The sequence below is a fragment of the Arachis stenosperma genome, chromosome 1, assembly GCF_014773155.1.
Source record: "Arachis stenosperma cultivar V10309 chromosome 1, arast.V10309.gnm1.PFL2, whole genome shotgun sequence".
Lineage (NCBI taxonomy): Eukaryota > Viridiplantae > Streptophyta > Magnoliopsida > Fabales > Fabaceae > Arachis > Arachis stenosperma.
The window spans coordinates 11586884-11658972 of NC_080377.1; the positions used below are offsets into that span (position 1 = coordinate 11586884).

General features: G+C 30.5%; 6 protein-coding genes across 6 annotated transcripts; 5 read left to right on the forward strand and 1 right to left on the reverse strand.

The window, feature by feature from the left end:
* Positions 1-11302: 11302 nt before the first annotated feature.
* Positions 11303-12454, forward strand: LOC130975256 (glutathione S-transferase T3-like). The gene has a single exon (XM_057900076.1). It carries the CDS (start codon positions 11303-11305, stop codon positions 12452-12454), a length of 1152 nt encoding a protein of 383 aa, XP_057756059.1.
* A 601-nt stretch (positions 12455-13055) lies between these two features.
* On the forward strand, positions 13056-13664 carry LOC130975266 (uncharacterized). Its single transcript, XM_057900085.1, has 2 exons — positions 13056-13277; positions 13380-13664. The coding sequence occupies exons 1-2, from the start codon at positions 13056-13058 to the stop codon at positions 13662-13664; spliced, it is 507 nt and encodes a 168-aa protein (XP_057756068.1).
* A 3296-nt stretch (positions 13665-16960) lies between these two features.
* On the forward strand, positions 16961-17572 carry LOC130975274 (glutathione S-transferase T3-like). Its single transcript, XM_057900091.1, has 2 exons — positions 16961-17183; positions 17265-17572. The coding sequence occupies exons 1-2, from the start codon at positions 16961-16963 to the stop codon at positions 17570-17572; spliced, it is 531 nt and encodes a 176-aa protein (XP_057756074.1).
* Positions 17573-21459: 3887 nt separating this feature from the next.
* Positions 21460-26282, reverse strand: LOC130966422 (naringenin,2-oxoglutarate 3-dioxygenase). Its single transcript, XM_057891229.1, has 3 exons — positions 25815-26282; positions 24925-25353; positions 21460-22105 (listed from the first exon to the last, which is right to left on the reverse strand). The coding sequence occupies exons 1-3, from the start codon at positions 26175-26177 to the stop codon at positions 21797-21799; spliced, it is 1101 nt and encodes a 366-aa protein (XP_057747212.1). The 5' UTR covers positions 26178-26282; the 3' UTR covers positions 21460-21796.
* Positions 26283-40550: 14268 nt separating this feature from the next.
* Positions 40551-41956, forward strand: LOC130944789 (cypmaclein-like). The gene is made up of 3 exons (XM_057873327.1): positions 40551-40656; positions 41179-41242; positions 41342-41956. Exons 1-3 carry the CDS (start codon positions 40576-40578, stop codon positions 41521-41523), a joined length of 327 nt encoding a protein of 108 aa, XP_057729310.1. The 5' UTR covers positions 40551-40575; the 3' UTR covers positions 41524-41956.
* Positions 41957-43982: 2026 nt separating this feature from the next.
* LOC130938544 (leucine-rich repeat receptor protein kinase HPCA1) lies at positions 43983-50488 on the forward strand. The gene is made up of 19 exons (XM_057867161.1): positions 43983-44400; positions 44888-45011; positions 45101-45172; positions 45541-45615; positions 45703-45774; positions 45864-46025; positions 46338-46412; positions 46516-46587; positions 46725-46796; positions 46894-46962; positions 47056-47130; positions 47228-47299; positions 47374-47508; positions 47594-48063; positions 48390-48542; positions 48638-48777; positions 48878-49097; positions 49217-49452; positions 49732-50488. Exons 1-19 carry the CDS (start codon positions 44286-44288, stop codon positions 50257-50259), a joined length of 2937 nt encoding a protein of 978 aa, XP_057723144.1. The 5' UTR covers positions 43983-44285; the 3' UTR covers positions 50260-50488.
* Positions 50489-72089: the final 21601 nt, after the last annotated feature.

Below are 72089 nucleotides of genomic sequence, written 5' to 3' on the forward strand. Positions count from 1 at the left end.
ACTAATTTTCTATGTCAAAGAAAAATTCATTTATTTTAGATAAGATCATAAATTTAAATAACTAAATCATCATATTTATCTATAAATATTTTTATATGTACTTTTTATTCACTATTTTTTAATTAATATGAAACTGTCTAAGATATCTTTAGTATTAACATTGATCTCGTTTCATAAGTCTAATTATTCACAATACGTTTCAGATACACTTCAAAATATTAGCAAAAAATATTAATCCTAACATTCTCATTTTTTTTTTAAAAAAAGGATAATATAGAATATTATACAAAAATATTATATACCTATTTAAAAATTAATTCTTAAATAAATTATTAAATATTTATGTATATTGATATTTGTTTTGAATATATATTTTTAATGAAATGGTTAACTATTAAAATAATTAATATCAAATTACTTTTTTTATCTTATAGTATTACATGAGCTTTTTTATTTAAATAAATAAAAGAAATACATTTATTCCCAGAACATGCTGAGATAGAAAGAAAAGGCAGACGAAAATGTATAGGACCACTTTAAGATAAGCATCCACAAAATGGGTTATGCCTTTCTTTCAGGGGAAGCGCCATTAAATTGAATCTAACATGGCAGAATCACTTCTGGCTCGGCGCCAGCAAAATGGGCAGGAGTGGCCATTTAGTGACTGGTGCCTGTAAAATGCGCGCATTAGGTGGGATAGACACGAAATAGTGTCCAACTCATTGGTACTACAAATGAAATAGTACAAATAAGGTGTACCGCATGTGAAATTAGTTTCGAGTTTCGCTATATAAACGCTTGTGGCTACCAGTGTGTTATCATACACGGAAGAAACTATTCTCCTGCAGTCTCTTCCAACTCCAAAATATTTCTTCTACCACTTTACTTTCTTTATCTCTTAAATACCGTGGTTGCTAGTTTTGTTGTGTCTGTTGCTTCTGAAAACATCTATGTCATCATATATCCGAATGAAAAAATTTCTCATATAGCAGAATGTATCACATTTGTTTGTGGTGATCCACTTTAGATAATGATTCCGCCACAAACATCATTGCAAGAAATGAAAATTTTGATTCTCATAAATACTGGTATGGTTGGAAAAAAGAAAATTACGAAGCTGACTTACAAGATGTCAGTTGCAGTAGCCAACTCATCTGCATATCAGAAAATACAGATTAAATCTAATCAGCATGTTTCAATGATATTTTCTTATCATCGTACTATTGGAAGCATCTATTTGTTGGAACTTTGTGTGAATCATCAAGATATTGGTGGAAGCTCATCTAGTTCTAATAATGTGGAGCAGGTTAGAAATTTGGGATAGGCATAATTTGTTCTGTTTTAGGATATTTGTAGGGGTCGTAGTCCCACCTTAAATGCCTTTGTGACACCAGAACAAAATACAGAAAATCGTCATGCATGTCCCTCCCCTTCCAACCCTGTTGCATTCCCAGAAGGTCATGCTGATGGCTTGGTAGACATGTCTGATGAAGATGAGATTGAAGATTTTAGCGATGACGAAGCAGAAGTTGTTCTCGAAACCCAACCGTTTTATTGCGAGACAGTTCTTCCAATTCGTGCCGAATCGGGAGGTGGGGAGGTGGGTGGTGGTGTATCCAGCAGCACGTCAGCACACTATCTATCTTTAAATCTTGGAGCAATAAACTCGACATCCGCAGAAGACAGACCCGAGCAACTATGCTTTGTCGGACGAGATGGAGCTCGAGATTGGGTTGAAGTTTCTCAATAGAGAAACAGCGATGCTTGCTGTCAAGAACTACAACATCCATAGAAGTGTAGAATACAAGGTGGTAGAGTCATATCAAAGTTGGTATGTATGTCGATGCAAGCAGTTTGGGGACCAATGTCATTGGATGGTACAGGTTGTAAAGACCAGGTCTTTCAGATTTTGGAAAATTCGAAAAAAATCAAGGGCTTCATGGTTGTTTGGCAACTTCGATATCTCAAGGTCATGCTCAACTTGATAGCAATGTCATCTACCAGCATATATTCTCCATGGTTCATGCTTATGCGACCATTTGCATAAGGGTATTGCAAGGATCAGTCGAGTTAGCATACGAGTACAAGGTTTCTTATAAGAAGGTTTGGCATGCAAAGCAGAAAGCAATTGCCAAAATCTATGGTGATTGGTAGGAGTCATATGACCAGCTGTGAAGATATTTCAACGCTCTACAAGCATTCGTTCCAGGTATAGCTAGCAAGTCAAACTTATTGGACTCTGTTATTGATGGTGGTTTTAGTCGATTCTCTATTTTACTAATTAAGCATTGTGATACCAAGGACAATTGTTGACCTACAAATGCGATCGTACTATGTCGGTAACACATTGGACCGTGACAGTGTCATGTTTCATCAGGTTTTCTGGTCGTTCCTGTCGTATGTTGAAGCCTTCAAGCACTGTAACCCACTAGTCTCAGTTGACGGAACGCACTTATATGGTAAGTATATAAGGACCCTGCTGATGGGCATCGCACAGGACGGGAGTAACAACATTTTGCCCATCGCTTTTGCGATTGTCGAACTGGAGAATACAGATTCATGGTACTTTTTCCTTACCAACCTAAAGAGGCATGTAGCGACTCAATCAGGAATTCTGCTTATCTTTGTTAGGCATGCAGCAATAAAGGCAGCTTTAGAGCGAGATGGGTGTGGATGGAAACACAATGTTTACTGTGTGAGACATATTGCCTCTAACTTTGCAACAAGTTTCAAGAGTAAGGAAGCCAAAAGACACCTGGTCAACACGGCGTATTCTAAGACGCAGAGTAGGCGCAATACTACCTGGAGTTAATCAGCAGCGAGGATCCCGTCCCCTCTCCACAAATGATGGCCTGGATCCAGGTATAGAGTCACCTAAATAGCTATAGCACCGTGATGACGGTAACCGATATGGTCACATGACAACCAATCTTTCGGAGTGTATCAACTCCGTCCTCAAAGGTACTCGTAACCTCCCAATTTGTGCAATTGTCAAGTCTATCTACCATCGTCTTAATACACTATTATGAACAAGGGTTAACAGGCAAAAGCACATATTGCATGCGGTCAAGTTTTTTCGCAATTCATGCAAAAAGTGATACTGGCAACACAGAAAGGAAATTTCTCAGATGCTTGTGACGTCGTACAACAAAGCTACGTCAATCTTCACATTAGATGAGATAGCAGCGGTAGGGGTGCAGTCTAGGTTTCGAGTTTACCTTGAACATCACAGGTGTGACTGTGGTTACTTCCAAACGTTGCACTATCCATGTCATGCTTTAGCTGATGTGCACATGCAAGACTTGATTGGCAATGTTATGTCGAGGCAGTGTACCGTGTTGAGAACGTGTTCTGGATTTACGACATGGAATTTCCACTGTTGCTGGACAAGGAGATGTGGCCCCTATATGAAGGACAACGTGTTTGTTCCAACCCCCACCTCCGACGTACAATGGAAGGATGTCCGATTCAACAAGGATTAGGAATGAGATGGACAAGGCCGAGACTATAAAAGCGATGTGGACTTTGCAGGCAACCAGAACATACAAGGTGGCACTGTCTGTATGTTTCTGCCAATTAGTAGTCTACCTTTCCCAATATTGATATTATTTTACGCCGCTTTTTTTTTTCTTTTGTGCCTAATTATGTAACATGTGGGCTGTTACTTTATTTCATTTTATGGCTCTCCTTTGGTGTTACAACATGTTTCTTTCATGATTACTATGAATTACGATAAGCAATCCTAAATTTAAGTACATAAACTACATGAAACTACTAATACAATATAACATTCAACAACAAACGACTAATACAATATAAAACTAAAACGGAAAGAAATACAACAAAAAACAAACGACTAATACAATACACAATGTCCTAACTCAAGCGAAACGAAACTACATAAACTAAATCTAAGTATACAAAACTAAATAAATAAGACACACAACTAATGGTGCTTGTGTCCCCATCTTTTTATTAACCCACAACACAATTTTTTTCCCACAACCCTTTTTATTAAACTTGCTTTCCCTTCTACTGCATGTTCGACTTGGTCCCCTCCGCCTTCTCCCATTTTATATCCGTCCCAAACCCCTTCACCTCTGTTCATGGCCACCCAGTTCTACCAGTGCATGTTCGTAGGGGGACTGGTTCTCACTGGAATTTGCAGCCTTATCTGACGGGTCGCCATTTAATTTCATGGTCACCATACACGAGTTGCCCAATTTGTGTGCGCCACCAATGGGTTGCTCCATTTTGCTGCTGCAGCATCTGAAATGGGCCACTTCGCAAGCACCATCCACGACTTCCTCTAATTTGTGGTCGCCAGCAATGGATTGAGTAGTCAATCCTTCAGTCTGCCATCTCAGAAGCAATTCGCGAGCGCCCCCCAAAATGAAGGCTTTACCCATTTCGCGGGTGCTTTCCTTGAAGTAGCCCTGCGTATTTTCATCTACCTTTCTATCCCTGCGTCTTTAGGAAATTAATGTAATTTTTTTGGTTTATTTAAATAAAAAAACCAAAGCGTAAGTCTCTATTTATGATTTTATAATTTTGTGGTGATGAATATTTCTAGTAATTAGATGTTCGGATTTGATCATTTTGTGAGAAAATATCCCTTCTCTCAAAGTTACAAAACAGTTTTGTTAGGTTTTTTTCATATATAGTATTTTCTGCAAAAATGTTATGTACGTACTAAAAAATAATTATTAAATTAACAATTATGTATTTATGTGTAAATACATGCATTTTTTAAATTATTTTTATAATATATTTTGTATTCTAACATATATTTTATACTAATAATTTTTTTTGTTTGATAACTATTTTATACTAATAATTAATTTTGGTAGTTGATTTTTTATGTACATCTTTTAGCGTAAGTGATTTTTTTTAAGTTATTTTAAGTTTTTTTTGTGAGAGTAAGACATGAGTTGTTTTTAGGAGTGTCAAACGAGTTCAACTATGATTGAACATCATCAGTCGAACTTTTAAAGCTTTATCTAACTCTACCAATTTAATTAGTAGTTTGGTTTTCAAAATCTGGTTATTAACTCAGTAAAATGCCCTCTCTCCAAACAGGCACAGCCTATGCTTTTGTCTAATTTTTTTGTTCACATTATGCTTTTTGACTTTATCTTTTAAAACACTTTTGGTTTTTAAATAATTTTTAATTATGTTAAATTAATTTTTATATCAAAGTTATTGATTCATTTATTTGGAAAACGGATAAGATAGTTTAAACCAATTTTATAAATTTTTATGTCATCTTTTAATAATAATAAAAAATGTTTTACTTAAATTTATTAGTTTTTAATACAAAAATCTGATATAGGAATTAATTTTTCTAATTGAATAAAAAATTAGAGATTCATCTAATTACTAAAACTTGTTACAAAGTAAAGTGTCCAATTAATTATTTTAGAGACTAAATTAAATAATTATTTTTAAAATTTAAATGTTATGTATATATTCTAGTAAAAAAAAAGATATATATATATATATATATATATATATATATATATATATATATATATATATATATATATAGAATAACTTATTAAGCTGAATTAACTTTTGAAAATAAATATTTTATATTTTTTAAATATATTTTATAATTAGCAAAACCAATTTTATGTTTGAATAGAAAATATAAAAAAAATTTAAATTAATTAAAATATAAGATTTTTTTAATGAAATAGTTTTAAAAAAGTATACCTAATGTTTATATAATTATCTAAAGATTTTGAAGCTTAAGACAGAGTGAGACAATGAGTAGCACAATATTCTCTTTCATCTCTAACAATGGGGGAATACTTTTTTTTTTTGTCTGAATTTGTAAACTCTCATCATATTTTTTTGTTTTAAAAAATTGTTTGTTGATTCAAATTAATATGATTTGATATTTTAGCATATGATTCTTCAGTAAAGCTGCAACTTCAATTAAAAAATAAGTGATCAAAGATTTTGAGCTGAAATAATAATAATAATAATAATAATAATAATAATTTGATATTTTCCGAGGATCAAACATTCAAAGTTTTAATATAATATTTTAATTCTAACTCGTTTACTTATATAGAAATTAAAGTTAGAAAGTTGAGGCCAAAGGTATTAAAAAACTGTGTGTCATCCCTCATGTTTATTTTAGAATAAGTATATCCGTGTGTATTCAGACTTTGCAACCAATAAAAAATAAAGTATCCGTGTATTAAATATTAAGTTATTAACACATATTGCAAATATATATAATTATTATATTAATATTTAAAATTAGAAACTCAAATATAGCTAATTTTATTTGAAGTTGGTAGTTAAGAATTGTTAAATAAAAATTTAGTCAAATCAATCAAATTATTTAACAATTTTTAACTATTAATTTTACGTAAAATTTACTTGAATTTTTACCATATTTAAAATGATTTTTTTTTGGTACAGCTAGAATATGACTGATTTTTTTTCAATATATATATATATATATGAAGTCACACCAAATTGAAGTGCTGGATCTCAATCTGAACATCCAACTTGGTATTGACTGAGTCTTCACTCGTCAGTGTGATAAATAATTAATAAATATTATTTAATAAAAAGGATAAATAATAGACACATGAGCAACAAAAGTCAATTTCATAACGTGTTTATGGGCCCGCTCATTAGCAACCATAGTTGTATTCTACATTTTTTCCTCTTTTCATAATATACATTCTTTTAAGCTGCGTTTGTTTACGGGGGTACAAATAATAAGATAAAAATAAAAATATAAAATTATATTTTACAGAAAATATATGAATAAAAATATTATATTTAAAAATACTAAAATTAATATATTTTATATTTATTTTAATAAAAAAATATAATAATATTAATAAAAATAAAATTTATATTTTATTTTTTATTAATTTTTTTATAATTAAATTTTTTATTATTATATATTTTTTAATTTTTTAAATTAAAAAATGAAAATAATTAGATTTTTATAGTTTATTTAAGTTTTGTCATTAAATAAAATAATAAATATTAATTTTTATATTTCTATCGTTTATGTCTTATTTTTAATATCTTATATTATGAATCAAACGTAATTTTAAAAAATTTTAGATCAGACACTTTTATTTTAACTAAATTTTATTATATTTAGAGATTTTGAACCTTTTTTTTCTTTTAAACAAATAAATTTCTCTGTTATTACATGTGGTTCTCAATTTCACATGCAATATAGATCCCTCCAAACCACGCAAAATTTGAATGAATGAATGTATGTAGTTCTTGTAAAATTATTTCATCATGGCTGATATTTTTCAGTGACAAAACTTAAAGCATAGATTATATTTAAGAAACGATGTCACAAAACATCATATGGGAAAACAACTTTAATTTTTCAAAATAGTCATAAGCAAGTAAAACATGAGAAGGTACACTTGTATTGTTTTGGTGATGAAGATTGATAGTTGATACAACTATATATGTTAGATATACACTATAATTAATTACTAATATAAAATATATATTAAGATACGATTATGCTGAACAATACGAATAACGAACTGTAATTCTAGTCCAACAAATTTAAAAACAAAAAAATCAAATTGAATCAATAAAGTGAAATAACACTCAACATTATTTGTAAACTAATAAAATTAAGTTGATATATATATATATATATATATTATGTACACATAAAAAAATTAATTATATATAAATATATAATAATTAATTAATTTATTTTTAACATATATTTTATATTTTAATATTTATTTTAAATTATCAATTAATTTTTTGTAACCATCTATAATATATATATATATATATAGAGAGAGAGAGAGAGAGAGAGAGAGAGAACCCTAAAAAGATACAATTGAGAATTATTAAATTGTAATTTTTTTAAACAATTCCAGTTCCAAATTAATTTTTAAACTTCATTAAAAGGAAATATATATTCCGATAATTAAAATTGAATTCTTTGACGTGCAATTGATTTATTGGAGGACAATTCAAGCTAATTAACCAAGTCTTACTTTGACCAATTGAATAAGAGATAAACTATTATTAGAGGCTTAAAAATGTTGAAATTGGTGCATTATACTGTATGTGTAATTTGTTTGTAGTAATCCACAATTTCACATGCAACTATATATGATGTAGATTCTAGATTCTTGTAATAATTCGTTTATCTATTATCTCTTTACGTGATGCATAATTCTACTTTATGACTTGTTGAAGACCTGGTCTTAAAAAGTTTAGGTTCAGAATGTTTCTCTTTAATCTTGCTCATACGTCAAGTAACATCATAATTAAGTAAATAAATATAAAGTATACCCTAAATTAGCATAAAAATTTTTAAACCAAATATTATAGTTTTCAATATATTTTATTTACTAAATATTTAAATTAATCTCTAAATTTTAATTTTGTCTTATACTTCATGACTCAAAATATAGAGTCAGATACAATAAGAACAAAAAAATTGATCCGATCTCTTTAAAGAGGTTAAACACGACGACAAAGACTAGCGTTATTTATTTAAATAAGTAATTATCTTTTTGAATTTCTCCTATTACCTCTATTTTTCTTAAAAGATAGATTCTATCAAACTCTTAAGATAAAAGGAATAATTATCTATCCATAAAGGTGGAATTACTCCAATAAAAATGATTAATAATTCTACTATAAATACACTGACACCCTCAGGTATATTCACGTTATAATTTATTAAAAATCTACCTAAAATTCTTGTAAACTTAAGTATAAGAATCTCTTGTAGGTACTACTCTCCACCTCCTTACAAAGAACTCGGACAGCGACACCTCGGCACAAGAATAAGTCAGACGCTGTCGAATAAATAATTTGAACCTCACGTTCAGATCCAAATTATTGTTCAGAATAATCCTCAGAATAAAATCCATATCAAATTATTAATCTATATAATTAAAGAACCAGTATAAAAATTATAAAATTTTTCAGAGTCGGTTATATTTTATATTAAATAACGATAAAAATAAATTTATTTAATTTTTATTAAAATTTGATATAAAAATTAATTTGTCTAATTAAATAAAAAATTAAGAATTAATTTAATAATTAAAATTTATTGAAAGTTAGAATGTCGACTACTTTTTTTTAGAATTAATTTGAAATATTACTTATAAATATATTCATATTTATATTTATAGAAACTTTTGCCATCATCATATGAAAAGTCTGTATTATGTTATACTATATAAAATTATAGGAAACATTTCAAGTGCACCGGGGAGTACCGGTGCACCAATTATTTTAACCGTTGATCTGAATTAATATATATTATATATATTTTTTATAATTCAGATCAACGGTTAAAACAACTGGTGCACCGATACTCCCGGTGCACTTGAAATGCTTCCAAAATTTATATTTAGATAGCCATTGCCCAATGTGAACACACTTTTTGTTGAGATAATAAATAATGGTGGGGTTACTTGATTACATGTTCATATTTTAGGTCACAAAAATCAAAGCAGGTTGGCACAAATAATTAAGTTCATAAACAATAAACAAATACACAGATAATTAGTCACATTTTGAAAGTCAGAACGAATACTTTCTTAATGGTAGTAATATTAGTAGTATGTTGGTTTTCAGAAAAAAATATTAGTATGTTGTAATCTGTCTAGAATTAAGCCCTAATTAAGGGTACCTTTATTTTTTATTTTTAATTCTTTTTTTACATTTTATAAAACTCTCTATTGTATTTGGTGCTAAAAAAATTAAAACTAAAATTTCACTCTCGAAACATAAAATTTTAGTTATTTTAGTATTTAAAAAAAACACAAAAAATTAAAATTTTTAAGTTAGAGAGTGAAATTTTAATAATATTTTTTTCAATAATCAATTATTTTAGTAAATATTTTTATTTCATCTCTACATTTATCTTAAATCAAATAGAATATTAAAACATAACTCTTTCAAATGCTGTTTTATTGGTTTTTTATTATTTTCTTTTCTTTTTGCATTTTGGTAGTAACTTTTTATTCTTTTTTCATAAGGTAGTCTAGGGCTCATAGCCCAAATCTTGCATTGAAAAGTATACTCTTTTTTGCTATTGGTTGATATACTTAAAAGCCCAATATCTACTAGTCTTTTTTATATTTTTGACATGATAGTATTCTTTTTGTTTGGGTTTGGATTCTTCTTTTGTGGACTTCCAAAAGGCTCCAATGTAAGCTAAAACCTGAAAAATAGTTGAAAACCAATGACAAAAACAAAAGTTGAAAACCAAAAACCAAAAAGAAAGATTACTGTCAAAAAAAAAAAAAGATACCATAGTTAAATCAATACCCATATCTAAAACACGAAAAAAATTTGTAATTATTCTATAGTGCAAGTCAATTCCTTTTCACTATATTCATCTGTCATTTAATATTTTTTTTATATCTTTTAAATTATTAAAATTTATTGAACTAAATAAATAGATGAAATTTTCTCATAGAGTACAAATTTAGTGATAATTAAAGAGTAGTATGTCCTACGAAAAAATAGTTAAGAATCCGAAAGTTATTTACCCTGAATATAATTATGATGACTATATAATTTTATTGTTAAAGTTAATTTTTTTTAAAACCCTAAGAGCACCTTTAATGATTGATCCCCATTTAATTTTTTTCTGACACTTTGAGAAACTTATTATTGGAGAAGGAGAGAAACGAGTTTTTTTACGAAGTTTAAAGTAGAAGAGTCCCTACTCAGAATGATTCAAGGACAACCAATGGTAAGTTGCCACATGACAAATAAATATATATGAAATTATAATTAAATAAATAATTATATTAAATAATTAAATTATAATAAATAATTATATTAAATAATTAAATAATATTCAATTTAATAATAATTATAATAATTTATTAAATTAAATAATTATAATTTTATTTAATTAATAATTTATATTAATTATTTATATCATAATTAATTAAGTAATTAAATTATAATTAATTTATTAATAATTATAATAATTAATTAGATTAAATAATTAAATTTTTATTTAATTAATAATTTATATTAATTATTTATATCATAATTAATATTAAATATTATTTATATTTATATTATTATATTAAATTAGCCGTTGTAAAACTAGCCTTTGTAAAATTAGCCATTAGAAACTAGTCGTTATTATGTTACCGTTATTATTAATAAATTAATATTTTGTTACTCTATATATACCACTTAGATACACTTCTATTCTCACACTATCTACTACTCTTCTTTATCTTCTTCCAAGTTTACGAAATCATAGTTCTGCTACTATTATTTTTTGTTCGAAAAAATGGATCCAAACCAACTCAATACTTTCTTCAATTACTTACAAAACTTTCCTCAAATTCCAAATACCCAACAATCTCAAACATCAAACTCTCAAGTTCCAAATCAAAACTTCACACTACCAAATTCATTTCAAAATCCAAATCCACAAAATCTTTCTAATTTCAATTTTCAAGCTCCTTATAATAATCAGTTTCCTATATTCCAACCGCAAAATCAAAATTCACAAACACCCCATTTTCCATTTTCGTCCATATTTAATCCCTCTATCGAAAATGTTACTCCAACTTCCTTGCCGTTTCCAACTCAATTCAGTGCATCAAGACATAACTCATCTGGTGTTGGTAGCTCTTCTAACCCATCCTCTCAGACTCCTATACAATCTAGTCCAAATTCACAATATTCAGATTTTGCCAACCCTCATGGATTAGATGCTATCGACCTTAATGATGATGATATTGAAGATCAGAGGCAAGATAGTATTCGACACTGGCATTGGAAAGAGGATGAGATGCTGATCAGTGGATGGTTAAATGTTTCAACTAACCCTGTAGTTGGTACCGATCAAAAAGGGGAAACATTTTGGAGTCAAATTCATAGCTATTGTGTAGAATTTTGCTCCGACATGACAAGAGAGGTAGTTGCATGTAAGAAACGATGGTATAAGATCAACAAGGCTGTTGCACAATTTGTTGGTTGCTACGATCAAGCTAGTCGAAACATAAGGAGTGGTTCGAACGCTGATTATATAAAGGAGTTGGCTTATAAACTTTATTCCACAAATTATGGTCAAAAGTTCACTTTTGAGAGGCATTGGAACATGCTTCGGTTGGAGAAAAAATGGAGAAGCCAACTACCTACACAGAGTGGCGGCTCAAAGAGAACCAAGGTTAGTGCAACTAGAGCATATTCATCCTCATCAAACCCAGAAACACCGTTGGCTGACGAACCCGGTGTGGACTCTCCCGTTCGCCCACAAGGATCAAAGAAGAGCAAGCAAAAAGGTAAGGGAAAAGCACAGATGTCTGAAGATTTTAGCGAAAGAAAATCATCGGTTGTCAAAAAATTATCTCTCATGAAAGATATTAAGAATGTTAGAGAAAAGGAACTAATGGATAGGAAAAAGAAAAAGAACAGGAGAAGGAACATAGAGTAAAGATTATGTCAATCAAAGAGAAGGAGTTACAAATTCAAGCGGCAATGAAAGAACAAGAATTACAAGCTCAAGCAGCAATGAAAGAAAAAGAATTAAAAACTCAGAGGTATATTAAAGAAATGGAGATAAAAGCAAAAGAAAGGGAAATGGAAAGGATGGCCAAGGAAAGGGAAAGGGAAATGGTTATGCAAATACTTAATGCTGATACGTCTACAATGAGTGAAAAACGACGAGCTCTTCATGAGATTGCATGTGAGAAAATAATCGCCAAGTGGTTTACTTAATGGTTCCTTGTATTCGTAGAGTTATGTAGTATGTTCTTATTTTTATTGCGTATTAATGGTTTATGATGTAGTTTGTTTTATTTATTTCTTATGTAAGTTTTTAAATTAGCCAATATTATTGTGCCCTTATTGTTCATGAAAGTGACCGTTGTAAAACTAGCCGTTGCAAAATTAGCCGTTGCAAAACTAGCCGTTAACTAGCTGTTAAGGTACTTATTGCAAACACACTTATAAATATCAACTATCCATGACTCTGCAACTCCACTTCAATTCTTGTTTCTTACCTCGAAAGAGAACTAAAAATTACATTTCTAAATATGGCTAGAAATTTTGATGATATGTTTAATGAGGCTTTGTATGGCAAAAGAAGACGGCAAGATAACACAGCCATAGATAATTGGATCGATGAGTGTTTACTCCAAGATTCAGAAGAAGAAGATATTGATAGAAACTCTATCCCAATTACTCGTAGATGGATCAACAGAGATCGAGAAGCAGGACATAATCGCTTTTTTCAAGATTACTTTGCAGATGAACCGGTGTATAATGCTGACATTTTCCGACGGAAATTTTGAATGAGAAGACATGTGTTCCTTCGGATAGTAGACGCTCTCTCAAATGTCTGTCCGTATTTCTAACAGAGGGTTGATGCAACTGGAAGAAGAGGCTTGTCATCACTCCAAAAATGTACCACTGTGATACGCATGTTAGCATATGGCGTAGGAGCTGATGCTGTTGATGATTATGTGCGCATAGGCGAGAGCACTACAATTGAATGTTTGGAAAAATTTGTTAAAGGTGTCATTTCGGTGTTTGAAGATGAATACTTGCGAAAACCCAAACCAAATGACGTACAACACCTGCTACAAATGGCGGAGGGTCGCGGCTTCCCTGGCATGTTGGGTAGCATTGACTGCATGCATTGATAATGGAAAATTTGTCCAAAAACATGGAAATGTATATACATGAGTGGTTATCGTGGGGTTCCAATCATAGTACTTGAGGTTGTAGCATCTTCAGACCTTTGGATATGGCATGCGTTCTTTGGAGTTTCTGGTTCAAATAACGATATCAACGTGTTAGATCGTTCTCCAGTGTTCGATGATATTCTAAACGACCGTGCTCTGGAGGTAAATTACACTATTAAAGGTAATAATTATACTACTGAATACTATTTAGCAGATGGTATTTATCCTGAATAGGTCACATTTGTCAAATCAATCTCAAAGCCACAAGAGAAGAAACGCAAGTTATTTGCACAATACCAAGAAGGGCAAAGAAAAGATGTGGAGCGAGTATTCGGAGTGTTGCAAGCACGCTTTGCAATTATACGTGGTCCAGCTCGTTTTTTGACAAAAGAAGAAGCTTGCCAACATAATGAGAGCTTGTATTATATTGCATAATATGATTGTTGAGGATGAAAGAGATACTTATCCAGAAAATTTTGCTCAGGGCTTAGAGTATGATAATGTCAAAAATGGCTTATCACAACCTTAGATGGGAGAAGAGGATTTCGCACCATACCATCAATTTCTCCAAAGAAATGGCCAACTTCGAAATAGGCAGCAGCATAGACAATTGAAAGAGGACTTGATTGAACACATATGACAATTTCACAAAGCTTGTCGTCAACTATAATGCTTAATTATGTTTTTCTTTGTATTAAGTAATTTTACAAATTAGTGTAACTCCGAATTATATATTGTGTATTATTATTATATATGAATTTATTTAATATTAATAACTTTTAATAGTGAATTATTTAATTTAAAATTACATTATTGAAAAAAATTAATTACATTAATTTCAAGTATTTTAATTAATTAATTAAGTGGGACCACAATAGGGACTAAAGTTAGTTCCTCCTAATGGAGAAGAGAGAGATATTTTGAGTTTCTATTTACTGTTTATGACACAAAAGCTGATATGGAGTTACTTTTTATGACAGGTGGGCCATAAACAGGAACTGAGATCAGTTCTCTACTAGAGATGGTCTAAGAGCAACTCCAATGAAAAGTCCCTCTCTCACTTTTTCCTGATACAAAGGGACTTCAACCATTAGAGAAAAGGATATGAAAGTCCTCCCACAAGTCTCAAGAAAGACGAATTCCTTCTCAGAGGGACTCTATCCTACCAATGATAACTTGCCATTATCTTTAAAATAATAATTAATTAAATAATTATGTTAAATAATTAAACTATAATTAATTAATTAATTAATATGATATATTTAATTAATTAATTATAATTTAATTAATTAATATAATTATTTAATTAATTATTATTTTAATAATTATATTTAATTATAGTTAATATTATTAAAATAATTAAATTATAATTAATCATAATAAATAATTATATTATTATTTAATTAATAATTTATATTAATGATTTAAATCATAATTAAAATAATTATACTCAATTATAATTAATTAAATTTATTTACATAAAAAGGTAAATTTAATTTTTTATATATTATAAAATATTTTTTAGTGAGTTATTTATTTTTATTTATAAAATTTAAATGTTAACCACATTACAAAATAATAGAGTTTAACTATATTTTTTTATATTAAATAATTTTATAAATTAATATAATTTTGAATTATATATTGTATATTATTTTTATATATGAATTTATTTAATATTAATTTTTTTATTAGTGATTTTTTTTTAAATTTATAAATCTAAATTATATTATTGAAAAAAATTAATTACATTAATTTTATGAATTTTAATTAATTAATTAAGTGGGCCCACAACAGGAACTATAGTTAGTTCCTTCTAATGGAGAAGGGAGAGATGCTTTAAGTTCCTATTTACTGTTTATGACGTAAAAGCTGATGTGAAGTTACTTTTTATGACAGGTGGGCCATAAACAGGAACTGGGATAAGTTCCCTACTAGAGATGGTCGATAGCACCTCTAATGACTGATCCCCATTCAACTTTTTTCTGACACTTTGAGAAACTTTCCGTTGGAGAAGGAGAGAAACGAGTTTCCTCACGGAGTTCAAGGTAGAAGAGTCTTTGCTTAGAGGGACTCAAGGACAACCAATGGTAACTTGCCACCTTTTAAATAAATATATATGAAATTATAATTAAATAAATAATTATATTAAATAATTAAATTGTAATAAATAATTATATTAAATAATTAAATAATATTTAATTTAATAATAAATATAATAATTAATTAAATTAAATAATTATAATTTTATTTAATTAATAATTTATATTAATTATTTAAATAATAATTAATTAAGTAATTAAATTATAATTAATTTATTAATAATTATAATAATTAATTAGATTAAATAATTAAATTTTTATTTAATTAATAATTTATATTAATTATTTATATCATAATTAATATTAAATATTATTTATATTTATATTATTATATTAAATTAGCCGTTGTAAAATTAGCCGTTAGAAACTAGCCGTTATTATGTTACCGTTATTATTAATAAATTAATATTTTGTTACTCTATATATACCACTTAGATACACTTCTATTCTCACACTATCTACTACTCTTCTTTATCTTCTTATAAGTTTACAAAATCAAAGTTCTGCTACTATTATTTTTTGTTCAAAAAAATGGATCCAAACTAACTCAACTCTTTCTTCAATTACTTACAAAACTTTCCTCAAATTCCAAATACCCAACAATCTCAAACCTCAAACTCTCAAGTTCCAAATCAAAACTTCACACTACCAAATTAATTTCAAAATCCAAATCTACAAAATCTTTCTAATTTCAATTTTCAAGCTCGTTATAATAATTAGTTTCCTATATTCCAATCGCAAAATCAAAATTCTCAAACACCCCATTTTTCATTTTCGTTCATATTTAACCCCTCTATCATAAATGTTACTCCAACTTCCTTGCCGTTTCCAACTCAATTCAGTGCATCAAGACATAACTCATCTGGTGTTGGTGGCTCTTCTAACCCATCTTCTCAGACTCCTATACAATCTAGTCCAAATTCGCAATATTCAGATTTTGCCAACCCTCATGGATTAGATGCTATCGACCTTAATGATGATGATATTGAAGATCGGAGGCGAGATAGTATTCAACACTGGCATTAGAAAGAGGATGAGATGCTGATCAGTGGATGGTTAAATGTTTCCACTGACCCTGTAGTTCGTACCGATCTAAAGGGGTAAATATTTTGGAGTCAAATTCATAGCTACTGTGTAGAATTTTGCTCCGACATGACAAGGGGGGTAGTTGCACGTAAGAAAAGATGGTATAAGATCAACAAGGTTGTTGCACAATTTGCTGGTTGCTACGATCAAGCTAGTCGAAACATAAGGAGTGGTTCGAACGTTGATGATATAAAGGAGTTGGCTTATAATCTTTATTCCACAAATTATGGTCAAAAATTTACTTTTGAGAGGCATTGGAACATGCTTCGGTTGGAGCAAAAATGGAGAAGTCAACTACCTACATAGAGTGGCGGCTCAAAGAGAACCAAGGTTAGTGCAACTGGAGCATATTCATCCTCATCATATCCAGAAACATCGTTGACTGACGAACCCGGTGTGGACTCTCCCGTTCCACCACAAGGATCAAAGAAGAGCAAGCAAAAAGGTAAGGAAAAAGCACAGATGTCTGAAGATTTTAGTGAAAGAAAATCATCGATTGTCAAAAAATTATCTCTCATGGAAGATATTAAGAATGTTATAGAAAAGGAATTAATGGATAGGGAAAAAGAAAGAGAAGAGGAGAAGGAACATAGAGCAAAGATTATGGCAATAAAAAAGAAGGAGTTACAAATTCAAGCGGCAATAAAGAACAAGAATTATAAGTTCAAGCAACAATGAAAGAAAAAGAATTACAAACTTAGAGGTATATTAAAGAAATGGATATATAAGCAAAAGAAAGGGAAATGGAAAGGATGGCCAAGGAAAGAAAAAGGGAAATGGATATGCAAATATTTAATGCTGACACGTCTACAATGAGTGAAAAACGACGAGCTCTTCATGAGATTGCATGTGAGAAAATAATCGCCAAGTGGTTTACTTAATGGTTCCTTGTATTCGTAGTGTTATGTAGTATGTTCTTATTTTTATTACGTATTACTGGTTTATGATGTAGTTTGTTTTATTTATTTCTGATGTAAGTTTTTAAATTAGTTAATATTATTGTGCCCTTATTGTTCATGAAAGTGACCGTTGCAAAATTAGCCGTTGCAAAACTAGCCGTTAACTAGTCGTTAAGGTACTTATTGCAGACACACTTATAAATATCAACTATCCATGACTCTACAACTCTACTTCAATTCTTGTTTCTCACCTCGAAAGAGAAATAAAAATTACATTTCTAAATATGGTTAGAAATTTTGATGATATGTTTAATGAGGCTTTGTATGGCAAAAGAAGACGGCAAGATAACACAGTCATAGATAATTGGATCGATGAGTGTTTACTCCAAGATTAAGAAGAAGAAGATATCGATAGAAGCTCTATCCCAATTACTCGTAGATGGATCAACAGAGATTGAGAAGCAGGACATGATCGCCTTTTTCAAGATTACTTTGCAGGTGAACCGGTGTATAATGCTGACATTTTTCGACAGAGATTTTGAATGAGAAGACATGTGTTCCTTCGGATAGTAGATGCTCTCTCAAACGTCTATCCGTATTTCCAACAGAGGGTTGATGCAACTGGAAGAAGAGGCTTGTCATCACTACAGAAATGTACCGCTGCGATACGCATGTTAGCATATGGCATAGGAGCTGATGCTGTTGATGATTATGTGCGCATAGGCGAGAGCACTACAATTGAATGCTTGGAAAAATTTGTTGAAGGTGTCATTTCGGTGTTCGATGATGAATACTTGCAAAAATCCAAACCAAATGACGTATAACACCTGTTACAAATGGCGGAGGGTCGTGGCTTCCCTGGCATGTTGGGTAGCATTGACTGCATGCATTGGCAATGGAAAAATTGTCCAAAGACGTGGAAAGGTATGTACATGAGTGGTTATCGTGGGGTTGCAACCATGGTACTTGAGGTTGTAGCATCTTCAGACCTTTGGATATGGCATGCGTTCTTTGGAGTTTCTGGTTCAAATAACGATATTAACATGTTAGATCGTTCTCCAGTGTTCGATGATATTCTAAACGACCGTGCTCCGGAGGTAAATTACACTATTAATGGTAATAATTATACTATGGGATACTATTTAGCAGATGGTATTTATCCTGAATGGGCCACATTTGTCAAATCAATCTCAAAGCCATAAGGGGAGAAACGCAAGTTATTTGCACAATACCAAAAAGGGCAAAGAAAAGATGTGGAGCGAGCATTCGGAGTGTTGCAAGCAAGCTTTGCAATTATACGTGGTCCAGCTCGTTTTTGAAAAAAGAAGAAGTTTGCCAACATAATGAGAGCTTGTATTATATTGCATAATATGATTGTTGAGGATGAAAGAGACACTTATGCAGAAAATTTTACTCAGGGCTTAGAGTATGATGATGTCGAAAATGGCTTATCACAACCTCAGCTGGGAGAAGAAGATTTCGCACCATACCATCAATTTCTCCAAAAAAATCTCCAACTTCGAAATAGGCAGCAGCATAGACAATTGAAAGAGGACTTGATTGAACACATATGACAATTTCACAATGCTTGTCGTCAACTATAAAGCTTAATTATGTTTTTCTTTATATTAAGTAATTTTACAAATTAGTGTAACCCCAAATTATATATTGTGTATTATTATTATATATGAATTTATTTAATATTAATATATTTTAATAGTGAATTATTTTTAAATTTATAAATTTAAATTACATTATTGAAAAAAATTAATTACATTAATATCAAGTATTTTAATTAATTAATTAAGTGGGACCACAATATGGACTAAAGTTAGTTCCTTCTAATGGAGAAAAGAGAGATGTTTTGAGTTCCTATTTACTGTTTATGACGCAAAAGTTGATGTGGAGTTACTTTTTATGACAGGTGGGCCATAAACAGGAATTGGGATGAGTTTTCTACTGGAGATGGTCTAAGAGCAACTCCGATGGAGAGTCCCTGTCTCACTTTTTCCTGACACAAAGGGACTCCAAGCATTAGAGAAAAGGATATGAAAGTCCTCCCACAAATTTCAAAGAAGACGAATTCCTCCTCAGAGGGACTCTATCCTACCAATGATAACTTGCCATGTGGCAAGTTATCTTTAAAATAATAATTAATTAGATAATTATATTAAATAATTAAATTATAATTAATTAATTAATATAATATATTTAATTAATTAATTATAATTTAATTAATTAGTATAATTATTAAATTAATTATTATTTTAATAATTATATTGAATTATAGTTAATATTATTAAAATAATTTAATTATAATTAATCATAATAAATAATTATATTATTATTTAATTAATAATTTATATTAATAATTTAAATCATAATTAAAATAATTATACTCAATTATAATTAATTAAATTTATTTACACAAAAAATAAATTTAATTTTTTATATATTATAAAATAATTTTTAGTGGGTTATTTATTTTTATTTATAAAATTTAAATGTTAACCACATTACAAAATAATAGAGTTTAACTATATTTTTTTATATTAAATAATTTTGTAAATTAATATAATTTTAAATTATATATTGTGTATTATTTTTATATATGAATTTATTTAATATTAATATTTTTATTAGTGAATTTTTTTAAATTTATAAATTTAAATTATATTATTAAAAAAATTAATTATATTAATTTTAAGAATTTTAATTAATTAATTAAGTGGGTCAACAATAGAGACTACAGTTAGTTCCTTCTAATGGAGAAGAGAGATGCATTGAGTTTCTATTTATTGCTTATAATGCAAAAACTGATGTGGAATTATTTTTATGACAGGTGAACCATAAATAAAAATTGGGATGAATTCCCTATTGGAGATGGTCTAAAAATAAAAAAGGAAAAGACAAAAGTAATAATTGGCTTAATCATAGTATCTATCTGTAGCTTCCCTCCCTTTCAGGACGAGTATGTAGTAGGTGCCGTCAACGGTTTAGATTCAACCTATATATACACTGATAGATCTCAAGCCGTTAGTTTAATAGATCTATGGATGTTGGTGTACTTGGCGGTTGTGATTAACTTTAGTCAAAATTAATTTCACATAATATTATAGTATTTATTTTTTAATGTCATATCAATTATATTACGTATTAAAAAAAGTTATTAAATCAACTATGTATATAAAATATTATTAAAATATATAATATATATTAAAATTATATAAAAAATTATATTATATATAAATACATAATAATTTATTTTTAGTGTATATAAAATATTTTTATATCCTATATATAACCAGGAAAATATATTTTACTCTCAACATAATGGCCTTAACTCATAACAATCAAAGAAATACTATACTACTAAATATAGTAAATTAATATAATTAAAGCCATATCCACATAATAATTAACAATCAAAGAAATATAATAGAGTTTTAATTTAAAAAAAAAACCATACTAAAGCCTCAACATCATAGTAAACACATATATATATATATATATATATATATATATATATATATATATATATATATATATATATATATATATATGTGTGTGTGTGTGTGTGTTATGAGACAAAATGTTAAAAGATTGATAATTCTAAGAACCAATATTTGTAATAAAAAAATAAAAATTAATTAATATTGATACCAATTCCAACAAATATCAATTCGTTGTTTCTTATTTCCCATTTATAAAGTAGTGTTTACATAGATATTCATGGATCCTATGACCTAGGCAAAGAAACAACAAATTAAAGCCATATCCTCATATGATTAAGCTTTAATTTAACAGAACACAAAAAGAAAAAAAAAAACATGGGCCTATACTTTGGACATACAAATCACAAAGCTTAAGAGATAATATGTAAATATATTTTTTTATGGTATTTTCTAATCCGACGGACAAATAAGTATTCCGTCGCAAATTGTAAACATACTTTTATTAAAGTAATTTTAAATAGCCCATGAAAGTTGCAACTACTTATTACTCAAGCAAGAATTTGATCAAGAGGCTTGGCTTCCAATTTGTTTGTGTTGTTCAAGCCTTGGAGGTTTTGCCTCTCCTTGGCTAGCTTCTTTAGGTTAGCAAGCTCAAGGTCCTTGCTCATCTTCCTCCTATACATCTCGGCGAAGGTGATCGGCTCCTCCATCACCGGCTTCTCTCCCTCCTCGACCTTAAGAGGGTATACGATCGCATCCGGTGCCGGATTTTGGAATGTGGCGATGGATAAACGGCTAGAGTTTGAGTTCACAACGGCTTGGTGATCAGCATTTTTGAACCTACCATTGCTTAGGAACTACCAAAAAAATTATATCACATATATAATTTAGATAAATTAAATAAAGAGATTGTATGTTACAAAAAAAATAATATATGAATGAAAAATTATTTCTATAGAGAAGTATAGATTATTATTATTATTTCTATTTTTTTGAAAAATATTATGGTATGATGATAGCTAATTTCTAATAAAATAAAATGTTATTATTTCATTAAACCTAAAAATTAGTATAATTCTTGTCAATAATTTAGATTATACAGTGTTAAATGCAAAAACTTTTATAAAAGGCTAAACATTTTAAATTTTCAAAGTAGTTATTATACAAAAAAGGATAGAAGTTAAAATAATTATCCAAAATAAATAACATTTTAAAATAGGCTACAAAAATCAGCACAGTCAAACCATCTATCTTTGTGTTTATTTATTAGGGTTTTGTGCTTTGGGTTTACATTTTCAGCCTCTAGCTTTCGTTTTTCGCAATGAATTAGTCATTCACATACCAAAAAAAACTATGATTTTACTTAATGCTCAGGGATTAGTAGGCCTTACTAATTAATGATAATAATAATAATAATAACATAAATTGATTGATCGAGCATATTTTGATTTTATTAAAAAATGGTTCAATTTAGATTATCATTTAAAATCTATACCAAGTGATTAGTTTATTTCTTATTTTTTGAAAATTATTAATTCATTTCCAACACATAATTAATTATTTCCAAGAATTTATGCTTATCATGTAGTTATTAAAAAATAAATATACTATTTGTTTCAAATAAAATGTGGTTAATTCATTTGAAAGTTTAAATTATTAAAATATAATCACCACAAATATAATATTTTTTTTTTTGAAAAATGTATGTTACATAACTTATACTTAACCAACCCATACCGTAATTTTAGAGGAATTAAAGCAGTCCACCATATATAAGTATTAATTAATAGTTCTTTGGTCCAACCCTAATTAAAGTTCTACTTACTTCACATAATAATAGTAATAATATTTCGTTCAAAAATATCTGCTAGTTATATTATATTAAATAAAATTTAAAATACACTATAAAATCACCGGAGTCAAACCACTTGTATTATTATTGCATTTTTTTATTAGTGTATTTTATTTCGCAGCCTCTCCTTTAGCTTGGGTATTAAGTAGGCCCATCTAAATTTATTGATTAAAATAGTTGAATTTAGAACATTTCAAAAGTTGTAACAAAGTGGACCAAAAATTTATATTCAAAATAAATATGCTAAAAAAGAGCTAAATGTGTAGCATGCGTGTGTGTGTGGATTTTTTCATAAAATATTGATGTGGACAGATTTTTCTTCAATGATAAATATTGAAAAATGTGATTATTAATAAACATTCAAAGATGGGGGACTCTATCTTTCCACATGAGATGAACTTTACTTGGCACCTGTTTTTTCGGTGAATTAATTATATATAGCTTATTAAATTACTTAATTGACCCTTTATTAATTTGCGTCAGCTTATAGTTTACTTTGCATGTATATTGTTTCGTCTATTAATTCTAGTCTCTTTGATTTTCAAAAATGAGTTATTGTAGTTAGAACTTAGAAGATAGGAAAGTGAGAGAAAACGGTTCATGAACATTTTAAATGGAATCACGTTAAATTCTAAAGGTGATGTAAATTGTGATAAGTGTTAATAGGCTGAACTATAAAAATTTGGAATTAAAAAAAATGGTGTTGTTTTTTTGGTGTTTAAAAAAAAGATTGTGTTATTTAAAACACTTGTTGAAAATATTACACGTAAAAGATTTGAATAAAAATGTAAATTAATCTCTAATGCGTTGACATTTTTTTATCTAAATTTATTTAAAAAAAAATTCAGAGAAAATAATAAAGAATTTGTTATGTGTACTTATAATAGCAGTCAACTTTGAATAAGATATGAACTATGAGCTATTGTAAACTAAATTCACATCATTTCAATAAAAGTCTGAGTTAGTTGACATTTTATTTACCAAAAGAAGTAAACTATCATTTTAGTTAGATATAATTTGGTGAAAACTCATGTGAAGTCGACTTCACGTGAAGTTGATATATGAGAGCTGTTAGATGAAAATTTAGTCAAATCAGTCAAATCATCTAACAGCTCTCAAGTATCAACTTTACATGAAGTCGACTGTACCTGAGTTTTTACTATATAATTTTTTATAATGACTTTTGAAGAAAAAATAGTTTAATCTTCAAGAAATAATTTTAACGTGACAAAATACATATCTTTTTTTAAGTAAGAAACAACTCATGAATTTGATTTCATTTTTCATTAAAATATATGAAAATTATTTAAAAAATACGTAAAAAAATATATCAAGAATTGCACTTGAACTTTATCTCTAATTTTTCCCCCAAATTTAATTGAATTTTTCCATCGTCCACATAAAAAAAAGTCGCAAAAATAATTCTCTTAGAAAAAAAATTTAAAAGGTAAAAACATTTATTTTTTTAAGTAGACTTGCAAAAAGTCCGAGTCCAAATCTAATCTCTATATTCTTTTTAAATAAGTCTTCTTATATTTAGTTTATTTTATCAAACTAAAGGGTCAAATATTATTTTCTTCTTTTAAAATTTATGTTATATAAATTTTATGCATGGTAAGTGTAAAGTAATTTTACACGTGTATTCAATTACGTAACGTCATATTAGTAAAAATGACTGTTTTTGACATTTACCACCTGAATTATCATTTAAAAGAACATATATAACTGTACGACTGTATAAAATATTTTACAAATTTAAATTCATAAAAAAATATTTTGGAGAGAGAGAGTGAAATAAAAAAAGATTGCATAGGGAATACTCACATGACCATGATCTCCAAGATTGACAACAAAGGCACCTTCCACAGGCTGAACAGTGATCCAAGTCTTACCATTATCCCTTGTAGCTTGAAGCCCACCAACCTGATCTTGAAGAAGGAGTGTGATGGTGCCTGGGTCTGTGTGCCTCTTCAATCCAAGTGTTAGGTCTGGTTGAGGGCATTTTGGGTAATAATTCACCACAACCTTTTGGTCCATGTCCACACATGCTTTTGTTAGTGCTTCTTTTTCTAGCCCCATTGCCTCTGAGAGGACCTCTAGGAGCTTGCATGCAAGCCCCATAAGGTCCTCGCTGTACTTTTTCGTCACCTCCATCCATCCTTCCGGCTTGTCCGGCCACCTCGAGTAGTCGCGGTTGCGAATCGGGTATGAAAAGTATGTCACTATCTCCCTCCAATCTTGCACTGCTTCTCCCTGTGTTATGAATTGTGTTATTTGAACATCTAAATTATTAATGTTCTATTAATTATACAACCCAAGAATTAATGTGTTTAAATTGTTGGAAATCCTTTTATTCAAAGCCATGAGGCAAAATTAACAAGGATTTGTGTATTCGACAAGCATGTAATTAATTATTTTTACTATATTAACACAAAACTTTCGTACACATATATGTGAATTAAAATAATATTATTTGTACATTAAATTAATTTTTAAATATATATAATTTAATTTATTTTTAAAATATATTTTATACTAATGAATAATTTTAGTACGAAAAATTATTGTTGTCCATAATTCAATATCTAAATTTGGAGAGATTTTACAAATCATTCATTTTAAGTTGAGCAAAAATTATTAATTGGTGTGATTTGTAATCTATAAATTCTTTTAGATACTTATTATGAAAAAAAAAAAAAAAGATAAATTCTTACTTGGAGATGGCTAGAGACAATGAAACCACCCTTCTTGCCACCGGACATGTCGAAGCGAAGCTTCTCGTCCGGTGGCAAGGCGAAAAACTCTTTAGCCAGAGATGTCATCTCGGAAATGAGCTTGGTATCCACACCATGATCCACAACCTGAAATATTCCCCAATCTTCGCATGCTTCTACAATCTTCTTGCATATCTCGGCCCTACGACCATCTGCGTCGTTGATTCCGGCCAATGATATGACTGGAATCACGTCGCTGAATTGGTTGTAGGCAACTTTTGGCCTCTCATCTTCATCCCTCACAAAGCTGGACTCAAGAGTTTTTTGCTCAGCCAAGTGAGTGAGGGTTTTTGCTGGCGCCATATGAATTTTTTTTTTTTTGAAAAATCTTATTATTTAATTTGGTGTTTTAAAGGGTGTGAGTGATTTTTTTTTTTTTTTTTGAATGGAGAGTGATTTTTGATGGTTGGGTGAGATATGGGAATGGAAGATGGGGTTTCTTGGGTTTATATAGTACTAGTGATGGCGTGGTAGGTTTGAATTTCACACGCACCCAAATTTAATTAATTAGTCATTATAATATATAAATATGAATATTTTCATAAATACCTCCAACATATTCTATTTGTGATGAAATGATGATACTTATGAATTTACATTAATTTTATATGTTAAATAATAATAAATTGTAACTATATATAAAGAGGACGGAGATACTGAGATACATTGTTTTGTGGAGTTAGTGCTGTAGACACTAAACAATAAAAAATATAAAATATAAAATTAATTTATAAATATATTAAGAAATCAATTAAATAAGCTACGTGCGTACAGTGGTGTCCATAAACTTGTTAACAACAACAACAAAAATAATTGGATTCATAACTTTAGTGTTAAAACTTAAAAATACGAGTAAATATAAGATTTTAATTATTTATTTTATATTATTATGAAACTGATAAATGGTATCATGGTATGCCAAGATCGTATAAGATAAATAAATGTCTATATACTTCATCCATTAAAAGACTTGTATTATATGTTACATAGTTTTTTTTTTCTTTTTTGTATTGTGTTTAAAATTTTTATTTCGAGTTAACAAGAATAAAATTTTAAACCTTTTAATTATACAAATTTTGATATTCTATTATAAAATTATTTTTTACAAAAATCTAAATTGATAAAGCGTATATAAACAATAATAGAGTAAAATATATTTTTTGTCTTAAAATTTGTTAGAAGTTTTAAAAATAAACATAAATTTTATTTTAAATTTTATCTTAAAAAAATTCAATTTGTATCAAATATATTCCTGACAATTAATTTTAAGGCCAATTTAACAATAATTTCACAAGAACAACTTTCAATACAAGTAAATTAGACATAATTGTCATGTATCGTTGTTGGATTGATCCCTAAATTTTTTAAAAAAATTTAACTGTTAAGGATATATTTGATGCAAATAAAATTTTTTAGACAAATTAAAATAAAATAAAATTTAAAAAAAATGTTAAATTTTTTTGACAAATTTTAGGGGAAAAAAACTTTATTCATGATGATATTTTTATTTCTAATAGTTTTTAAAACACATTAGATTTTTTAAAAAGGGTAGCTCCTACTAACTTGTCTAGATAAATGGTGAGTTGGAAGAAGTTTCAAGTTTCAACCATTCAATGTCACAACTCACAAGTCACAACTCACAATCACGTTGCTACCTAACTCTCTTTGTAACCACATTTTGTAACACATATCAATGCTTCTACACAAACCCCTCTAACAATTTAGATAATAGTTTCAATCTTACAAGTCATATTGACTCCTGCCATCTTTCAAAGGTACATTGAAAAACAAAATAGTCAAATATTTATATTTATAATAAAATTTTATAAATAAATAATTCAAAGTATTAAAATGTGATAATAATTTACTTTTATAAGTATATTTTGAAAATTTTAATTACTTTCTAAAAATTATAAAGCAACACATAAATATATAATAATTAAATTTTAGGAAAAATTCTACTCCCCTCCCCTTTATTTTATAAATGTACATTCCCTTCTCTTCTAACTTTTAAAAAACCTTTTCTTTAATCCATTTTAAACTTTTTGTGTTAACTAATGTTAACTTTATCCATTTTTTAAGAAAAAATAAATTATTTTTTAAAAAAATACCCATTAACAAAAATTTTATTTTTTATTATTATATTTTTTTATAAAATATTTTTTAATAAATTATTTTTTATTGATTAAATTGTATTTTTTAAAAAATTTAATAATTATATTATTTTTTTTCTAAAATATCCTTCAATAATTTTTTAATTATTAAATTATAATTTTACCAAAATTTTCCTTAACGATTTTTTTATATTTTACTATTAATTTTTTGATATCTATATATATTATTTTAACATTAAATAAAAAATTTTAGTAAGATTATTTTTCAATATCAATATATATTAATTGTTATATATATTAACAATGGTAAAATTTTTTTATTTAATGTTAAAATAATATATATTGATGTCAAAAAATTAATAGTAAAATATAAAAATAATTGTTCATAAAAATTTTGGTAAAATCAAAATTTAATAATTAAAAAATTATTGAAGGATAGATATCTTAGAAAAAAAATAATTTAATTATTAATTTTTTTAAAAGTATTTTAATAAAAATACAATTTAATCAATAAAAAATAATTTATTAAAGGATATTTTGGTAAGTAAAATTTAATGATAAAAAATAAAAATTTTTGTTAATGGATATTTTTTCAAAAAATAATTTATTTTTTCTTAAAAAATGGATAAAGTTAACACAAAAAGTTTAAAATGGATTAAAGAGGAGGTTTTTTAAAAGTTAGAAGGGAGAAGAATGTACATTTATAAAATAGAGGGGAAGGAGGTGTCATTTTAACATCTCACAGAAAAGGAGAGTGGAATTTTCCCTAAATTTTATGTTTTAGCATTTATGAGATATTTTTAGCAGCTTTTGTTGTTGTTTAAAATTTTAGCAGCCTTCAAGCGTGGCGGCTCCTGGCACTGTTGAAGTTTTTTTTTTTGGTTATGGGTTGAATTATTATTTTAAGGGAACCCTTGGTCATATTGGGCCTCTCTTTTTGGACATATTGGGCTGGTTCTCATATAGTTAAATTTTGATTTCTGTTTGGGCTTCTTAACTCTTGGTTGGGTTAGGCATAGATTCCATGCCCAACAAATACTAAAGTTTTAAATTTGGTTTTATGGCCCAAGTACAAAAAAAAGTTTGGTCTTATGGCTTATAAAATTTAGGCGACTCTGTCACATTACTAAAACACAAAAAAAAGGGGTGAGCATGGTGATTTGATTCGGATTCATGATAAAATTAGAACCGAACCGAAATTGATTCAATTTGGTTTGGATTTGTGTTTTTTTAAATATTTACTCAAATCAAACCAAACTGATTAAAAGCGGATTGATTCGATTCGGGTAATTGGGTACTCGATAACTTTAAAATTCGTAAAAAAAAAAAATCAAACTTTTATCTTAAAAATTCAACAAGTACAATAAATATGTAACATCAATAGAAATAATCTAAACATGTGAAATACTAAATACATTAAAAACTAAACTCATCAAAATCCAAACATATTAATAGTGAATAATTTTTGTTTAATAGAAAAGTCATATATATATATTTTTTTTATTTAATTAATATATGATCGGATTTACGGGTTGGTTCGGATTACGCACTCCTAAAATCGATACCTGAACCAATCACTAATAAAGACTATCGGTTTGGTTCGAGTTAAACCTGATTACCCGTTGATTCCAAAACCAATTTAATTGGTTCGATTCGGATTCGGATGGGTAATTGGATACCTGCAACCCATACTCACCCCTAAAAAAAATGTTATTTATTTATTTATTTATTTTTAAGCAGCATCTTTGTTTGATACTGCTACATTAATATATACTATATTTTGTATTTGTAGTTATTGTCTTTGCATATTTAGATATAATAAAACAAATATAACACATGGGTATAATATAAGGTTACATTGGATGCTTCTAAGATGTATATGCCGACATCAAATCTTAAAAAGTATGTGTGTAGTTGTACGATGCTCTTGCTTAGCATTTTTAAAATCACAAGTTGCTGTCTCCCTATATTCTCTCTTCTTTCTTCTTAGAAAGAAGTGTGGGCTAAATACTAATTAATTTATTAATTTGATCATGTTTATATCTCTAGCTAGCAATGGAGAATTTCAATTTTCTAATATACATACACTCATTTATTAGTGTTGAATTTGACTTGATATACAAACACAAGTTCAAATTAAAGAATATTGTTTAGTAACTGTTCATACCCTGGCCCAATACAAAGGCCCAGGTCCAACTAAAAGGCCTAATCTAAGGGATTAGAGCCTAGCTAAGTGCCGACCTTCACATAAAAAGTCGGTGTTAACCACGACTTGGTCTGAAGAGGTCGGATGTGAGATTAGCTGGCAGATAAACACTCATTCAAATGGGTAACCGCCCCTAAAATCTCTCTAACCGCCTCATAAAGCCATATCTTAACCTCCCCAAGATAATAGGGACGGTTACCATCCTAAAGATACGGCACTACACCAACGGTGGTTATTGGCTCACCACTATAAGTACACTGACACCCCTCAGGTATTTCTAAGTCCAATACTCTCTAGACCTGCTTACACTCTTGCTAACTTAGGCATCGGAGTGTCTTTGCAAGTACCACCCCCCATTCACGCGCGCGCACAAGTTGGACGGAGCCTCCCGAGTTGCGGACCTACCTGGAGTTCTCCTCCATCACACACTTGGGCCGCCAAACGCCATTGGCCGTATTAATCTCCGGTTACCTACCGTAACATTGGCGCCGTTGCCGGGGACCCGCGAGATCATCCCACGATGGCAGATAGATCCCATGAAGAAGGCCATGTCGAAACAGATTCTGAACAAGAGAATCTAGACATGGGAAATGGTAATGAAGACAATGACCAGCATAGAGAGGGTACCTCCGGAGTAAAGAATCCGAAGGTAAATTCCTCAGATGGGCGTGAATCAGAAAAGGAGGGACCATCCCACGTAGCTGAACTAATAGGATTGGTTCATAGCCGCCTGGAGCAATTGGAGCAAGAGCGGGAGAAACAAAAGGAAACCGAAAGGTACCTTAAAGAGGAGATGGAGCGGCGAAAAGAGTTAGAAAGAAAACTCTTACAGCTAGAATCCTCCCTCAAGAACTCCCGCGACGAAGGCGAAGACCAACTCCCGGGCGGAGAAGATCCCTTCAGCGAGGACATAATGAGGGCAAAAGTTCCAAGGAACTTCAAAAGCCCTGATATGGACCTCTATGATGGAACTACGGATCCAAAGCATCACCTTAGCAACTTCAAAAGTCGGATGTATCTAGCTGATGCCTCCGACGCTACGAGATGCAAGGCTTTCCCGACCACTTTATCGAAAGCAGCGATGAAGTGGTTCGATAGCCTTCCCCCGAGATCCATCACCAGCTTTGAAGACCTCTCAAGGAAGTTCTTGATGAGGTTCTCAATTCAGAAGGATAAAGTAAAACATGCACCGAGCCTCCTGGGAGTAAAACAGGAGGTCGGGGAGTCTCTACGAGCCTATATGGAAAGGTTCAATAAGGCATGTTTAGAGATCCAGGACCTGCCCACAGAGGCAGTAATAATGGGGTTAGTCAATGGACTCAGGGAAGGTCCCTTCTCACAATCCATATCTAAAAGACACCCCGTTTCTCTAAGTGATGTACAAGAAAGGGCCGAGAAGTACATCAACATGGAAGAGAACGCAAAGCTAAGAGACCTGAGTTCACGACCTGGACCCACTTCCTCCTCTAGGGAGAGAGAAAGGGAAGGCAAAAAGAAGGAAGAACTCGGTCTCGAGAGGCCCAGGAAGTATCACTCTTATACTCCTCTAAAGACTTCTATAGTGGACGTATACAGAGAGATTTGCAACACTGAAAGGCTGCCACCCCCAAGACCTATTAAAAATAAAAAAGGGGGAAGTCGCAGCGAGTATTGCGAGTACCATAAAATATATGGTCACTCCACCAATGACTGTTACGACCTCAAAAATGTGATAGAAAAGCTGGCTAGAGAAGGTCGGCTTGACAGATATCTCATGGAGAGGTCGGACACCCATGGAAAGAGAAAGCGAGATGATATGGACAGGAGAGATCCTCCACCACAGACCCCTGAGAGACACATCCACATGATCTCAGGAGGATTTGCGGGAGGGGGAATCACCAAATCTTCTCGCAAAAGACATCTCAAAAGAGTCTATCAGGTCGGAGATGAGACACCCGACCTCCCCACTATATCATTCACTAAAGAAGATGGGCAAGGGATAATCCCCGGGCATGACGATCCCGTGGTGATAACTATGATCCTAGCCAACGCCCATCTCCACAGAACCCTAGTAGACCAAGGAAGCTCAGCGGACATCCTTTTCAAGCCCGCCTTCGACAAGCTAGGGTTAGATGAAAAAGAGTTGAGAGCTTACCCCGACACCCTATATGGGTTAGGGGATACGCCAATAAAGCCGCTGGAATTTTTACCCCTTCACACCACCTTTGGAAAAGGGGAAAAATCAAGGACTCTGAGCATAGACTTTATAGTCATCGATGAAGGGTCAGCCTACAATGCCTTAATCGGCAGGGCTACCCTTAATCGTCTTGGAGCAGTGGTATCAACTCCTCACCTCTGCATGAAATTCCCGACTTCAGGGGGAATAGCAACGGTGAGGGGAGATCAAAAATTGGCAAGGAAGTGCTATAATGAAAGTCTAAATCTGAGAGGAAAGGGCAAAGAAGTTCACACCATAGAGCTGGGCGGCACAAGGACCAGAGAAGAGCTACGACCCCAGCCGGGAGGAAAAACCGAGGAGATACAAGTCGGTAAGGAGGAAGGAAAAAACACCTACATAGGAGCCAACCTGGGGGAAATCCTGAAACAAAGGTTGGGTGAACTCCTAAGAGCTAATTCCGACCTCTTCGCCTGGAAGGCTTCCGACATGCCCGGGATTGATCCCGAGCTCATGTCCCATAGGCTCTCGGTTTACCCAGGGTCCCGACCTGTACAGCAAAGAAGACGCAAGCTCGGCCCAGAGAGGACCTCCATAGTAGAAGAGCAAGTACAGGTGCTCCTGGAAGCCGGCTTTATTAGAGAGGTCAAATACCCAACGTGGCTAGCCAACGTAGTGCTAGTCAAAAAACAAAATGGTAAATGGAGAATGTGCGTCGACTATACCGACTTGAATAAGGCATGTCCTAAGGACCCTTATCCTCTACCGAGTATTGATGCCCTGGTGGACTCCAGCTCAGGGTACCAATACCTATCATTCATGGACGCCTACTCGGGATATAACCAAATCCCGATGCATGAACCCGACCAGGAGAAAACATCGTTCATCACACCAAAAGCCAACTATTGCTACGTGGTCATGCCATTCGGACTGAAGAATGCAGGAGCCACGTACCAAAGGCTGATGAACAAAGTATTTTCCCTCCATTTAGGGAGCTTAATGGAGGTATACGTCGACGACATGTTAGTAAAAACCAAGCAAGAAGTCGACCTCTTAACCGACCTCTCACAAGTCTTCAACACTATAAGGTTGCATGGGATGAGACTAAATCCCGCAAAATGCGCCTTCGCAGTAGAAGCAGGAAAATTTCTAGGCTTCATGCTAACACAAAGAGGGATTGAGGCCAATCCCGAAAAATGCAGAGCCATCCTAGAAATGAAGAGCCCGACTTGTTTAAGAGAGGTTCAACAGCTCAATGGCCGACTTGCAGCCCTCTCCAGATTTTTGGCAGGATCGGCACTAAAATTCCTTCCATTATTCTCCTTATTAAGGAAGGGATGCCAGTTTGAATGGACTCCGGAATGTGAGGAGGCGTTCCAAGAGTTCAAAAAATTCTTAAGCCAACCTCCTATCTTAACCCGACCAGTACCGGGAAAAGACCTTGTCCTATACCTATCCGTGGCAAACAGGGCTGTCTCATCAGCCCTGATCAGAGAAGACGAGGTCGGTCAACACCCGGTCTACTTTACCAGTAAGGTTCTACAAGGCCCTGAGCTAAGGTACCACAAACTAGAGAAGTTTGCCTACTCCTTAGTGATAGCCTCACGAAGGCTACGACCTTACTTTCAGGCTCATACAATAAGAGTCCGTACAAACCAACCCATGAAGCAAATCCTCCAAAAGACGGATGTTGCAGGGAGAATGGTTCAATGGGCGATAGAGCTCTCCGAGTTCGATTTGAGATATGAAACTCGGACAGCAATCAAAGCCCAATGCCTCGCCGACTTCATTGCAGAATATGCAGGAGAACAAGAGGAAAAACCGACTACATGGGAGCTCTATGTAGACGGATCCTCCAACAAAACAGGGAGCGGCGCAGGTATAATATTGGTAGATGGAAAAGGAACCCAGATAGAGGTCTCCTTAAAATTTGAATTTCCGGCTTCAAACAATCAGGCAGAATACGAAGCCTTGATTGCCGGATTAAAGTTAGCAGAAGAAGTTGGCGCTACAAAGGTGATGATCTACAGCGACTCACAAGTGGTGACTTCCCAAATAAGTGGAGAATATCAGGCGAAGGACCCCAATATGAAGAAATACTTGGAAAAAACCTTGGAACATCTGGGGCACTTTGCGGAAACCGAGGTTAAGCACATAACTCGGGATCTAAATAGCAGAGCTGACGCCCTATCCAAGTTAGCAAGTACCAAACCCGGAGGGAACAATAGAAGCCTGATCCAAGAAACCCTCCAAGAGCCCTCGGTATCAAAAACAGAGGATCAACAAGAGGTACTTGAGGTAGTCGGCCTAAACCTCGGATGGATGAACCCCTTAGTCGAATACCTGAAATTCGACATCCTCCCCAAAGAGGAGAAAGAGGCTAAAAAGATCCGAAGGGAAGCACAACATTATACTTTGGTGAGAAATGTCCTTTACAGAAGAGGGATATCAACGCCATTGCTGAAGTGCGTACCGACCTCAAGAACCACCGAGGTGTTGGAGGAAGTACATAGTGGGATCTGCGGAAACCATCTCGGAGCAAGGTCGCTGGCCAGAAAAATAATCCGAGCAGGATTCTATTGGCCGACCTTGCAGAAAGAGGCAACCGACTTTGTGAAAAAATGCCAGCCATGCCAGATGCATGCAAATTTCCACGTGGCTCCTCCAGAAGAGCTCATCAGTATAACTTCCCCCTGGCCTTTCGCAAAATGGGGAATGGATTTGTTAGGTCCTTTTCCCCAAGCACCAGGGCAAGTCAAATACTTGATCGTAGGAATAGATTACTTCACAAAGTGGATAGAAGTAGAACCACTAGCCACTATCACCGCTCAAAGAAGTCGCAGATTCCTCTACAAAAATATTATCACAAGGTATGGAATACCTTATTCCATCACCACAGATAATGGAACCCAATTCACCGACGCCACCTTCAGAAGTTTGGTAGCCAGTATGAAAATCAAACATCAATTCACCTCGGTAGAACACCCACAAGCCAATGGGCAAGCCGAGGCAGCTAACAAAGTCATACTGGCAGGACTGAAGAAGAGACTCCAGGAAGCAAAGGGAGCCTGGGCTGAGGAGCTCCCTCAAGTGCTATGGGCTTATAGGACAACCCCCCAATCCGCCACAGGGGAAACACCCTTCCGACTAGTCTACGGCGTAGAAGCCATGATTCCAATAGAAATCAGCGAGCAAAGCCCAAGGGTAATTCTCCACGATGAGGTCGGAAATATACAGGGGCACAAAGAGGAGCTCGACTTGCTCCCCGAAGTCCGAGAGGGGGCCCAGATAAGAGAAGCTGCACTAAAGCAAAGAATGACTGCGAGGTACAACAAAAAAGTCATTCGAAGAACATTTGCTACAGATGACTTGGTCCTAATCAGAAATGACATCGGAGTCAACAAATCGGGAGAGGAAAAACTCGCCGCGAATTGGAAGGGACCGTACAAAGTCAAAGAAGTCTTAGGAAAAGGTTATTATAAAGTAACCGACCTAAATGGCAATGAGCTACCGAGGTCGTGGCATGCTTGTAATATGAAAAGGTACTACAGTTAGAAGCGAACTCTACTCCCTGATGTACTCTTTTCCCAACTTCACGATTTTTTCCCAAAGAAAAGGGTTTTTTCTGGAGAAGGGTTTTTAACGAGGCATCATAGTAGAGGCTAAGGGAAAATAAGCTATCAAGACCCTTAGTAGCAAAAAGGTACCTTCCCGGTTAATAAAGATCTTTTTCGTTTATTATATCTCTCTTAAATATCCTTCTTTATTTTTATAAGTCTTTCTACGAAACGCGCCGACTTAAGCTCGACAAAACGTAAAAATCCCATGAACCGACCTAACATGGTCGTCAGGATGAAACGACGAGGTACAAGTCGGTGTAAAGAGGTTATATGAGTTGATCGTACTAAACTCAGGAACAGTCCGACTTATAAGTCGAAGACAAGAGCCCGAGTAGAAAAACTCGGACATACTCCAAGTTAATGAAAAATGCATCGCAAAAATAACCTAAGTCATAAAAACTCACTAAAGCAAAAGTTGAGTATAAAGGATAACAAAAGAGATATCAAAACCTGGAAAAAGTTCAAAGTTTGCATACAAGCCTTTGCACGAAAAAGGCTCGAGAAAACAATGCAAGCTAACAAAGGTTTTTTCCGAAAAAGATCAAACATATCCAAAACAGAAAAGCATGTGCACGCTCAAGGTAACTTAAACCCTTATCCAAAAAAAGGGTACGGATTGGAATATTTTGTTTACGGCCTTAAAAGGCCAGAAAAAGCAATTGTTCACAACCACCAAACAAAGAAATAAAGTTTAAAAAAGGGGGGACCCACAGGCCGGGCCCCCATATAGCCATAAAAATAAAGAAGTCATTTTTTGATCGGAGTAGAGGAATCACCACCACCGCTAGGCTCAGGAGGGGTGCCGCCAAGACCGGACGGAGGAACGGAGGAAGAACCCGAGGCATCCGTAGGACGAGGAGGAGACTCGATAATTCTCTGTCCCCGAGTTTTCAGGTCTGACTCGGAAATGACCTCGGGGACAGGAGGATCAACGATGGCGCCATCAATAACTACCTTGTCGGGATGTAAAGGAGAAAGGTCCAAGTCGGGAGCGATAACTCTGACTTGTTCCAAGAAAATTCTCCAAGACTCCTCGGCACCATCGGCGATAGAGTCCTCCAACTCGGCGTATGCGTTCCGAGAGTTCAGCAAGTCCTTCCTCACGGCCACAATATCTTGAAATAAGCTATGGTAGCTGTCTTGCGCCGTCTTCCTCAGGTTAGCCTCCAAAGTACACTGAGCCCGGAGCTTACCTACCTCCTCCCTAAGGTGATCCCTCTCCTTCCTCAATTTATCTCTCTCCTCCTTCAACTCCTTCTCATGTTTTTCAAAAAGAAGAAGTCTCCCCTCCAACTCCTCAACCCTCGAGGTTGCACCCAAGGAGCTAAGGGGAGCCTTCTCAAAGATGTCTAAAAGTTTGCCGCAAACACCCGCCGCCCTAAAACTCTCCTCAGCCATGGTGGTGAGGTGGTTTCGAACAGAAACATCATCCATACTGATAAAAGGATAGATGTTCTTTCGGACGAATGCCATAGCATCCGCCTTAACCCCACCATCAAAAGAAGAAGAGCCAGACTCTGAAGTCTTACGCTTCTTCTTCTCGGGCTCGGAGAGAATTTGGGCAGAAGGAGGTGGTCGGGGCAAACTCGAGGAAGAAATGACAATGGGTTGAGAAGGAGTGCCAGTGTTTTTAGGAGGAGGAGGTAGAGGAGGAGGAGAGGTGATCGCCCCGGCACCCTCGGACCTAGCCCGGGACTTCGCCTTGGCCTCCCGGACCCTTTGGTAGGCCTCCTGAGCGTTCTTTTTTGCCATATCTACAAAAGAAACAACCAAGTTACAAGTCGGTAAAATGTAAGTCGGCGGAAACAACTTGGAAATAAAGAATGCATGCACTACCTATTTGAGATTGAACGAAAGACGGTGTTCCCTGAAGAATTTTTCTGGTATCCAAATATGGGGACCTCCCCCACGCTTCTCGGAAAAACCCTACAATGGCCGCCTCCACCTCATCCAGGTCATCGGGACCATATTTTTCGCAAGAGGAGGGCGGCGACCAATAAAGGAGAAAGCGGGGAGAGGAATGCTCATCCAGAAAAAAAGGGTGGTGACCCTCTACGGCTTGAGCTTTGAAAAAGAAGTTTTTAAAGTCATGGAAAGATTCATCAAAAAGGGTGAAAATCCTCCGACCTTGAATGGCTCGGAAGGATACCCATTGCTGTTTATTGTTGAGCCCACTAAAGGGCTTGGTCACATGGAAGAGAAAGAAGAAAATCTTTAGAGAGGTCGGAAAGTCCAGAGCATGGCTTATAAACTGATAAATCTTCAAAAAACCCCAAGAATTGGGGTGAAGTTGAGTAGGGGCGACATTACAATGATGCAAAACAGATATCTCAAAATCTGAGAAAGGAAGAAAAACACCCAAACGGGTGATCATGCACTCATACATAAAGAAAAAATGAGGGGCCTCCTCATTTTCTCTCCCAAAACAGACCCGGTCTTCAGGACCCGGGATTATCAGTTCGTATTTGGGCTCGTCCTCCTCTGAAGTACAGAGCCTGTGATGAGTGCGAAGATGAGTGATGAACTCAGCGTCGACCAACGGTTCCTCCCCAAGGACCGTAACATCTACCCATTGAGAAAGAACGTCTACGGAAGCCATTTTTTTTATATAAAGAAAAGTGGCAGAAACCTACAAAAAGGGAAAAGAAAAGGAAAAATCAAAAAACACGGCCTCTAAGGAGAAAGATTCGAAACTAGAATCTACAGGTCAACCTATCTACTCGCAACACATGCAAAAGCATGACACAAAACAAAACTAACCTTTAGCCGAAAAATGGAGGTTGGAGAAGAACAGAAGCCTTCGAACGCAAGAATGCAGCACGAACAAGATAAGGAGAAGTTTGAAAGATTGCAGAAACGGAAAATGGAGAGAGAGGGAAAGTATTTATAAATACGCTAAGGGGCATAATGGTAAAAAGCGAGGCAGTCATTAATGAGACTGCACCGTTACCAAGGTCCTCAATCCCTAAATGATCCCTCAACGGACACGACGCTTGAATTGACGTAACTGTCAGAAACTAAAGGTCACGAAAATCACGTCGGTTTCCAAAACCCGTATTCTTTCAAACAAGTCGACTACGCACCCGAGTTGAATACTTGAACCCAAACTTTGAAGAAAATTTGGGCTCAAGTAGGGGCACTGTTCATACCCTGGCTCAATACAAAGGCCCAGGTCCAACTAAAAGGCCTAATCTAAGGGATTAGAGCCTAGCTAAGTGCCGACCTTCACATAAAAAGTCGGTGTTAACCACGACTTGGTCTGAAGAGGTCGGATGTGAGATTAGCTGGCAGATAAACACTCATTCAAATGGGTAACCGCCCCTAAAATCTCTCTAACCGCCTCATAAAGCCATATCTTAACCTCCCCAAGATAATAGGGACGGTTACCATCCTAAAGATACGGCACTACACCAACGGTGGTTATTGGCTCACCACTATAAGTACACTGACACCCCTCAGGTATTTCTAAGTCCAATACTCTCTAGACCTGCTTACACTCTTGCTAACTTAGGCATCGGAGTGTCTTTGCAAGTACCACCCCCCATTCACGCGCGCGCACAAGTTGGACGGAGCCTCCCGAGTTGCGGACCTACCTGGAGTTCTCCTCCATCACACACTTGGGCCGCCAAACGCCATTGGCTGTATTAATCTCCGGTTACCTACCGTAACAGTAACTTATATAAAATATTCAGTTATTCGTATCTAATACATATTAAAATATAAAATATATTTTAAAAATATATAAAATAATATATATTTATTTGTAGTATTAATGATAAATTTTTTAGTATTTATATAATATATGTTATTTAAGAATATATAATAAAAAATATTATCAAAAAAAATTATTTTTATTTTTATTTTTTTGTATTTTAATTAGACAAAAATTTTAAATTTTAATGATAAGCAAAAGATACTAATCACTTATAGAAATTATTATTTTCAGGAAAGTAAATATTTAATAAAAATAATAATTTTTTCTCATGTTATAAAATTAATCATCTAAAAAATTTAAACTAATAGAAAAAATAACATTAATGATTATATCTTTATTATTTTGTTCTTCTCAAATTTGATTTTGGTACGGGCTTTCTTTTTTCTTTATTTGTTTTATGCTATTTTTTTTTTTGAGATTTACCAAAGATTGAAGTATTGAATTCTTGACTTTTTGGATATAGAGTTTTGATACTATATCATAAAACTATTCTTCCTAAAAATTTAATCTGATAGAAGAAAATAATATTAATAGTTATATCTCTAATATCATATTAATAAATTTAAAATTATTTTTTATTATTTATTTAAAATTAGCATCCATGTGAGAGGTCGAAGCTAAGCTAAAGTCAACAAGAAGCAACTAGATGAATTAGGGTTTGATCTCTGTCTTTGCTGGACTAGCCTGTCAAAAGCACCTTCGAGGTAGTGATCTCTTTTGTTTGCATCCAATTCAATTTGCATTATACAATTAATTTATTCTCTGAAAATAAACCATATCTCACTCTTAAAAGTGTTGTTAATTCCTCCTATAAATACTCATCATAATCTTACTTCCCATTTCATTGTCAACAATAAGCTCATAATAATATTATTATTGTTAATTTTCATAATGGCATTCTCTAGAACTCTCATTGCTTCTTCACTTCTCCTCACTCTTCTCCTTCTTCACATTGCTGAATCACACCAAACGGTAAACCTATATGCCTCCTATAATCTATCATTATCATCATAATCATCTATTAGTAATTTAATTAGTACTAAATTAATTATAACATGTTTTTTGGACATGTTTATTTAGTATATATATATACTAATTATCTTGAAGAAATAATAGTTTTTTTTTATTTTTCTCTTTTCATAAAATGATTTACCAACATTAAATTAGACGAATGTTGAATAAATTTAAATTTCTAATAATAGAATCTTTTTATACTAATAAAAAATTTTTTTAATATGTTTTGTATTAAAATTTGTGTTCATTTAAATGAGCTCAAAACTATCTTATAATTTTTTTTTTGGTTGGGTACGGTATTTTTTAATTTAACAGATTAAAAACTAATCTGTCACAAATATGACTTATTAAAAAATTTATCATTAGTCAATAGATTATTAATGATATCTTTTTTAGCTACCATGAATTAAACAATGCACCTAAATAAATAACAATGTTGATATTTGATTAATATACATGAATGGTTTTTTACTAACACAGATGATGACAATGAGCACCACCAACATTGGAGCTCCAACACCAACTCCTCTTCCACAAACAATTGGTATATATATGTATATATATAATATGGTTTTATTTTTTTAAGTACATATTATAGTTAATATAAATAAATTTTAATTTAATTTATATATGAATAATGTAGATTGTGGGTTAGAATGTGAAAGAAGGTGCAAATTATCATCAAGGCCAAATCTATGCAAAAGGGCATGTGGAAGTTGCTGTAAAATTTGCAAGTGTGTTCCTGAAGGCACCTCTGGCCACCATGATTCTTGCCCTTGCTATAAAAGCCTCACCACCCGCCACCAATTCCATAAATGCCCTTAGATCATGATGATCATGATTGTGAAATTGAAAATGAACTGTGCTTTAATTTTGGTGGATTAATAATTTATTTTCATGTATGTTGTTTTTAAGTCTTCTGATCATAAAAAACTAATACATCTTCTCAATTTTTTTATATATTTTTTATTCCACTTAAATAATCTATGATGAGAAATTATATTTTATAACATAAATTAAAAAAAAAATTGAGAGGATTTATTTTTTTCAGAAGATTATATTGTTATCGTCAATGTTGTTATTTAAGTCGCAATTGCGTTATGTTATGTTGTGTAAGAGCGAGTATGTGAAAATATATAATTACTTTGGTGTAATTTCTATCATGATGTAATAATTAATCATTCATTATTAATTTTAGTGATGCAATAAACCAAACAATAATGTGTGATATTGGGGTTGTTCTTGAACAACTACACTACTATAGGAGTAACTTTCATATCATTTGCTATAAAAATAATTAGTTGAACTTGAAAAGCAAAGAAAAATTTGTCTTATTATTATTTTGCATATTGAATTGATATTGACGTAAGTGTGAGAAACTAAAACAATCGCTAATATTCACTCCATGCTGTTTGATATTGACATCAAGAATGAGGGGAAAAAAATACTCCCACTCTTGGAAAAACTAACCAGTATTGGACACTTATTTAGGATCATCAAATTCAATTAAATTTAAATTAAATACCTATTTTATAAAAACAAATTCATGAAAAATATTACTCTCACAATGATATATTTTTTTGGGGGGGGGGGGGTGTTTAATTATTAAATAACTCCCAGAATAATGATAGATGAGCAACGAAACATTTTTTGTTTTGTTTTTGGAATTAGGAGCAACGAAGCATTTTTTTTTGGGTTGTGTGTTTTGGATGGTATATATTGGGCCTTAATGTAACTATTGGGCTTTTCTTGACCAAAAAGAAAAAAGGAAAAGAAAAACGATGGCTGAACCAATAATTTTTTCTGATACTTTCATCAAACTATCTCAAAGATTCAAAAAAAGAAAAATCTCAAAAACAAATTTTAAAATAATAAACAATAAATAAAAAAGTGAGATTATCAATTAAAATACGATAATAATAATAACAATTTTGCTAGGTATACAATGACTTTTGTAAACAATGTGAATAATAAGTTTTAGAATTGACTCAATAAAATAAAAAATATTCCACCCTCAAATTACTTCATAAACCTTAACATTAGGATAACTATCTGCACATCTAGTGAATTGAACATTCAGTCATTGTTAACTATGTATGAGTAAATCGAATCAAAAGAAATAACCATCCAATTAAAAATAATGAACATAATCATCTGTATCTCTATTGAATTGAATATCCGACATATCTATTTTTCACATTATTTAGTATTCTCTTTGTCTACCTATACTTTTCCTAATAATAATAATAATAATAATAATAATAATAATAATAATAATAATAATTACATGAAAGATGAAAAAAAAAGTATAAAATACATAATTAAATAAAGAACAAAAAAAAAAGTGGGTACCTAGATAGCCATCTTAGTAAAGCTATTCACTTCTTTTGGCCAACAAAGCTTTAAGTAAAGCCAAGTCACAATTACACAGAATTTTAAATTAATTCAGCTATTATCTAATAAACTTTGCATACACTTCTTTGATGCAGATCTATAGAACATTAGTGATGTGGGACCATGTCACACCTACCTAACTACTATCATTAACTATACACTATGTGCCACTTATCCATTAAACCAATGTACTGTCGCCATAGATGCTAAGATATTTCTTTATTGTCTATCAAGAATGAGAAATAGTGATCCAAAATTCTTGCATATTTTTTAGTATATTTATAATATATTTAACAAATTATAAACGTTAAAAATCAGTATTAATTATTTATGTATTGTTTTATAAAAAAAATTAATAAAAGAATAATCTAATTTTTGTATATAGCGTAATTAAAATTTTCATGAATATCAAATATGCATTTTTATGCAAAAAATAATAAATGACTGATTATTTGTTTATATATTATAGATTATAATAATTTATTTTCAATTATAATATTTAAAAGATTAAAAGTGAGCGACTATGAAAATTTTTAAAATCAATTATATTATGTATACATAAAAAAAATTAATTATGAGTATAAAATATATATTAAAATACAAAATATATATTAACCGAGTATGAAAAATACATATATTTATATATAAATATATTAATTTTTTGTACGTGTATAGCAATTTTTTTTTAAATGCATATTAAATATATGTTTGAGAAACATGCAAGTATTTCTAAAATAATGACAATATATATACATATATATATTATGTCTATGATGATAAAGGTCAAAGTAGCTAAAAAGAAAAAAGTGATGTTATTCCATTTTGGAGGCTGACTACTGGTGAATGAAGAGTGAAGGTAACGGAATAAGTGTCAATTTGTTAATGATTATGATTATTACAACAACAACAAAGGGGAAAAAAGCAGTAGTAGTAGTGAGAAAATGACTATGATGTTGTTAGAGGTAGTGGCAACCGTTTGATTAGCTTCTAAGACAAGAAAAAATGAATAAAATTGGAACCAATTCAATTCCATGATACCCTTTCTCTTTCTTTTTCAAATGCTTCTCCCTCTTCTTCCTTCTATTCCTGCCATGATAAACATGCAATATATTTTTCATTATTTTTTTTTATGATATCATGTTTTGATGTTTAGTTTGTTTTGTACAATAAGAAGAAGAAACAAGTGTTGAGAGATGTTGAGAGTTTTGTCTCTCCCTAAGATGGGAATGTTCCTCCATTTGTTGGTGTCTTTGGGAATTTTGTTGGCTGAGATTCATGTCATTTCTTCTTATACTGATCCTCAAGATGGTAATGTGTTACTAAATTCTCTATCTTTTTGTTATTCTAATCATTTTCTTTTAGATATAGCTAATCTATCTTGATTTGGAGTATTAATCTGGTTTTGTTAGTGTTTATTATTAGCCTTAGTCTAAAATTGATCTAAAGTATATATAATACTTTTTCTGCTTAATTACTTGAAAATATGCTGTGGTTTCTTGTAATTTTCTATATGATTTGAATGAAATAAAATAAAAATGCTAACTTATACCTTATAATATATACAAATTTTTTTTATTCATTTAAATACATAATTTTTTTTTAAGTCAACTGCTAATTAACACATTAGTTAATTCACCATTGAGTTGTCTGAAAAACTTTTTTAATTTTGAGCTATTTTTGGTTGGTTAGTATTATAAATTATGAGATTAGTAAGAAAATTAGTCACTTAATTAGCATATATTCATGTACCTTATTATAAAGAACTTTGTTGATTTATAAAATGTATGTGGTGTAGCTGCTGTACTTAGATCTTTGAAGGATATATGGGTAAATACACCACCAAGTTGGGACAAATCAGATGACCCTTGTGGAGCACCATGGGAAGGAGTTACATGCAACAAATCAAGGGTTACCTCATTGTAATTATTTATTATCAATTAATCAAGCCATGTTAATTTCATCCATTTTTTTTTGTTTTCTTAATCATACTTGCATTTTGAATGTGTAGGGGACTTTCAACCATGGGCCTCAAAGGTAAACTAAGTGGGGACATTGGTGGACTAACAGAACTTAGATCTTTGTAAGTATGATTTCTTTGATCTTTCTTGTTACTTAAGGTGACAACAACAGCATCATGTTACTAATTCAATCAGTTACAATCACTATTAGACCTCGTCATGTGTTGATTTTCATCACTGACTGAATAATAATCGTCATGAAATCGTTTCTCTTAAAAGCTTAAGCTTACTGATATCATGTCATGAAATTAATGCATGCATAAAATCATGTTCGAGTATTGCCTCTGGTCAATGAAAATGAAATTTACACATAGCTACAATGTGACATGATCTTTCATGGTACTTCACAAAAAAAAAGAAAAAGAAAAAGAAAATTTAAGAAGAAATTTTGCCTAACATGTTTTATGCTAACTATATTATTGAACTGTAGGGACTTGTCATTCAACAAAGGTTTAAAAGGTTCTCTGTCTCCAGAGATTGGAGACTTAAGGAATCTGAATATTCTGTAAGATTCCTTAAGAAACAAGATCCATTTTCCTTATATTCACAAAAAAAATGCATACTAATACTTTCTTTCCTTAATTTGTGTCAGCATCTTGGCTGGTTGTAGCTTCAGTGGCAGCATTCCAGATGCATTGGGGAATCTTTCACAGCTATCCTTCCTGTAAGAGCAAATCTTGTATTTGTATCTGTATCTGTATTTGTATTTGTATTTGTATTTGTATAAGTATAATGGTGTGGTTGAATACACAGGGCCTTAAACTCAAACAACTTCACTGGAAAAATACCACCTTCATTGGGTAAACTCTCCAAACTTTATTGGTTAGACTTGGCAGATAATCAACTCACAGGGCCTATTCCAGTTTCAACCTCCACCACCCCTGGATTAGACCAACTTCTAAAGGCTAAGCACTTGTTAGTATTTTGACTCATTTTTTTATTTATTATTTCTCGAGTAATCACTTAATTCGACCCTTTAATAAAATATAAAGGGTAAAATGGTTCCGATTTAAAAATAACAAACTTGTAACCAACCTGTACATGTACAAGAAAAGACTTGTATGTTCTTTTTTTAAGTGTGAAAGGCAAAATTTCGATGAATTTGTCATGTTTAAATACCGAAAAACTATTTATGTTTAGTTTTTTTTTTAAAAAGAATAATGTAAGAAGCAGTATTCCCTTCATCTTATAATAACTGTTTTGAATTGCATTTGTAATCTAATGCAGCCATTTCAATAAGAACCAGCTTTCAGGTACCATTTCCCCCAAACTTTTCAGCTCTGACATGGTGCTCATACATGTGTAAGTTCATATATTTTATTTTATTTTTCCAAAAATTGGTGTTTATAAGCTTGTGATGTCATCTATTTTACCATTTTTAACAACTTTTTCTTTTTCCTTGCAGATTATTTGATGGAAATGATTTATCTGGTTCTATACCAGAAACATTAGGACTAGTTCAGACACTTGAGGTTCTGTAAGTAATTGCCTCATATTTCAGTTTTTTAATAAATTTTCTCAACTCTTTCTACTAATCTAATTTTATTTTTTCTATTTATATTATTTGACTAGTTATATATTGTTTCTAATGATTATAATTTCAATTTATAACAGCCGGCTTGATAGAAATTCCTTGACAGGAGAGGTTCCTACAAATCTCAATAACCTTACAAACATCAATGAATTGTGAGTACTTATATTCAGATATGAACAAATTAATATTTTATAATAACCTCAGTAATCATGATAATAATAATAATAATAATGCTGTGTTATCTTTCAGGAACTTAGCACACAATAAATTGAAAGGTTCTTTGCCAGATTTAAGTCACATGGATACCCTCAACTATGTGTAAGTAATTAGCATGAGTTTATGTTAATTAATTTTTCCTCTAATATGATATTATCTTACTTATGATGTTAATCAAATTATAATATTGTGTAGGGATCTTAGTAACAACTCCTTTGATCCCTCTGAACCTCCAATTTGGTTCTCATCTCTACCATCACTCACCACTCTGTAAGTTCTTACCAACTACTACCTTCGTTTCCAAGTAACGACCGATTCGAACAAATAAACTGATATATTGAAAAATTAATGTACATTTGTTTTGAAGTGTTATGGAGTTTGGATCCTTGGAAGGTCCTCTTCCATCAAAGCTTTTCAGCATTCCTCAAATTCAGCAAGTGTAAGTTCCTAAGATCCTTGTTTTGAACCTATCCTTATTATGTTATATAAAAATTGATGTTACTTGCATTGCAGGAAACTGAGGAACAATGCATTGAACAATACATTAGACTTAGGTGACAACATTTGTCCACAATTGCAGCTTGTTGATCTTCAAGACAACCAGATTTCCTCAGTAATCCTCCGTTCGCAATACAAAAACACATTGATGTAATTATCTGGTTAGAAAACATTTGCATGGTTTAGGAAGTTGATTAACAATTATAAATGTTTAATCTCTTCTTGAATTTCACAGCCTTATAGGAAATCCAGTGTGCAGTGTGCTCTCAAACACAAACTACTGCCAACTTCAGCAGCAGCCTAAGCAGCCTTACTCGACAAGCTTGGCGAATTGCGGAGGCAAATCTTGTCCGCCGGATCAAAAGCTTAGCCCTCAAAGCTGTGAATGTGCATACCCTTATGAAGGGATGTTATACTTCAGAGGACCCTTGTTTAGAGAACTCTCAAATGTTAACATTTTCCATGAACTTGAGATGAGTTTGTGGGTGAAGTTGGACCTAACACCTGGCTCAGTTTCTTTGCAAAACCCTTTCTTCAATGGTGATGATTATCTTCAAGTGCAACTAGCTTTGTTTCCTCCTTCAGGACAATATTTCAATAGGACTGAAGTTCAAAGAATTGGGTTTGATTTGACCAACCAAACTTACAAGCCTCCTAAGGAGTTTGGACCTTATTACTTCATTGCATTCCCTTATGCTTTCCCAGGTACATAGAAATATGTTACACCTTAACTCTTGAGTAAAGGTTGATTTGGTTCTTGTCCTGGAGATTCTAACCATGATTCAAATTAGTCGTCGAGATTTCAAAAATAGCAAGTTTGTTCTTGAAGTTAAATTCGTGATTCACTTTAATCCCTTGGTGACAAAAATAGAGTGAATCATCGAATGTAACTTCAAGTATGAAATTGCTACTTCGAATCTCAATGTCTCTTTATTTCTTGTCCCTAGACACTTACCAAACAAAGCCTTATCTTTGCAACTTTATGCAACTAATTAAAGTGATAAAATGCAACTAACCTGGAATTATTTCAGATTCTAACAAAGGAAACTCTCTTAGCACTGGTGCTATTATTGGTATAGCAGTAGGCTCATCAGTTCTGTTTCTGAGCCTCATAGCTTTAGCAGTATATGCAATCCTGCAAAAGAAGCGCGCGGAGCGAGCCATAGGATTAAGCAGACCTTTTGGTAATTCATTTATCTATTTGATTGTATTTAAAGTCTTATTATATCATCACTTGTGTAACTTTGAGAATCAATGTGAATTCATCTTTGTGATCCAGCATCTTGGGCACCAAGTGGAAAGGATAGTGGAGGTGCACCACAATTAAAGGGTGCAAGATGGTTCTCATATGATGAACTGAAAAAGAGCACTAGTAATTTCTCTGAAAGCAATGAGTTAGGATTTGGTGGTTATGGCAAGGTATATTAGACTTTTAATGCTTCTATGTTAATTGTTAACATTTTTTTCTTTTCATTTTGGTTATGGTGAATGTATGTTAATTCAGTTTGGATGAATTCAGGTGTACAAAGGGGTGCTTCCTGATGGAAAAATCGTCGCGATCAAGCGAGCTCAGCAAGGATCAATGCAAGGAGGCCTAGAGTTCAAGACTGAAATCGAGTTGCTTTCAAGAGTTCATCACAAGAACCTCGTTGGACTCGTCGGATTTTGCTTCGAACAAGGAGAACAAATGTTGGTCTATGAATTCATGCCTAATGGAACACTTAGAGAGAGTTTGTCAGGTTAGTTTCCATGCTTAACTGATTGATTTGTATTCTCATTTTTAGTATTTTTCTGTAGAGGAAAAAGAAAAAATGAACAAAAAAAAAATAATGTTTTCTGTTTTCAATTCGAGTTGTAGGAAGATCTGACATTCATCTTGATTGGAAGAGGAGACTTCGAATCGCCCTTGGCTCGGCCAGAGGACTTGCTTACCTTCATGAACTTGCCAACCCTCCAATTATCCACAGAGATGTGAAATCCACTAACATCTTACTAGATGAAAATTTGACAGCAAAGGTTGCAGATTTTGGACTATCTAAGTTAGTATCAGACAGTGAGAAAGGACATGTTTCTACTCAGGTTAAAGGAACATTGGTAAGAATCATTTGCACTATCACTTATGTTGTTCAAAATCTTTGTTCTGATTTTATCTCAAAAACTATAGAGTATATATCACAATAACTTGATGAGGAAGTTACCATCTTTTGCAGGGCTATTTAGACCCAAATTACACGATTAAATTTCCGTGTAAAACTATTTTATACTGTTTGTGCATGAGAAGTAAATTCTAGTATACAAGTTTAATCACACAATTTTTAAATTTGTGACAAGATTCAATCTAGTTCTTGATGACAAAAGTTAACATCTTTACAGGGCTATTTGGACCCGGAATACTACATGACACAACAACTAACTGAAAAAAGTGATGTGTATAGCTTCGGAGTAGTTATGCTAGAGCTCATAAGTTCGAGGCAGCCCATTGAAAAGGGTAAGTACATTGTCCGGGAAGCTCGGACGGCGTTCAACCGGCACGACGAAGAACACTATGGAATGAGAGAACTAATGGATCCAACAGTGAGGAACACACCAAACCTCATTGGGTTTGGTAGGTTCCTAGAGTTGACTTTGCAATGTGTTGAGGAATCAGCCGTTGACCGTCCAACAATGAGTGAGGTTGTTAAGGCACTTGAGACAATCTTGCAAAATGATGGAATGAACACAAACTCAACCTCTGCTTCTTCATCTGCCACTGATTTTGGAGCCACCAAGGGTGGAGCAATGATGAAACATCCTTACATTGATACTTCAAATTTTTCAAAGAATAAGGATAATGTGAGTGACAACAGTGCCTTTGACTACAGTGGAGGATACACAATTTCAGCAAAAGTTGAACCAAAATAGATAAATACTATGTTATATATATACATGTTCTTGGTAGTAGTGGTAGTAATGCTATTTGTACATCAAGAAGTGGATGTTAAGAGTTATTGTGTTTAAGATTCATGACACAAAATATTGATGATAGTAAATAAGGTCATATTTTGTGTCTCTACTCTTAATATTTTTACTTTTGTGCAAATAACATTACTGTATTTTTTTTTCTTTTTGAGATATTTAAGTATGTTTGGTTTGGGAAAATGTTTTTAATTTTATTTTTAGTAATTTCTATTTTTAAGATTTTATAGAAATAGAAGTGAAATAATAACATTTTATTTGTTTTTTTAACAAAATTCTAGAACTAGAAAATATTAAAAATAAAAATAAAAAATAAAAACACAAATCAGACATGTACTAATTCTTCTTTTTATTTTTCAGTCTCGAACTAAAATGGTTAGCTTTTTTTTGGAAGGGAAAAAAGAAAACTAATGTTTAGGGAGAAAAATGTGGTAGAGTAAAAGCAATCTTAATTTCATTTGAGTTTATATATATAAATTTAAGAAGAAAATTCTTTGGATTCCTTGAATCCTTGTTATGAGTTATTCGGTCAATTCGGTCAATCTTAATGTTTAGCTTATTGAAGTTTTGCCCAAGAAAGATTCTCATTAAGTGATTAGAATTAGGGTTGACAATATGTATCTTGGGTATCTAATTTAGACCAACTCATTCACATAGGGTGCGGTGTAAATTTGTCTGCGAGTAGGGTAGAGTGCATTACGAGTTTACTTGTAAGTAGGGTAGGGTGCAGGTTCAGGGTATACCCCCTATCCTATCCTACCCTACCCGCATTCCTAATATATTATATAATATATATGTTGATGAGTTTGGAAAACTCCAAATTAATATTGGTGATGAGCAAACATTATTTAAATATTTAATTGCAAAATTATTAATTCAATGTTATTTGATTATATGTTAATTAATAATTTTGTAATGCAGGATTTGAATTGGGCCGAAAATAAAATAAAATGCTACAGCCCAAGTGTGAATTTGCTTTCCAATTCAGCATTGATTCAAAAATATTCAATGATATATGGCTGAATTTTTGATTAACTGGGCTAGATTAATATTGTTACTCCAAGCCCAAAGAAAGCTTCCTATGTTTGATTCAAAATCCATCAGGAAAGAAATTGTTACTAGTTGGGCCAAAATGAAATTTATTGGTACCAAGCCCAATGTTGATGAATGCTTCCATGCCTTATTCGAATCTATGAAGCAAATGAAATGCCTAAATGCTTCCAACGGATTCCACTTCATTATTTTGAAGGATTTCAAATGTAATTAATGCATTGGAAACATAAGAAAGAGAGAGGAGATTGATTTGATGGCTATTATGACACTACACGCTACTCAACAAAGGGAAGTGGGAAACTTGAATTAACTTTTACTTTCTCTCTCTTTGTTCATTGATTATTGTTCAAATCCATTGAATATTTTCTCTCTTCTCTCTCATCCCTTTCCTTTTCTTTCTTCGGTTATTACACAGAAAGCCATGGAAGCTACTTGGAGCTACCAAAAGGAAAGGAAAGCAAGGCTAAAGACCATCGAGTTGATGGCACGAAAAAGAAAAAGAAAAGTATGCTGTGGCTGAGATTATCACCTAATATGGTAAGATTTGGTGAGGTAATCTCGGATCCTTCATACACAAAAAGAAGGAAGAAGATTCGGCCAGTAGGGAAGATCCTTGGAGGCATGGCTTGTCTTTAATTCTGCTCAACCACCACAGGGAGTAGCTAGAGTGGCGAAGTGATGGTTGAAGGCAGAGATTGAAGCAGATGAAGTCATCGTCATCATGAAACATCAAGGGCCAGAAATCCATCTTGGAGAGGAAGCCAAGGATGGAGCGCTCGGATTGATGAAGAGTGATGATCAAGGAAGGACTAGAGGTAATTGCATGTTGGATTTTGCATGGTTATCTCTTCTCTCTCTATGTGGCCGAACCGGTTCTGTTTCTTGAAGGAGGAAGAAGTTGGTTTGGGTGTTGGCTTCAAGTGTGGAGGCTTCCCTCTTCTTTAAAAAGAGAGAACAGCCACTGTTTGGAGCAAGGAGTAAGATTTGAGAGTGCAAGGCACAGAGTTCTCAGAGCTACCTAAGCTAGCAGTTCTCTTCTCCTTCAATGTTTTCTGTTTAGTATTTTTCTGTTTAATTTTGTCATGTCTTGAGTCTCATGGAAAAAGGCAAACAGTGAGGTTTGTATGAAAAAGCCATAGAGCGGAAAAAGGCAGAGAGTGCAAAATTAAAAGAAAAAGCCATAGATGTCTTAGAGTTCCTTTGTACATCTGTGTTGTGTTTCATGATTCTGTGGGAATCCCCTTGTAAGTTGGGTTAGCACTTTACAAGTTGTAATCTGGATGATTATAGTGAAATTCTATCATTGTTGTGATGGAGACTGGATGTAGGCTGCACTGCACTTAGCAGCTGAACCAGGATATATCTGGGTGTTATCTTCTCTCTCTTCCTACTTCAATTCTGTTTTTATTGTTCAGATGAAAAATCAAAAATGTCTCGTGTCAAGTGACGAGACAAAATGAAAATGTCTCGTGGCTAGGGACGAGCTAAAAACAGAAAAGTCTCTTCTAAGTCCAGCAAGGGTTAGCAAGCAAAAAAAGGGGCTAAGATTCAACCCCCCCTTCTCTTAGCCACTGAAACCATCATATGTAAAAGTTATGTATGTAGTGAAGAAAGTGAGGAGTAATTACCTAAATTCGTCATCAAAGATTTTAAAATTGGACATTTTAGTCCCCAAAAAAAATTAATACACACAGACCAATTTCTAAGGTTTTATTCCAACAGACAAATCAGTTTCAGTTCATTTTCCGGCAAAGTAATTACCCAGATCAGTCTCTAAAGATTTTAAAAATGGACTTTTAGTCCTCAAGAAAAATTAATGTACAAATCAATCCCCAATGTTTCTCTCTGTTAGACATAACAGTCTTCCTTCCAAAAATAAAATAAAATACAATTATTATTATTATTATTATTATTATTATTAATTGTACAATAATACTGTACTATATTTTTTGCATTTTTTAGACAAAAATAATAATAAATTTATTCACTAGATTCTTTTATATGATACCAAATTTTAGGAAAAAGACTAAATCAGCAAAGACACAAATTCATGGGATGCAAGCTCATGGAGTCCCGACATCTAAAATATTAGGGTATATGGTTGGCCAGGCAGATGGTTATTCCTTCATGGGGTTTAGCAAGAAGGACGCATATAACTATGTTGACCAGAGTAAGCGTGCCAAGATAGTGGACGGGAATTCTAATGCTGCAATTGTATACCTAGAGGGAAAGGCAGTTGCAGACCCAATGAGCATGTCGAGATACAATTTAACTAAGGATAACATGTTGGCAAACATGTTTTGGGCCGACGGAGGTAGCAGGACTGATTATCAGTTTTTTGGGGATGTTCTTGCATTTGACAGCATCATTTGCCTTCTTCTCTTTTTCTGCAAAAACTCTATCAAATCCAACCGAATGTTACCTAAAATAATAAGAATTTCACACGACTCAAAGTAGCATCTATAGTGACTAAAAGATAATTAATTCTTGATTAAACTCAACAAATTGAATGTAAATTCATTAGAAAAAAATAGAAAAGATACTCATACATCACATACACATACATAATATTCTTTTACAATTTCAGTAGAGACAACTACCTGTCTTTCGATAAATGTCGATCCGCCCTTATTTCCAAATAACTACCTGTCTTTCGGTAAACGTCGATCCGTCCTTATTTCCAACCCTAAATTCTAAACCCTCTAGACTATTAAACCTTAAACCCTCCAAACCCTACATTCTAAAATATAACCTTCTAAATCTTAAACCTTAAATTTCACCTAATAAATCCTAAACACTATTTTTAATTTTTAACCACTAAATTCTACATTCATCAATAAATTTTAAATTCTAAATCTAAGATCCTAAATCATAAACCCTTAACTATGATGTATAAGCTAAGCAGAATTTGTTTTTCTTTTTTTTACATATATTTAGAATATTATGTATATATAAGAGTTAAAATAAAAAAATCAATAAATTTTAATTAGAAAGTTTATTTCTTTTAGTCAATACCAATTAACTTTTTTAAATTAATTTTATTTATTTTATATTTTAAATCTTAAATCTTCTAAAAGTAGAATTTTTATAATTAAAAAATAACATCAGTTAATGTGGATAGTTAAAAGTTGGTTCGTTAACTATATTTTTACTAATTAATAGATATATAATATTTTTTATCTCAACCAATTTTTGAAAAAAGACTAATAATTTTACTTATGTTTATAAAATTAAATTTCAGTTTGGTGTTTAACTACTTGGCTAATTTTTAAAAAGATAAAAATTCACGTGTAATTATTTTTATATAAATTTGTAATTTAAAAATCGTTAAAAAAGATTTGACAAGTTTGACTAAATCATTATTTAACAGTTTTTAACGGTTAATTTCATATAAAAACAACTACTTATAAGTCTTCACTTTTAATAAATATATTATCATTACTTATTTATTTTTATTTAAATTTTGATATTAAATCAAATTTAACAAAATAAATATATGGTTAAATTTAATAAAATAAATATTTTAACATAAATTTCAAAAAAGTCATTTATAATTTATTATGGAGACAAACAAAATAAAACAAACAAGACATATATAATATTCTTTTACAATTTCAGTGGAGGCAAGTACCCGTCTTCCGGTAATCATCGATTCCCTTGTTTCCAACCCTAAATTTTAAACCTTCTAAACTATTAAACTTTAAACCCTTCAAACTTTACATTTCAATCTATAACCCTCTAAATCCTAAACTTTAAATTTCACACAATAAATCTTAAACTTTATTCTTAACTTTTAACCACTAAACTCTACACACTGATCAATCAATTCTAAATTCTAAATCTTAAACCATAAATTATAAACCTTAAATCATTCAACTTAAAATAACCATATCTAACATTTTCTATCATGCAACATTAACTAGTTCCATGCATGTCACCTTTTACCAACTAACAAATAAATCCTAAACTAAAACATTCCATCTCAAATAATGTCTCAATTTACACATAATATACTTCACATGTCAACAATTATGAGATATGTCATCCACCAAATAACTAAAATATAACCTTTTTCCTCCATAAATTATTATACATTGCATTAAACCAAACTAATTATAATTTAAAGATATTTATAACAACACAATACGATACCACATATACTAACTTTAAATGATATAATCACTCTCATAACTAAAATTTCTTAAATACTCATAATGTAATAATATAATCACATGCATTCATCAACCCTAACAAAAATAGTCCATCAAACCTCATGCAACAAAATTTAACATTCTTATATTCAGCCTATTATTATTATTATTCAAATATGTTTAATAACAAAAAAATATTAGTTAAGAATAGTTAAAATTTTTTTATTTAATATTTATTAATTATTATAATAATTAATAAATATTAAATAAAATAAGTTCTGACCGTTTTTTTTACTTAATATTATCGATTATTATTATTATCATCGTTGCCATTATTGTTGTTGTTGCTATTATAATCGCTACTATTTTTCTTCCTGTTATGCCACTTTTTCCAATTTTCTGCTCATTTAATTAGTGTTAGTTCCATCAATATGGTTTTTGTTTATCACCAACTAATTTTTTTCAGCTTTAGTCATTGCTACTAATATTCTTCTTTCCTGATTGATTACCAAAAATTAAATTGATCTTAAACCCGTAACATCTTTCTTTTGATTTTAAAAAATAATGAAACTCATATCCACATTTTACATAAAAAAACACTAGACCCATGCAAAAATGGCCCACAAATCAACATCTTTAACATTAAGATTAATTTAAACTAATCACAATAAGATGGATGACAAGTGACAACATAACGTGGAGTTCTGACTTTGATTCAATAATTGTCGGTTCCTCCCAGCATCGATGCCACGTGTATAGAAGTAGCTTCAGCCACGTATTTTCATCACCTAAATAATCAATATGCGTCCATCACCATAGTATTTACTTCCGAATTTACGTGGCAACAAACCCCTCCAAACCCATCTACGTGTATTCCAATTTCTTTTTATTAAGGAATGAGACAAAAAAAAAAAAAACCCTTTTCGTATCCCTCTGTGCCCTAGCAGAATTTTATTGTCATTGTCACTACCATCCTAAATTGGAGAAGACAATCAAAACACCTTCGTTCCTCACCAAATAATTTTCCTATTTAATCAAATTGATTATACAGAGTAGATAATCGTTGAAAGCGTCTCAGTATCCACTACCTGTAGCCTATCATCGTTGCTCCACGAAAAACATAGGTATGCTATTCCAGTTTTTCAAATTAGAATTTTTTGGTCCTTTGTTGTATGTTCTCTATAGTTTTTATTGGTTGAGAAATGTTAGAAATTTGGATTAAAGTTAGGAGTAGGGTTAAGATTTCTATTGTTATAGTGTTATCTATTTATTATCTGTGGTTACATAGAACGGTATCTTAGATTATATTGTCTTTCTTACAAGGATGACCACCATCCATATAACTGTCTATTAATCATAGAAGAAGGCTTGAGAGAGGTCCATGTGAAAAGCTTGTGTATGTTGGTGGGAAAGTAACAGAGATTAAAAGAGTTAATGTGGATATGCACAATAGATTTTTCATAAGTGATTTACTAAAGAACATTAGGTATACGTCTATCATTGATTTTTATTGGCTAGAACCTGGTAAAGAGTTTGATAATGGGTTGAAATTGTTAAGGACTGATATGAACATAGTTAAAATATATGAGACACCTATGAAGAATGGCAACAAAATTGTGTTATATACAGAGCACCCTGTGAATGATGCTATTATGGTTGAAGAGAATATAACTCCAACAAAGATGACATTGAAGACTTGTGCAAAGAAGATTCCAACTCCAAAGAATACTCCAAAATGAAGACTTATAGTTGTTGAGGATGATGATGATGCTAAAATACTGGGTCATGTATAAGTTTTGAGGGAGGGCCATGATAGAGGAGAGGCCCAGAATAAGAAAGAATCCCATGAAACAAGTAACCAGGTTGAAGTTAAGACCCAAAAGGAGAACAGTGGCCCAACAAGGACCTCAATAACCACCTCCACCAACCTATTCATCAAAACAGATGTCTCATCCTTCCATAATACTTGTGTAACCAGATGAACAACCATCCAATAAATCCCAGCCTTCACAACACCCCAATGAGCGAGAGCAGCAGCCAATATCTACTGTTAGTTCAACATCTCTAAGTACAATTTTTGCCTCAGGATTCAATCAGAATGAAGCTCAAGAAGCTGAATAAGTAACACAATACATTCTACAACTATATAGGAACTCATTTTCACATTCAAACCATGAGTCAGACCCAATTCTACCCTCTGGTATAAATAGTACTCCTTATAATAATGAAACCATCCCAGATGAGCATGTTGAGGGAAGATCTAAGGTGAACAAGAGAAGATCAGCAAAGAGGCCTTCCCCTATTGGACAATCCTTCGTATCAACCCTAATCCCGACAAGCCTCTAACCTTCTATGTCCTTGCTGATGTGGAAGAATTCTCTGATGAAAATGTTAGATATATCATTGCTATGAGTTAGAAGAATTGAGAAGCATAACAAGTGATAAAGATGCTAATCAATATCCAGTCTTTTCTTAGAGCAATGTCGATGCTCCTGTTATCCAACTCCGGTTGGAGTTGGGGATGGAGTTTGAAACACCTCAACTATTTCAGAAAGATAGTTCAAAAGTTCAACATCAACATTGAAAGGAGCATATTCTTTCCTAGACGTGATTCAACCAGAAGCAAAGCTATATGCTATGATGAAAAATGTCCTTAGAAAATATACTGTGCTAAGAGATCCTTTTCTCTTAGTTATCAGATGAAGACATTTGTTAATGAACATATCTGCAGCAGAGACAACCATTATAAGTCAGCTGATGGAAAATGGATTGTAGATGAATTAAAGGAAAGAGTAAGAGTCCAACCAAATTTGTCAGTCAAAGAGGCTGACCAATTCTTTAAAGATGAGTATGATGTGTTGATCAATAAAAAAATTTACAGATCAATGGTCAAAGCAAAGGAGAGGATAGAGGATTCTGAGGTTGCTCAATATGCAAGACTTCGTAATTACGCAAACGAGATACTAAAAACTAACTCGGGTCCATGATGAGAATCCACACCAATTCACGATTTGATTTAAATCCTCTATTTCTTAGGATTTATGTATGTTTTGACGTCTGCAACAAGGGATTTCTTAGAGGATGCAAACTATTTATAAGGTTAGATGAGACTTTTCTCAGAGAGTACAACATGGGGTCAGTTGCTTACAGCCATAAGACCTAACACAAATAATCATATATACCTTATTGCCTATGCAATTGTAGAATATGAGAACAAAAAGAGTTAAAAATGATTTTTAGAGATACTAGGAGAAGAATTTTGGAGATCTAGACTAAACAGGTTTAACTTCATGTTGGACATACAAAAAGTACTTAATATACTTACTGAATTTAGTGGCTTAATGTAATGACTGATTTATTGTTTTTTAACATGTATGATTTGTATAATTAGTGAGACCATTTACAGTGAATTATTCTATTTATTGATATGTATTATTTGTAGAATTGTGCTCCTATTATTGATGTGTATTAACTTCAGAATTTGCCACTATTTTTGGTTTAGTATAGTAATTTGTATTAGTTTTTCATTTCATTGATTTAAATAAGTGAAGTAACCATGATTTTTATTGTTGGTTATGCCGTTTGCTGTTAAGGGTTAATATTAATGGAGAATTGTATTCAGGAATCAACCGCAGATTTTATTCCAGACATATATAGCAAAATTTTAGAAAGAAGTAGAATGACAAGTAGATAAAAGTGTGTACGTGAACATGTGCCAATACCATTACAACCTGTGACTTCAATGTTGCCATGGAAAAACTTAAAAGAAATCAATACTCGGACCTAGCATACGGAAGTGATATTCCGTGATTACAAGGTGAGTTTCTTATTTCATAAATATATTTTATCAGTATTTACATCTTTTATAAATATAAATAGTAATTTATTCTTCAATTAAATTTCCTTAATTGATTTTTCAAAATTTTTAATCGATAACAATCTCATTTTTAATTATATATCATGACTGATTATTTCCTTAATAGAATAATATAGTAGAAAATCGATTAAAAAGCTCACACCAAAAGGCATCTTGTACGTTATAAGTTTCTCTCCCAACTCAAACTATTAAACTTTTTTATATTTGAGATTGATTCTCATTATATCTCAATTACTTCTACGAATTGATTTTTTATAATAAATAAATTTCAAAGTGATTACATTCTAAAATATATCTTATAATTGATTTTTTTTTAATTAATAGAATAATGTATTAAATTTTATAATTAATTATTGATTCTTTCCTTATTCATTAAATCTCATTATTAGATTTCTACAAATCTCAATATCATTACTCTTTTTAGAGATACAAATGGAGTTTAGTATTAGAATAATATAATGATGAAAACCACGATAATGATAAAAGAAATGGGTTTATGGTAATTATTCTAATATCATTTTGTCAAATCTTACCCCTTTCCAAAATAGATTGCTTTATTTATCTTTATATATATTTGCACTTTTATTTTCATTATAAGTTATATAATAAAAAGTAAATAAAATAATAGTAATTTATAATCTTAAAAATTAGATAATTAAAAATTATTAACATAAACATAACATTTAAATGTATCTCATATTTCAATTATTTTAATCAGCTACTTCTAATTATTCTAAATTTAATATATATTAGTGTGTATATACTTTTTTCCAAATATCCTTTAATCTCTTAACATGTTATATTTTTAGGAATTTTTGGCTAGGACAACCGTTAAATTCCAAATATCTTCTTTACCAACGAAATTGTCATTTTTATATGAGATCCATCAAATTTAGCAAGTAGCTAGATCATTTTTACATGTAAATCTAAAAAATAATATTTGAAACTGTTTTCTGACATACTTATCATTTTTAGTTGGATATCCAAAATATTAAAAACAAGAGGCTATATATACTAAACCGAATTAACATGATGAGGTCATCTTTTGATGCTAGTCATCTAACACAAATTTTGTCTTTTTGTATGACTCAAATTTAAAATATTTACTTATTTAGGTAGATATAAAAGGAGTATTTAACCTTTGAAAAAAAAAACTAATGAAGAGTATTTGACAATCAAATTAATTTTATTATAAAATAATTAAGTTATGAAAAATATTATTATAAGATAAAGATTTTTTTAATATAATTTTATACTTTCACAAAACAACATTGTTGTTTGTGTTCAAAAACGATATAAGATTTTTATGACTCTTTAGAGATAAAATTTTGTTATTAACTAATATATTCGAATTGAAAATTCTTTAAAAACCAATTTAAGATATTAGTGTATCAAAAATATAAGTAGAGATATCTTATTATTAAATTTTTAACTTACCAAATTTAATTTAAGATAAAATAAAATTTTAAGAAAAATTTAAGATCAAATCTCTTATTCCAAAAAACTAATATCTTTTTACAAATATAATTTATTATTTTAACGCATTGTAAATAAAGATTATGTAAACAAATTAATGATCAGATAAAAAATTTTATTAATTGTCAGCAAACTAAATTTAGAAAAAATATGTCCTATTTGATAGCAACAATTATCAAAATTTTTTAGATATAAAATTTTGTTGAAATTGAATTTTTTTTTTGAAACAAATTTTTTATATTAGTATATCAGTAAAAATGTTTTAAAAAGAAATAGTTACCAAAAGTATACTAAAATAAAGTTTACTCTAAGACAAATAATTTTTTTAAAATATTATTTTATACATTCATAAAATTATATTATTTTTTGTGTTAAAAAAAATCAATTTACTATCTTAACATGTTACAGATAAAGATTATGTAACCAAATAAACGATCGCATAAATTTTTTTATTAATTGTTGAAAAACTAAATTTAGAAAAAACTTATTTGTTTGACGATAACAACAATTCTCAATACTTTTTAGGAAAAAATTTTAAAAACTAATTCAGAATATTAGTGTATCACAAAAAATATAAGTAAAAATCTCTTATTATTAAATTTTTAACTTACTAAATTTTAATTAAAGATAGAATCTCTTATTCTAAAAAACGAATATCTTTTTTAAAAATCAAATTTATTATTTTAACACACTGTACATAACGATTATGTAAACAAATTGATGATTACATTAAAAATTTAATTAATTGTCGGCAAATTAAATTCAGAACAAATTTGTTCTGTTTGATAACAACAATTATCAAGATTTTTCAGATATAAATTTTTGTTGAAAGTGAATGTTTTTTTGAAACAAATTTTTGATATTAGTGTATCATTGAAAATGTTTTAAAATAAAATAATTACCAAAAGTATACTCAAATAAAGTTTACTCTAAAACAAATAACTTTTTTAAAATACTATTTTATACTTTCATAAAATTACAGTGTTTTTTGTGTTAAAAAAAATCAATTTATTATTTTAAATGTTGCAAATAAAGATTATGCAAGCAAATTAACGAGCGTATAAAATTTTGTATTAATTGTTGGCAAACTAAATTTAGAAAAAACTTGTCTGTTCGACGATAACAAGTCTAACAGCAATTCTCAATATTTTTTAGATATAAAATTTTGTTAAAATTAAAAAAATTTTAAAACCAATTTTAGATATTAGTGTATTAGTAAAAATAAAAAATAAAATTTTCTATTTTCTCTTTTTATTATTAAAGATTAAACCGATCAAAAATTCTATTCAAAATAAAATCTAATAAGTTATTAAAAATAATACAATTTTATACTTTCACAAAACAACATTGTTATTTGTGTTAAAACAAAATTAATTTATCATTTTAACTTATCGCAGATAACAAATTAACAATCATGCCAGCGAATTAGTGATCACATGAAAATCTTGTATTAATTATCAGCAAATTAAATTAACAAAAAATTCTATCTGTTGGATAGCAATCATTTTTATGACTTTTTAGATATAACATTTTATTGGAACTAATATATTCGAATTAATAATTTTTTAAAAATCAATTCAGAATATTAGTGTATCACCAAAAATATAAGTAGAGATGTCTTATTATTAAATTTTTAACCTACCAAATTTTAATTTAAGATAAAATCTCTAATTCCAAAAAATTAATACATTTTTTGAAAAATATAATTCATTATTTTAACACATTGTAGATAACAATTATGTAAGCAAATCGATGATCACATAAAAAATTTTATTAATTAACGACAAACTAAATTCAGAAAAAATCCGTTCTATTTGATAGCAACAATTATCAAAATTTTTTTTGTCATAAAATTTTGTTGAAATTTAAATTTTTTTGAAACAAATTATCAATATTAGTGTATCAATGAAAATATTTTAAAATGAAATAGTTATTAAAAGTATTCTCAAGTAAAGTTTACTTTAAGACAAATAATTTTTTTAAAATATTATTTCAAACTTTCATAAAATTACATGATTTTTTGTGTTAAAAAAAATCAATTTACTATTTTAACATGTTGCAGATAAAGATTATGTAAACAAATTAACGATGCCATAAAATTTTTTATTAATTATCAACGAACTAAATTTAAAAAAAACTTGTCTGTTTGACTATAACAACAATTCTCAATACTGTTAGATATAAAATTTTGTTAAACTTAAAACAATTTTAAAACCAATTTTGGATATTAGTGTATCAGTAAAAATAAAAAATAGGATTTTCGATTTTCTCTTTTTATTATTAAAGATTAAACCGATAAAAAATTCTATTCAAGATAAAATCTAATAAGTTATTAAAAATAATAATATTTTATACTTTCACAAAACAACATTTTTATTTGTGTTAAAAACAAAATCAATTTATCATTTTAATTCATTGCAGATAATGAATTAACAATCATGTAAGTAAATTAGTGATCACATAAAAAATTTGTATTAATTAATTGTCAGCAAATTAAATTAACAAAAAATCTATCTGTTTTATAGCAATAATTTTTATGACTTTTTAGATATAATATTTTGTTGTAACTAATATATTTGAATTGAAATTTTTTTAAAAATCAATTCAGAATATTAGTGTATCACCAAAAATATAGGAAGAGATCTCTTATTATTAAATTTTTAACCCACCAAATTTTAATTTACAATAAAATTTCTTATTCCAAAAATTTAATACATTTTTTAAAAATCTAATTCATTATTTTAACACATTGTAAATAATGATTATGTAAATAAATTGATGATCGCATAAAAATTTTTATTAATTGTCGGCAAACTAAATTTAGAAAAAATCTGTTCTGTTTGATAGTAACAATTATCAAGATTTTTTATTCATAAAATTTTGTTGAAATTGATTTTTTTTAAACAAATTTTCGATATTAGTATATAAGTGAAAATGTTTTAAAATGAAATAGTTATCAAAAGTGTTCTCAAGTAGTAAAGTTTATTCCAAGACAAATAATTTTTTAAAAATACTATCTTAAACTTTTATAAAATTACATTGTTTTCTGTGTTAAAAAAATCAACTTACTATTCTAACATGTTGCAGATAAAGATTATGTAAGTAAATTAACGATCTCATAAAAAATTTTATTAATTGTCGACAAACTAAATTTAAAAAAAACTTGTCTATTCGATGATAACAGCAATTCTCAATACTTTTTAGATATAAAATATTGTTAAACTTAAAAAAATTTAAAATTAATTTTGGATATTAGTGTATCAGTAAAAATAAAAAATAGGATTTCCTATTTTTTCTTCTTATTATTAAAGATTAAACCAATAAAAAATTCTATTCAAGATAAAATCTAATAAGTTATTAAAAATAATACTATTTTATACTTTCACAAAACAACATTGTTATTTGTGTTGAAAACAAATTCAATTTATTATTTTAACACATTGCAGATAACGATCATGTCAGTGAATTAGTGATCACATGAAAAAATTGTATTAATTGTAAGCAAATTAAATTAACAAAAAATCTATCTGTTTTATAGCAATAATTTTTATGACTTTTTAGATATAACATTTTATTAAAACTAATATATTTGAATTGAACATTTTTTAAAAATCAATTTAAAATATTAGTGTATCACCAAAAATATAAGTAGAGATATCTTATTATTAAATTTTTAACCTACCAAATTTTAATTTAAGATAATATCTTTTATTCAAAAAAACTAATATTTTTTAAAAAAAATCTAATTTATTATTTTAACGAATTGTAGATAACAATTATGTAAGCAAATTGATGATCACATAAAAAATTTTATTAATTGTCGGCAAACTAAATTTAGAAAAAATCTGTTCTGTTTGATAGCAACAATTATCCAAATTTTTTAGAGATAAATTTTTGTTGAAATTGAAATTTTTTTGAAACAAATTTTCGATATTAGTGTATCAGTGAAAATGTTTTAAAATAAAATAGTTATCAAGAGTGTACTCAAGTAAAGTTTACTCTTAGAAAAATAATATTTTTAAAATATTATTTTAACATGTTGCAGATAAAGATTATGTAAGCAAATTAACCATTGCACAAGAAATTTTATTAATTGTCGACAAACTAAATTTTAAAAAAAGTTGTCTATTCGACAATAACAGCAATTCTCAATACTTTTTAGATATAAAAATTTGTTAAATTTAAAAGAATTTTAGAACCAATTTTGAATATTAGTGTATCACTAAAAATAAAAAGTAGGATTTCTTATTATTCGATATAAAATTTTATTCAAGATAAATTCTATTTAAGTTTTTAAAAATAATATTATTTTATACATTCACAAAACAACATTGTTATTTGTATTAAAAACAAAATCAATTTTTCATTTTAATACCGATCATGCTAGTGATTTAGTGACCACATGAAAAACTGGTATATATTAATTGTCAGCAAATTAAATTAACAAAAAATTTATCTGTTGGATAGCAATATTTTTTATGATTTTTTAGATACAATGTTTTGTTGGAACTAATATATTCGAATTAAAAATTTTTTAAAAACCAATTATGAATATTAGTGTATCTCCAAAAATATAAGTAAAGATATATATCTTATTATTAAATTTTTGACCTTCCAAATTTTAATTTAAGATAAAATCTCTTATTCCAAAAAACTAATATCTTTTTTTGAAAATCTAATTCGTTATTTTAACACATTATAAATAATAATTATGTAAGTAAATTGATGATCATATAAAAAAATTTTATTAATTGTCGGCAAACAAATTAAAATTTAGAAAAAATATGTTCTGTTTGATGCAACAATTATCAAGATTTTTAGACATAAAATTTTGTTAAAATTGAATTTTTTTTGAAACAAATTTTCAATATTAGTGTATCAGTGAAAATGTTTTAAAATAAAATAGTTATTAAAAGTGTACTCAAGGAAGGTTTACTCTAAGACAAATAATTTTTTTAAAATACTATTTTAAACTTTCATAAAATTACATAATTTTTTGTGTTAAAAAAAATCAATTTACTATTGTAACATGCTACAGATAAAGATTATGTAAGCAAATTAATAATCGAATAAAAAAATTCATTAATTGTTGACAAACTAAATTTAGAAAAACTCGTTTGTTCGACAATAGCAGCAATTCTCAATATTTTTTAGATATAAATTTTGTTAAACTTAAAAATATTTAAAAACCAATTTTGGAGATTAGTGTATCAATAGAAATAAAAAATAGGATTTCCTATTTTCTCCTTTTATTATTAAAGATTAAACCGATTAAAAATTTTATTTAAGATAAAATCTAATATTAGTTATTGAAAATAATACTATTTTATATTTTCACAAAACAACATTGTTATTTGTGTTTAAAAACAAAATCAATTTATCATTTTAATACATCGCAGATAACGATAGCTTATTAATGATCACATAAAAAAATTGTATTAATTGTTAGCAAATTAATTTAACAAAAAATCTATCTGTTCAATAGCAATAATTTTTATGACTTTTTAGATATAACATTTTGTTTGAAGTAATATATTTGAATTGAAATTTTTTAAAAAATCAATTCAGAATATTAGTGTATCACCAAAAATATATGTTGGAAGTAATATATTTGAATTGAAAATTTTTAAAAAATCAATTCAGAATATTAATGTATCACCAAAAATATAAGTAGAGATCTTTTATTATTAAATTTTTAACCTACCAAATTTTAATTTAAGATAATATCTCTTATTCCAAAAAAACTAATATATTTTTTAAAAATCTAATATATTATTTTAACACATTGTTGATAATGATTATATAAGCCAATTGATGATTACATAAAAAAATTTATTAATTGTCAACAAACTCAATTTAGAAAAATTTTGTTCTGTTTGATAGCAACAATTATCAAGACTTTTTAGATATAAAATTTTGTTGAAGTTGAAATTTTGTTTGAAACAAATTTTTTATATTAGTGTATGAGTGAAAATGTTTTAAAATGAAATAGTTACCAAAAGTATACTCAAATAAAGTTTACTCTAAAATAAATAACCTTTTTAAAATATAATTTTATATTTTCATAAAATTATATTATTTTTTTGTTAAAAAATCAATTTACTATTTTAACATGTTGCAAATAAAGATCATGTAAGTAAATTAACGATCACATAAAATTTTTATTAATTGTCGACAAACTAAATTTAGAAAAAACTTATCTGTTCGACCATAACAGCAATTCTTAATACTTTGTAGATTTAAAATTTTGTTAAACTTAAAAAAAATGTATAACCAATTTTGGATATTAGTGCATCAGTAAAAATAAAAAATAGGATTTTCTATTTTCTCTTTTTATTATTAAAGATTAAATCGATGAAAAATTCTACTCCAGATAAAATCTAAAAAGTTATTAAAAATAACACTATTTTATACTTTCACAAAATAATATTGTTATTTGTGTTAAAAACAAAATCAATTTATCATTTTAACACATCCCAGATAACAATCATGTTAGCGAATTAGTGATCACATGAAAAACTATTATTCATTGTCAGCAAACGAAATTAACAAAAAATCTATCAGTATGATAGCAATAATTTTTATGACTTTTTAGATATAAAATTTTATTGGAACTAATATATTCGAATTGAAAATTTTATAAAAACCAATTCAGAATATAGATGTATTACCAAAAGTATAAGTAGAGATCTCTTATTATAAAATTTTAAAGCTACCAAATTTTAATTTAAGATAAAATCTCTTATCCAAAAAATTAATATCCTTTTTAAAAATCTAATTTATTATTTTAACACATTGTAGATAACGATTATGTTAGCAAATGGATGATCACATAAAATTTTTTATTAATTGTCGGCATCTAAATTCAAAACAAATTTGTTCTTTTTGATAGTAACAATTATCAAGACTTTATAGATATAAAATTTTGTTGAAATTGATTTTTTTTAAAAAAAAATTTATATTAGTGTATAGGAAAAATGTTTTAAAATGAAATAGTTACCAAAAATATACTCAAATAAAGTTTACTCTAAGACAAATAACTTTTTTAAAATACTATTTTATATTTAGTGAAAACTCAGCCGCAGTCAACTTTACGTAAAGTTGATAGTTAAGAGTCATTAAATGATTTAACTGATTTTATTAAATTTTCATCTAATGGCTATCAGGTGACTACATCTGAGTTTCTACCTTTATACTTTCATAAAATTACATTATTTTTTGTGTTAAGAAAAATCAATTTTCTATTTTAACATGTTACAGATAAAGATTATGTAAGCAAATTAATGATCACATAAAAATTTTTATTCATTGTCAACAAACTAAATTTAGAAAAAACTTTTTTGTTCGACGATAACATCAATTCTCAATACTTTTTAGATATAAAATTTTGTTGAAGTTAAAAATTTTTTAAAACCAATTTTGGATATTAGTGTATCACTAAAAATAAAAAGTAGGATTTCTTTTATCTCTTTTTCTTGATAAAAATTAAACCAATCAAAAATTTTATTGAAGATAAAATCTATTTAAGTTATTAAAAACAATATTATTTTATACTTTTACAAGAGAACATTGTTATTTGTGTTAAAAATATCATTTTAATATATCGTAGATAACGATCATGTTAGAAAATTGTTAATCACATGAAAAAACCTGTATTAGCAAATTAAATTAATAAAAAATTTTATCTATTTGATAGCAATAATTTTTATGACTTTCTAGATATAAGATTTTGTTGGAATTAATATATTTGAATTAAAAATTTTTAAAAACTAATTCTGAATATTAGTGTACCACTAAAAATATAAGAAGAAATCTCTTGTTATTAAATTTTTAACCTACCAAATTTTAATTTAAGATAAAATTTAAATTTAAGATAAATTTGTAATGTAAGATAAAATTTCTCATTCTAAAAAGTTGATTTTTTTAAAAATTTAATTTATTATTTTAATGCATTGTAGATAACGATTATGTAAATAGATTGACGATCATATAAAAAATATTATTTTTGTCAACATACTAAATTTGGAAAAAATCGGTCGTATATGATAACAACCATTCTCAAAATTTGTTGGATATAAAATTTTGTTGAAATTAAAATTTTTTTGAAACAAATTTTGGTATCATTAAAAATGTAAGTTAGAGATCTCTTATTATTATGAAAGATTAAACCGACCAAAATTTAATTCAAGATAAAATCTATTTAAGATAAATTTTCAATTCAAGAAAAAATTTTAATTTAAGATAAAATCTCTAGTCATTAAAAAATATTTTATTTTAAAAAAATAAAATAGTTACCGAGCATATCACTCAAGTGAAGTGAGAATTATTGTTCACAATCACACACAGAAACGTACAAGAAACAAAACTACTTATATAATAATTATTATTTAATAATAAACAAAATAAATAGAAATAATTATAATTATTTGTTATTTCATATGATCGAAGCAAGACGGCGTTGTTCTCTCTCTCTCTCCGCACATTTCAAGAGCTTAAAATCATTTATAAAAATTATTGCACACGTGCTAGCGATATTTTGGCCGGCTTCTTCTGGCTTTCTCCTTCAGCTTCGATTGCCTACGCTTCATAGCTAATGCTTCATTTTGTTCTTGAAGAATCGCCAAAATGTCCTCCTCATCACTGCATGGTATTGCCCCTGATTCAACCTCCAATTTCCAAGCTTCTTCATTTTCGGCCATTTATTCTTCCCGGCTCCAGATTTTGTTGCCTCTGCACAGCGCGGTACATTCGTCTGTATCCATCCCTGCTTCAGTCCCATCTCCGTCTTGGTCTTCTTGTTCTATTACTTGGCTATCACCATACATTGCTTCCAACCCTGTCGCCACAGTCCTGCCCATAGCGCCCAAGCAATCTGTTTCTTCATGGGGTTCTTCGAACGGACGTCTCCCATCCTTCTCGTTCCTCTTCAGATTCCTGCCCAAGCCTTCATGAAAATCAAGCCACTGCACGGGTGTGGTGCTTCTTGGGCCCTGGTCTTGCTTCTCGTTGCTGCGTCCATGGTCCTCATCTACAGTGTGCAAAATCGTGTCGTCAACCCCAGCTGCCTCCCCGTCGTTTGCTTCAACCGACCCGGAACCGTGCGTCGCCCAGTGCCGACGTTGCGCGGCTTCAATCTCTGGCGAACGCATCCCATCTTCTCTCCTCTGTAGCTGTTGAGAACCCTCTAGGAAGCAGGCTTCGTTCGCTGTGCCTTCATCTACCCGAGGCGGGCGCGCTCATATAGCTTCCTCATACAGCCGGGTCGGGTCGCCCACCAGGCCTGCCTTGACCGGTCTAGGGAGCCCAATATCTCCCTCCTTCAGCTGGCCTTTTTTATTTTTTGTATTCGCTATACCTACTTTTAAACACATAGGGCTAGCTTGCAATAAACCTAGTAACATTCTTTCCATAAGCATTTGAAATCTCATTATGGAGTCCCTCGTAATTGCATGACAACGTGCAATCGGAATCAATCTCCTGGATAATTGCAGCTGGCCCCGCCGAGATTTTTTTCCCCTTCGTTAGAGCGTTATCACAGCCTTCATAATGATAATTTGAATTTTGAATATTTTATTCATTCAATTCGAAGGCCAAAATTACTACTTTGCCCTTTTCCTATTCATCCTCCAATTATTTCTCCACCATAATCCCTGCCACCGGATCCACCTACCCACCGTCGACTCAGCGCCGTTACCGGCTACTGGCCTTATTCCAACCTGTTGCCTATCTTTCGTGGCCCCTGTCTTCTTACCTTGTTGGTCGATCTTGCTCTCTGGAAAGCATTCCTCCTGATATACCTCGCTACCTACCTCCTTCACTAGAACATCAAATTTGCTCGCTCCAATAGTGACATGAATCCACCCGTTGATCTTCTTGAACAAACACGTATTTATTAGGACGCGGCTAACGCTAAACGAGTTACACATTTTGGTTAAGGTATCGTACTTTTCCACCTCACCCCATTGACCTCCTAATCTTGTAAAAATCTCTGTTGAACAAGCGTGCAAAGGTACTCCATAGCATTCCAACCATATTCTTCTAGTCTCGCTCATCTCAGACTCGTTCCATTTCCATACCATATTGAACAATTTTAAAAGATCGTTCATTCTGAATGTGTATGCCTCCTCCGCATTAGCTAATGTGTCAAACGTTAGTATTGCTTTGTATTCTCCCATCTCCCTTACGTGCGTGACGCACAACCATTCATTATGAACCGTTTGACGTACTGCTTGAAAGTTGATCATCTTCTTTGTGCTCCCCACTATACTCCTTTGTAACCAAACAATATTTTCTTTTGCCACCGGTATTTCGATTTTCCTCGACCATCCATTGCTATTTGGGGCCTTGATCTGGGTTCCTACACTCCTTTTTTTCAGATGTCCTTCGGTTCATACTCAGATTTTCTTCTGTATTTTGCTTCTGATACAAATAATCTTTTACCTCTCAACACCATGTGGTTCATGTCTGTAACAGTCTTCAGTGCTTCCGCCTTTGTAGTGTACCGAATAAAAGCGAACAGATAGATCTATCCATTCTTGCTCTTCCGCGCAAGGTAAATGTCTATAATTCTGCCCATCCAATTGAACAAACTGAAAAGTTCATGTTTTGATATATATACCGGGAGATTATCAACAAAAACGGAGAAGGAATCTAACTCCAATCGATGATACTCTTCTTTGTTCCAAATCTTATGATCCTTACCTTGTTGGTTTGTTTGCCTATTGCTACCCCTCCTATTGTTTGCCCACCCAGTGTTTCCCCGCCTCTCTCTCTCTCTTCTCATCTCTCTCATTTCTCAATTGATACATAAAAGTCCAAATCCAAATGAATGCTATTCGATCATGCAGTGCGTCATGTTTTCATGCTATCAAAAATAATACTATTTTATACTTTCACAAAACAACATTGTTATTTGTGTTAAAAACAAAATCAATTTATCATTTTAACACATCGCAGATAACAATCATGTTAAAGAATTAGTGATCACATGAGAAATTTGTATTCATTGTCAGCAAATGAAATTAACAAAAAATCTATTTGTATGATAGCAATAATTTTTATGACTTTTTAGATATAATATTTTATTGGAACAAATATATTCGAATTGAAAATTTTTTAAAAACCAATTCAGAATATAGATGTATCACCAAAAATATAAGTAGAGATCTCTTATTATTAAATTTTTAACCTACCAAATTTTAATTTAAGATAAAATCCCT

What these genes read in the sequence shown, in the direction of transcription:
- LOC130975256 (XM_057900076.1), top strand. Translation starts at nt 11,303, where the DNA reads ATGGATCCAAACCAACTCAATACTTTCTTCAATTACTTACAAAACTTT.
- LOC130975266 (XM_057900085.1), top strand. Translation starts at nt 13,056, where the DNA reads ATGGCTAGAAATTTTGATGATATGTTTAATGAGGCTTTGTATGGCAAA. An exon ending in ATTACTTTGCAGATGAACCG is followed by an intron (nt 13,278 to 13,379) that starts GTGTATAATGCT and finishes TATTTCTAACAG; the next exon opens with AGGGTTGATGCAACTGGAAG.
- LOC130975274 (XM_057900091.1), top strand. Translation starts at nt 16,961, where the DNA reads ATGACAAGGGGGGTAGTTGCACGTAAGAAAAGATGGTATAAGATCAAC. An exon ending in GTTGGAGCAAAAATGGAGAA is followed by an intron (nt 17,184 to 17,264) that starts GTCAACTACCTA and finishes CATCATATCCAG; the next exon opens with AAACATCGTTGACTGACGAA.
- LOC130966422 (XM_057891229.1), bottom strand. Translation starts at nt 26,177, where the DNA reads ATGGCGCCAGCAAAAACCCTCACTCACTTGGCTGAGCAAAAAACTCTT. An exon ending in TTGTCTCTAGCCATCTCCAA is followed by an intron (nt 25,354 to 25,814) that starts GTAAGAATTTAT and finishes TTCATAACACAG; the next exon opens with GGAGAAGCAGTGCAAGATTG. An exon ending in ATCTTGGAGATCATGGTCAT is followed by an intron (nt 22,106 to 24,924) that starts GTGAGTATTCCC and finishes TTTTTTTGGTAG; the next exon opens with TTCCTAAGCAATGGTAGGTT.
- LOC130944789 (XM_057873327.1), top strand. Translation starts at nt 40,576, where the DNA reads ATGGCATTCTCTAGAACTCTCATTGCTTCTTCACTTCTCCTCACTCTT. An exon ending in TTGCTGAATCACACCAAACG is followed by an intron (nt 40,657 to 41,178) that starts GTAAACCTATAT and finishes TTACTAACACAG; the next exon opens with ATGATGACAATGAGCACCAC. An exon ending in TCCTCTTCCACAAACAATTG is followed by an intron (nt 41,243 to 41,341) that starts GTATATATATGT and finishes TGAATAATGTAG; the next exon opens with ATTGTGGGTTAGAATGTGAA.
- LOC130938544 (XM_057867161.1), top strand. Translation starts at nt 44,286, where the DNA reads ATGTTGAGAGTTTTGTCTCTCCCTAAGATGGGAATGTTCCTCCATTTG. An exon ending in GTTCAGACACTTGAGGTTCT is followed by an intron (nt 46,588 to 46,724) that starts GTAAGTAATTGC and finishes AATTTATAACAG; the next exon opens with CCGGCTTGATAGAAATTCCT. An exon ending in ATTCCCTTATGCTTTCCCAG is followed by an intron (nt 48,064 to 48,389) that starts GTACATAGAAAT and finishes GAATTATTTCAG; the next exon opens with ATTCTAACAAAGGAAACTCT.